The following is a 72,089-nucleotide window of genomic DNA, read 5'->3' as shown; positions in this document are numbered from 1 at the left end:
AGGTCACCTATGCTTGTTTTGTTTTAGAAAGTGAGCAGATTGTTCTTTAGTTCTGACCTCAATACAGGTAACAAAACATGCAAGTTTCTTTGCGTCATAGTATTCTCGACCACACCTTTGATGTACTTGGCGGTCAGTAACACAGCTTTCGAAGTTAGAGAGGGTGCTTTGTCGACAGTCTGCATCAATCACTACAACGCGGAGGAAGTTTTCCGGATTTGTGGAAACAAGGTTTGATAGGGGTTTTAAAATTGCTGCGGTGCTATATTAATTTAAAAGGGGTTTCGATAATACCATGCACCATATTATAAAAAATACTGTGAAAAATTTCTTTTTTGACTTTCTCTGATACCCAAATGTTACATTGCTCTTTGTCTGGTGGACAGATAGGGAGCAAATCCTTCGCAGCTTGCATGGCTCCGACCCCCACCGTTGGTGGTGTCCGCCGTCCACCTCTATACATCTGGCCACAGTTATACACAGGTTAAAGTTTCCTGGTGACGCAAACAGCGTCACCAGGAAAACTTCTTTACTCCGTGCGCGCAGCTTTGAACTAAAGGGAAGGTAAGATATTGTTAAAGGGGCACTGTAGAGGCATTTTGAAAAAATCTCGAAGATGTGTACAAGATACTACTAGCTCGCCATAGTTGTAAACAAACTTCTTTATTACCTACATACTATACAAAACAACGGGGATGGTGGCCTACACTCTTCTGGCGAAGTGTCCATAATCACGAAGTTGCCATGTTCTTCTGGCGAAGAATGCAGATACTGGCGCAATATTTTTTAGTAGATAATAAACGGGTCTCACTAAGTTTTTTTTCATATTCAGCATTCGAGTTCTGATTACGAGGCCCCGGTAGATCAGCTGGTAAATGACACTTTCTTACATGCGCCCTAGATACACCCCCTTCTCTTTTAGGCTCTTCCAGCAGGGATGACCGATCTCGCCAAAAGCAGAAGTTTATAATTACCTCGGAAAGATGGCAATTACTCACAAACACTCTACATAGCAAAACATAGGACGGAGAACTTCAATCTTAACGGGTTTGATTGATATGCAGTGCCAGTTGCATCTGTTGAGCGGGACATGGACACCAACGCATACGGCAGTGACTACTTCCCTACCTTATATAACATACATAAGCAATGGGCCTGACACTTCATCTTCCCTCAATGGGTTCAGTGAAGCAAGTGCAGTTGGAGTATATATATACAGAATATTACAAACTACACAACACTTGTATATGTCACAAACCCCGGTTGCCCGCTCCCGCAAACAATAAAAGCGCGACAACAGTTTTTTGTCTATTTGCATGGTGGTGGGCCTGTGCGTGTACCCGTGTGCCGAAGCTGCTGGAGTGAATGAGAGGGTACAGGGTGCACGAGTATGTTTTAAATATATTTTACTGCATTACAAAAGAGATGAGATGACATGGGGACAGAGTGCTTGAATAAAAAAAAAGAAAAAAAAACTTTTACGATGACATCGCTTTTTGCGCGCATGCAATGAGCTGGCAGCGCTAAGGCATTAAGGTGCTAAGCAGGCACTGTTATGTGCGCATGTGCGCGCAGGTCGGCTAAGTCATGGCGTTAACTAGACAAGTGACAACACAAAAAAAAACATTACACAATGGGGAATTACAGATACACAGAGGCGCACATCATAACACTACGCAACAACCACACCTAAAAACATAGCAAGTGTGAAAGCTCTACGCGACACAGGAAAAACCACGAGGAAACATAAGTCTTAACCCTCTAGGGTAACCGTGAGCTCAACGACGGAAAGTCAGAGCGAAGTAGAGTAGACTTCGCCGAGCAGCCACTTATGTCTTCCGGGGATCCGCGGTGCAGAGTCAGGTCGCCCTTGAAACCCAAGACGACGAGGCGAACTCGATTCCGTAGATGTGGTGCTGGTCGTTTCACCGCGGGCCTACGGCCGGATATCCGCTAAGGCCGCGTCACCCCCGGACCCTTCATAGCGTATTGCACGTTTAAAAATCTCCAGCCGACTTCCCCAAGCTACCGCTCGCCACCCCTGAAATTAACTTCGCCTGATCGCCCGACTTTCCGCACCTTTGACCCTTTCCCGCACCTTTGTTTCCCTGGCCCTCAGCCACCACGCCGCATGCTGGGCTGTTCGCGTCATTTTGATGTCGCCTTTCCGGAATCGAAGACGCGGCGCGCAAGCTGAACTTCGGCGAGCCCGCACTTGCCCCCTTCGGAGCAGCGGCTATGAAAGGCAGGAGAAAGAAAAAAAAAACGCGGGAAAAGTAGAAGGAGTTACTCAGGTGCCGAAGCACCACAAAAAACGGCCGTCTTATACTGGGGAACCCGTCATGTCGGCTGATAAATGAAAAAAATTATCTTCCTTGCCGGCTGTTTCTGACATTATACTACACCCACATGTGCAAAAATAGTTGAACTACTTCCGTCGTACATCCTCGTCGCTGCCTAAATGACCGCTCACCCCGTCTTTGTGGCTCCAGTGCCCCCTTATTGATCTGGAATAGTATACCAATGGTTCCTTCGTGCGTACACAGTTATTTGTTGTGGTGTTTTTCTGCATCGAGAAAGCAGTGCTACTGACTGATGTGCCTGGACTGACAGCCTTCTTCCTTCTTCTTGATCCATTCCTTCTGCCTTCCCCTCTCTCTTTACTTTACCCTATCACTGCCCAACTGCTTTCCTTCTGTGCACTGGGTTTTAGGCAGGAGAGATCCACGCCAAGCTCAACAATATCGGCAGTGCACAACCTTTCCCTTTCCTCTCCCGCAAACCACAACCACCACCAACCAGTGAAACCACTTGGCGTTCCAGCATCTTGAGTGACCTGGTGTCATTCAGTAATCTAGGCAACAAGCTAAAAGCCCTTGTAGCTACGTGTGGGTAAGATCTTTCCGTGTAAGAATTGTTAGGGCGCTTGCTAATTAGTGTGTTCAGGAAATAAACACGCCTCAATGGGGAATTGGAGCTGCACACTAAACATAGTTAAGATAAACTCGCTCTGGAAGTAATTGCAACCAACCATTTCCGCTCCATGTACATAGCTGACGTTGAATAGCTATCAAATTATCTCACACGCCTATCTTTGCCGTGCCATGTCAACGATTGCACATGTCAATCTTTGCACTCCACTGGAATGTCCAGCTCTGTTGAACAAACTGCGGCTGGGTGCTCACAAACGGTTTTAAACTGAACGCTGAAAATACGTCCATCGTCTTTACCCAGAGGCATGGAATCCACATGGCCAGTCACATTACTGTAAATGTCCTGTGAATCCTTGTTAAAGAGGGGCCAACGTTCTTAAACACGTGACTTAATAACATACTGATATTCATTCCACCCCTGATACAACTTGAACAAAAAGCATCAAAAGTTCTTTGTACAGATCCTACTGTGAACACTGGCAACCTCTTCTACATTTCTATAGTGCTTTGATAGGATTCAAGCGGGAATAGGGCAGATTTGTATACGGGTTGGCGAATAAAACATCCCTAAAAAAAGCAGCCAGATCGAAAGCATCTATGTAGAGTGTAACAAATAAAGCTTAGAACGTAAGCGAAACTTCATGGACCTTTTTTATGCTTTTACAAACTCATCAATGGGTAACCATTTATTCAGGTCGGTCTGTTATGACACATTCATATCCAAGTTTTTTGAACAGCCGATCCATTTCTGCTCCCTTCTTTTTCAGCTGAAGAATGGAAGTGTAAGAACAGTCATTCTACTTTTTAGATACTGTAAAAACGGTGTCAGAAATTTTATAGCCACATGGCGTTTTTTCCCTGTACCTTGTGACACATCCTTTATATGTATTGGTAAAACAGGGTCCCGGGAAGTGCAATCCTGCCACATTTTTGGTTCCTTCAGGACAAACGCAGGTATGCAAAATTTTATACATATGGCTCAAAACATGCCAGAGCTGTGTTCTGTTCTTTACATGGACCCAGCTGTAAAGTTAGTAAATGTGGTAATGTAAATACTACTGCCTTCACGGCAAAGGCTTGCAGTATTCTTACAGTAATCAGATACTTTAAACTAAAATTCAACAGTCTGTAACCTCTACAGACTCCGAAAGGGTATTGAACGCCGTTTCCCTTCCAAAAGCCTCCTCAAAACGTTGTTACCATTCTTGTTTTGAATACCATATTATGTACATGCCCAAAATATCAAACTTGTTCTGCGGTAGGCTACACGCTACGCTGGGATAGCTCGCAACGAGGTGGTGGTTGAAATGATTGCTACTGCCACAGTCAGAAACACACTAGAAATAGCAGTGCCCTACACCGACATCAAACTACAGATCAGACAACACCGTCGGAAAATTGGGTAAGCCCACGGGAGTGAACAGACAGACAGCAAACTACAAGAAAAAAACACACTTGCGACTATAAAATACTGACAAATGTCACAGACACACCGCAGTGACCTCAACCTGATGGGATATAGTGCCCGCCCATGCGACGCACTCCCACCTGCACACTGGATCTCCAAGACGACTGTGAAGCAGAGGTGTGGAAGGCCTATCAGTAGTCAAAATCTTGATTATTTGCAAGACGCTTGACACAAGACTCATACATTTTTTTTAACTTTGCCGACGATCCAATATACTGTACCTATATATCATTTTAGCCTACGGACAAGTGTTTTCTGTTAAACTTGATAAGATTTAATCGGAAGTAACGTTTTTACAGCTATGCTATTATGAATAGTCACCCGGGCGCCATACACCACCGATGTGCAAAGTGTTAAGTTTCTTTTCCGTTATACTTCTACTCAAATGTTTTAAAAGTAACAGTGACATGATTCACTAAATAACGGTTTCGTGTGCCCTATGCCCCTGGTGTCCTTGCGCCTTACACATAAACCATATCATCATCGTATTTTCCCCAGCAAATAAACGGGAGTTTTTATTGCGTAGTACTGCTGATTCTATCAAAATAAAGGCGAATGAAACTAAATCCGTCTTTTTAGTGCTAGAAAGAACTGATTTCAAATAGCCGTTGCCGTTCTGGTAGAACGGGAGATATACAGCTCGTAGCTGTTTTTAATGCCTAAGGGTACGTTTTCAGGAACATACGTCATAAAACGTTTGGCAGAATTAGTTATAACTAAGCCACAAAGAGAGAGAGAGAGAAGCAGCTTTATTGCTCCAACATGGCTTTGACGCAAAAGAGGCGGAGCCACTTTACTCCTCTCAGATGAAAACCACAAGTGGTTGGGCTCCAGAGGCATTAGTGGCCATTTGGACAACTTGAATCCTCCCGGCGGAGGATTCTTGGTGGAGGTTATGCTGCCCCAAATGTGTTGAACTTTTTTTTATACTTGTTTGTGATGATCTCAGTGTTCGTGTGTTATTAACAACGAGGCGATGCACACATGACAAGCAAATAACAAGAGGGAATACGGGTCTGGAGAGAAACTAGACACATTTTATACGTGCTCAAAAACTCAAGACGCAGTGAACGCAGCAAAGGGATTGACAATAAACACACATTCTACAAAAAGGAAAGCTTATGGAATGGTCCCGGCACTAAGAAAAATAGTTCTAGCACCCGCTAATGTCACTAATGAGACAAAAAACTAGCTCACAGTTCCTCAGGTGCGTCGTCAGGCGCATCCCTGGTAGACAAGTAGACTTAACCTACGCCTTCGCGTTCTGGGGTGCCCGTTGGAGGTAGAGTAGCGTTCCGGCCTTTGTCGCCGTTACCTCGACTGGCAGGAATTGTACATTCACCGGGGACTATGGTGTCCATAATGAGTTGGCACGAGCCAAGACTCCCGCTTTAATTGAGCCAAGGCTCCCCGGCGCAAGGCAAAGGTACCTTGATGTGTGAGAGCAGCAGGTAGCCAGCCCGACAGCGTGGCGGCCTCCGCAAGTGGGAACGGTGACCAGGCTACTCAGCGCAAAGCTTGAGTGCTTGGAGAGAGACGGGTTTCCGGCCCTACAGCGCGGGCTCCGCTGCGACGGCAGAGCTCACGACGTTTTAGTGCTGCTGCATGGGTTTGGCCATCGGGTGGATGTCGCCTTTCTTTAGGGCACCCGAACTCCAGCCGGTCTTGCGTTCCGAAATCCCACGTCTTCGCCTTTCCGCCCGCACTTCTTGTCTTAGGCGCATATTCGCGTTCGGAAATTGGTCTTGTTGCCCCCGTTTCCTTCATCTTCCACTGTTTGTGATTTAATGTTTCCTGGTATCATCACACTACCCCCGGTTTTGAAAGTTTTTGGAGTGAAGCCACACAAACTTTCGAAAAAAAATGGTACCAGGAGAGTAAGTCCTAGAACACAACAGACCGAGTTCCTCAAAGTTCCTAAAGTCTCAGTTGAGATCTGTAGTACAGTCACTAAATGTTTACAAAACCCCAGTTCGCCCACAGCTAAGCATACTTCAGTCCTTGCAACCACCAAAATAGCAAATCCACCCCAATAACTTTAAATACCATCTTTGTTGGAATAGCCAGGATTCCTCAAGTACCCAGTTGACCAACTGTGTAAACCTTTCCGCAGTCAAATTGAACGCTTCATTCCCGTATTAGTACCCCTTTTTACAGCTGGTTATTTCGCCGTCTTCTCTTTTTCCTATATTTCCAACAATGCTGCCCATGAAACTTCATGGCGTGCTGACCGCTTCGATGAGAATTTTCTGTGTGCTTGCAGGTATTTCCTGCGCGGGTAACCGGCTTCAATGAAATTTTGAGGCTAACAATTTTCACCACTTCTTTTTTGTCTGTGCTTTGTACCCCAAACCGAGAACGTCTAAATGCACGGCTCCAAAATTTCCGAGATTCAGTGGTAAAGCTTCCTTGACTTTGCATTGGCGAAGGGTATTCCTTGTAGATTTAAACTCGCGCATTGGTCTGATTTTAGATTTGCGCTTTAGAAGCTTCGGTCTTCTAAAATGCACTATAGAAAAGTCCCGGACAAGTTTTGTTCTTTTTGAAATTTTTGAAATTGAGTTCCTCTTGAGAATTTGGCGCTTCACTTTGGTTTCGACAGAAGGAAGTGTTTTCCTTTTTGAGATTTTACGCTTGCCACGTTTAACAAGAACCAGTCGAACCGAAGACCCCACTTCGCGGTCATGGGATCCAATTGGTGTTTTGACGATTGCAGGAAGAGGCAATATAACTTTGCTGGCTGCACCCTCAGCTAAAGAACTTCTCACTAACACTTCCGGTAGCAGCGAATCCTTGTTTGCTAGCGGGGTACATCGCTCACAAAAATCAGGGTGTCAAAGAGGAAAGCATTTATCTTCAAGACTCAGCTTGGGTAAAACCCTTTTAAATTCTAAGTCGAGAGAGGCAATCTCGGAGTAACTTACACCACCATTTCTTATGACTGGGAATGACTCACGAGCTTTTATCTGCCGCAGTAGTTCTTCCCGTTGAGCTTCAAGTGCATCGAGCGGCCGTTCATGCTGTGCCCTAAGTGCTGTCCTTTCAGCCTTTTTCTGGTCATCAAGCTTTGAGCGCTTGGGCTCCAACCATACACGAAGTCGAGCATTTCTCGTTCCTAGCTGTTTGCCCGCAGCGATAAGATGCTACAGCACCGTGATGCCATCCATCACCGCCGTTCTCGTGTGCTGGTCTCATTACCTGTCGAGATGTTATTGAGAGGTCCTCTCGCTGAAGCCAATTGTGATGATGTCAGTGTTCGGATGTTATGAAAAACGAGACGATGCACACGTGACAAGCAAATAATGAGAGAAAATATGGGTCACGAGAGAAACCAGAAACAATTTTAAACGTGCTCAAAAACTCAAGACGCAGAAAACGCAGCAAAGGGAGTGACAATAAACACACACTCTTCAAGAAGGAAAGCTTAATGGAATGGTCCGGGCAAAATAACAATAGTTCTGATACCAGCCCAATGTCGCTAATAAGACAAATAAATACCTCACAGTTCTTCAGGTGCGTTGCCAGGCGCATGCCTGGTAGACGAGTAGCCTTCCCCGAAGTCTTCTAGTTCTGTGGTGCCCAGTAGCCATAGAGTAGCGGTCGGGTCTTTGGGACCGCTGTCTTGACTGGCAGGAACGGTAGATTCACCATGGACTGTGGTTGGCCCGATGAATTGGCCCGAGCCAAGGCTCCCCGGCGCAAGGCACGGGTACCTCGGTATGTTGGAGCAGCAGGTGGTACGCCCGACGGCGTGGTGGCCTCCACAGAAGGAACAATGACCAGGTTACCCAGCGCGAATCTCGAGTGCCTGGAGGTCGACAGGTGTCCGGCCCTATGGCGCGGGGCCCGCTGGGCCGGCAGAGCTGGTAACGTCCAAGCACTGCTGCATGGGCGTCGCCACTGGGTGGATGTCACCTTTCTTTAGTGCACCCTAATTCCAGCTGGGCCTGAGTTCCGTCATTTCATGTATTCGTCTTCTTTCCCGCACGTCTCTGTGGCGCATATCCACGTTGGGGTATTGGCCTTGTTATCCCTGGTTACTTCATCTTCCACTTCTTTGTCCTTGGACTTTTCCTGGTATCACATTGTTACTTATATCGTACGCGAAGTATTCTCATCCGCTGTAGGGCACAACCATTAAATTCGATGTCCCTAAACTTAATGCAGTGCAAAAACAGATGCCAGAAGATTTGTAAAAGCGGCATATGATAGCCACAGTAAGTCTATTTTTCAACATATCAATTTATTGGCAATGCCTGAATATTACGGAACCACAGTGATGAAACGATATGAAAGTAACCAAAGAAAAAATCACCATTTTCTTCCTGAATAACTCCAAAGTAATATCAGCGCAACTTGCCTTATTTTAATGCTCGCAAATGCCACGGGATTGCACAGACTACGGCACAAAAATTTTGTGTTGCCTTTTTCTCTTCTATCTAAACAACCTTTCGCACGGAGTAGAGTTTGTCAAAATATCAGTGTCCACTTTTAGTACACCGCTCTATTATGGATAGCCACTTGTTGCCTAGTAATTCTTTATTGATGTTTGGTGAAGTTTTTTTTTGTTGTTTTTAAACTTTGTTGCTTTGTGCGGAGAAATCTTATTGCAATGAGATTTGTATTGCACTATAACTGTTTGGGAACCTCGTGTGTGTTTATGTTTCAACATAGTTATATTGGCGGCTATCCAGGTAGAACCGAAAGTGTGTCTCAATACCAGCCCGCCTATGGCCGCATTCAGGCATATCCAGCCAGCATCCATTGTCCGGCAGCCACTGATATTACACTTAACAGGCAAAATACAGCCACCTGCATCTCGGTGCTTCTGCGGCCCCCCTTATTCGGAAACACAACGGCAGGTAGGCGCTGAAAAATATACCGTTTCTTTCGGCGGCCGATGTTCGGAAAAAGAATGGCCGACCTACTACTTTGGGGAAGATTTTTTTTTTTCGGGAAGAGGCATTCAGCTGAAGCATGGCAAGCGACCGGGCACAGAATATTCGTATTCTTGTGGATGTTGGTGTTCGGAAGTATATCGGGTGGAGTGCCGCTGCCGAACATTCGCTCTTTCTATGCTAAATCGCGCGTCCGACAGCACGATATTGCGGCGAACAACAGCGCATTGGGTTTGTTTATATATAAGATTTTTGCTGCCCGGCTGTGTTATAGGTTCCCCAGGCGAAGCGCATGTTCCAATTATTTTATGCCCCACAGGTTATCTTATTCAGATAAGTAGAGCGTTTTGCCCTAACGTCACCAGCCTGGAATTACCTTGCTTGATTTACAATGTTGTGGATGTACATTCACGGTTCGAGAAACACTCGCGCCGAAACATAAGAGCCCGCAGAACAGACACCGCGGTATTCGATTCACCGACACTCTCCCACGCACGTCACTTTGTTGAATGCTGCATCGCCTTCCAGTGTACTCTTTGAGCTTTTAGGGTAGCACAATTTCGCTCCAACAAACCTGTTTTTCTTGAAGACAACTGTGACTTCTGTGGCTACGTGACATCGGATGAAGGTGCTTCGTACATGCACCCTAACAATGTGCAAGTCTCCAAGCAAGCCCCAATCGTATCCGCCATCGACAGCAAGGCCTCCCACCAGAACTCGGAGTGTTCCAGACGAAAGTAAAGAAGGAAGACGTCGAGACCAGCAGCATGGTCAACGAAGTCAATCCGCCCATAAGTGCGCTGCAACCTCAGGACAGCCCACCATTCGGAGGATCCCCTGGTGAAGACCCGAACGTGGGACTGGAGAAGCTGCAGCGCATTAGACTTTTTAAAACGTTGAAGACAGAGAGACCCTGATTCAAGTGTTTTTCTACCTCGAAGACGCCGCTCGAGGCTGGTTTGAAGATCACAACCCCTCGCTATCATCATGGAGCATTTTCTACATATAACTTTTGAAAACATTCAGAAGTGTCATGCATAAAGAAGGCGCTGAGGCTGCACAAGGGAATCCAGCACCCTAACGAAAGCGTGTGAGTGTTTGTTGAGGAGCTCAAAATGCTGTTCCGACAAACTGACCCCGCAATGGCAAAGGAGAAGGTGCGCTTTCTGATGCGGATTGTTTAACAAGAGCTCTTCGCTGGACTCATTCGCAAATCCAAAACAACCGTCCCTGAATTCATGACTGAGGCATCAATGATCGAGAGAACCGTGGACATGCGTTCCAGGCAGTACGATCGAGCACCCTACGTGTTTTCGGCAAACCGAGTGAACGCCCCTGGATTCATGTCGGAAGAGTTACGAGAAACCATCCGGCCGTCGTTCACGAAGAACTCAGGACCTTTTTCCCAACGACGCCACAACCCCAAGTCGCATCCCAGACCGACGTAACCCAAGAAGTCCAAAACCTACTGGGAACTTCTAATCCGTCTAAAGCATACCGCGAACCACAAGCCATGGCCTATACCACGGCTGTTTGTCGACCCAACCTTGATCCAACCTGTCGTCAAAAAGCCCCACAGTACCGTCGTCCATGGTCGCCCTCGCGACCCCCAGCCGCCCAATACCCTACGCCGAGGAAGAAATAAGTTTGGCGAACCCCCGATAATCGTCCACTAAGCTACCGCTGCTGAGAGGCCGATGATAGCAACCATCGCTACCCCTGCACCAGGCTCGGTTTGCGAGTGTTATCCGTCCACGCACCCCGCCCCCTGTCCGGCTAGCGCCAATCAGAGATCAAAGAATACTGGTCCAACACAAGCCGTGAACCAGCCCGCTTAAACTATTTGCCGGTTTCCTACCCACACGAGTCACAAAACCGCCGCAGCACTTGTGATTTCGCACGTGGAAGATCCCCCAGCCCACGCGGCGGAAACTAAACGCAGCAACGTCTGGAGGTGAAGTTGCACAACGGCGGAAAAACAAAACCCTCCCACAACGAAAGAACAAACCGAACACCGTGCTACACTATACGCCCTCAGGCAGACGAATCGATTGAGCCCTGATATCACCCCCGAACACGACGACCGCAAACAGCGCGACGCGTATTCGTCATGACCAAGGCTGTCGCTAAGAATATGACGATAACGACGACGCACAGTGCTCAATTTCCAAGACGCACAAGCCGAGATACGCCCCCCGGCAAACCCGCTACTCGAGGAAGGCGGCGTCCGACGTCCAGTTGTCCATCGACGAAGTTGATGTAGTCACCGTCATAGACACGGGAGCAGGAAACTCGGTGACGAGAGGATCATTAGCGTCTAAGCTAAAAAACGTTACGACCACATGGGATGGTCCCCACATACGCACAGCGGGAGGCCATCTCGTCACCCCAACTGGAACGTCCTCACCGCACGTCACCAGAGGCGGCACGGCGTACCCTGTTGAGTTTGTTATTTTGCCTAACTGCTCCCGTGAAGTAATTCTTGGAATGGTGTTTTTGACGGACAGGGGTGCAATATTCGTCCTGCCAACTAAGATGATAACTTTTTCCCCTGATCACTTCATGACGCCTTAAGCGAACCTCGAACAGGGTGCTGCCCTAAGGATTGCGAATTATCTTGTCACCCTGCACCCCGCGCATTCTAGATGATCACAGCCTACTGTGAAGATGCTGCTCCTTACTTCTATACTATCGTAGAGAGTGACCCAGCGTTGCTTCTTGAACGTGGCGTCAACGTCTCTAGAGTTATTTCGCGCTTGAAGCAATTGCAATCCCAAGTTTTATTCACCAATTTTACATAGGAGTACCAGCATTTAAACGAGGTACCTGCAATTGCATTCCTCAAAGAAGCACAAGAAGCAATTGACTTGATCGCTGTGGGCAGCTTTGAACGCGCACCCGAAGACACCGTCAAGCTTCCAAATCGCTTCGACGTGAACCCGGCGCTACCCCAAAAAAACCGAAAGAAATTTTTGACTTTGCGGCGTCCCTACAGTTAGTGTTTTATATAGAACTGAAAATTGTGGCACAGGGTGCTAGCAAAGCATCGAATACTAACGAGAGATGGAGCCCGACCTACCCTACAGTCACCGTAACGCGTGACTTCACTGGAACGAGAATCCTTCCGGACACAAGGGGAAGACATACTCAGTGACGACATTACAGGGCCATAGAAAAGCCCCTGGGCTAACCCGGTCGTCTGGTGAAGAAAAAAGACGGCAACCTATGATTTTGGATTGACTACCGGCGGCTGAACAAAATCACTGAAAAGTACTTGTACCCCCTGCCCCAAATCTACGACACCCTCAACCTCCTCCACCACGCGAAGCACTTCTCATCGATGGACCTGAAGACCGGCTGCTGGCACACTGAAGTGGACAGAAAGACCGAGAGAAGACGGCATTTATGGCCCCGGTCAGACAATACGAGTTCAAGGTGATGCCGTATGGACTGTATAGGGCACCAGAAACATTTCAAAGATTCATGGACACGGTGCTAGCTGGCCTGAAGTGGCGCGCCTGCCTCGCATACCTCGGCGATGTCGGGGTACTCGCCCGAAATTTCGATGAACACCTTGCAAGGTTGGATCTCTACTCGAGGCCAATCGTCTGTCTACGTTAACGCGTAAGCCTGAAAAGTACCGCTTTGCGTACGAGGAACTGAAGTTTTGGGGCCAAGTCTTCAACGCCGCGGGAATCCTCGATGACCCAGCAAGTCTTCACCAATTGCGAACTACCCATTAAGACATACAAGAAGGGCGTGCAAAGATTTCTCCGACTGTGCGCGTGATACTGAGGGTCTCCGCAAATTTCGCGTGTGTTGCAGCGCCACTAAGCCGTTTGACGAGAGATAGCACCCCTTTTAACTTGGTAAACGCCCAAGAAAAATCATTCAGCGAGCTACAACAAGGACTGCAAAACACAACCGTTCTCGCTCATTACGACGCAAACGCCAAAATGGAGATGCACACGGACGCCAGTGATGAAGGGTTGGGTGCCATCCTCGTCGAAAAGCAAAGCGTTTGCGAAAACGTAATCGCCTTTGACAGCCCTGGTCTTTTGAAAGAGGAGAAAACTACTCAACCACCAAAAAAGGGTGCCTCAGAATTATAAAGGTCATTTCAAAATTTCGCCAATCCGTGTATAATAGGCCGTTCGAGGTTGTTGCATACCACCATGCGCTGTGTTCGCTACCCAATTTGTAATTATTACCTCTGGATGACGTGGGCGGCGGAGTTGACGTTACAATCACCTCTAAATCCGACAAGAAACAATCGGTCGCCAATTGCCTGGCTGGGGACTCATCGACCAGACTCAGAAGACTCCAATGAAGACAGCCTGTTTTTTGGAGTCATGATGGAGGGCGATATAGCCGCCGAGCAGCGCGCCGACCCCGACTTGCGCGTAATGATGTAGTACCTCGTAGGACGCACCGTCTCCGTGCCTAACGTTTTCAAAAGCAACTTACCAGCATTCATCCTGAAAACCTCCGTCCTCGTAATGATGAATTTCAGCCATGGAAAGAGAACAATTTAACTTCTTCTCATCCCTACAGACCTTTGTGACGAAATTTTGGAAGCATGCCGCGTCGAACCATTTGGCGGACATCTCGGCACAGCTCGCACTATTAAAAAAATCCAGGCGAGGTGCTACTGGCCCCCCCTTACCTATGACATAACCCAATACCTTCGGAACTTCCGTGGCTGCCAGAGACGAAAAACGCCGCCGACGGAACCTGCCGTAGTTCTGCAGCCAATCACCGTCCAATAAAAGCCCTTCCAACAGATTCCAATGGATCTTTTGGGCCCATTCCGTACGTCTCGATCCGAGAACAAGTAAATTGCGTAGCGAAAGACTACATAACTTGCTAAGCAGAGACGGCCGCTCTTCCGAGGGAGACTGCACAAGAAGTGGCGAAGTTCTTCATGAAGCAAATTGTGCTGTGACATGGAGCACCTGTGGTACAAAACACGGACCGCAGAGCGGCCTTCACCGCGGGGTCTATGCAAGGAATCTTACGCTACAGCAACTTGGATCGCCAAAGAACGACGGCCCAACACACCCTTACGAACGGACTTACGGAATGTCTGAACAAGACTATCGTGGATATGCCGTATATGTACATCGACATTGTACATAACACTTGGGTCGAAGTCATCCCATATGTTACTTTTGCAACAACACAGCCACCACTGGACAAGGACCAACTGCAAGGTACAAGGTGCAAGAACCCACTGCAAGGTTCAGGGCACTACTGAACATTACCAGTTAACCTTTGAGGCCATCGTAATGCCAGTTTGTTCCGCAAGAAGTCTGTCCCACACCGACGGCTGAGCTAAGCATCGCCAGCTACAGTGCTACCCCGCATCGCCCGCCGGTCTCGTAGACGCATCACCTCGAGGCTATTCGCCCTCTCGAGACATGGAGAGCATTGGAGACATTCATAACAAACAAAAAAGGCTCTGTCACCCCTGTCAAAGTACTACGAAGTTAAAATTTGGTTAGAGGACTACTTGCTTCATTTTTATATGCTCCATTTCTATATGTACGCAGTTGTAAAATACAAACAAGCCGCAGTACTCATTCCTGGGTTTACGCGCTGCAAAGGGAGAACTTGTAGGCGGCCGAATGAACTGGTGAGGCCTAGCCCACATTTATTCACAGTTCGGAGAGCGCCTGTGGAGTGCGGCCGAGCACCGCGGAAGCCATGATGTTCTGAGGCGCGTGACTCGCCGTGTGTCGAGGCCCCGCGCTGCTCACGATGGAGGCAGCGGCCGATGATGATGATGGTGGGCGCTTGCTGTTGATGACGAAGTGGCCGATACAAACTTTTGGTGTAGTGTTGTAGAAGTGTCGCTTAGGAATTGAATCAATGTTTTTTTATGTAAAAACAATCATGGTAGCAAAAGACAGCTATCCCTTGTAGAAGAGAAACACCGATTACTCCATATTATAGCCGTAGCATGCGCGGATGACAAGAATGATATTTTTGTTTTCTGTCTGCGCTGCACGAGTATAATAGCCATCAGCAGTGGTGGTCCCGCCATTGTTTACATACTGTTACAGCATCAAATGTTAGCGTTAGGCTCGAGAACTGCCCTGGAGATTCAAAGATTCCTTCGATGAGAGAGAGCGGAATAAATGGGTGTTGCCCAAAAAAGGAATAAAGGCTCATGTTCGATGCTTTAACGTAGATCATCCAAGGTTGACGGCGTCTCTAGAACGGAATGCAATCGCGTTCAGCTGCTTCTCAGGCCCATATCACCATGCCGCGATGGTTTCCCAGCACCTCGCAGCCAAGCAGATTCTCCCACGGCTCCATTCACAGCGCCAGGGCTGCTGAGAGTTTCTTCATATCATTGCACTCCCATACCATTTGGGTGAGAGGGTTGGGCGTCGGGCAGAACTTGCAGTTTTAATTCTTGAGGCAGGGGTGAGTCTTTTCATTCGAATTTCTTAGAATTTGCTGAGTTCCGGGGGAAGAGGTGGGTGTTTTGTTCGGGGTAACATGTTGTGTTCAAAGATATCCCTGCTGCGTCGTATAATGGGTGCGAACAGCTACGATGAAGAAGCATGCTCATCTGCGATGGTGCTGAGTTTAGTAATAGTTGCCCGCTCGGAAGGGCCTTGGGCGGCGGGATCAGCCGCCACGGTACCCTCCAGAAACTCGTGCCCTTGTGTCTACACGATATAAATGTCTGCTAGATCCTCTTTTTTTTCATGATATATTTTCAGTTGTATTTTGAGCATTGCTATGAAAATATGGCCCTTGGGGTACTATCTTCAGGTCGATTGAAAGTTTGTTATTAGATGCGACGCTCAGAGCATCTCTTGTCGGCGGCCCTGTCCTTCCTGCGTGCGTCCGTTGTTGTCCATGTGCGTCCGTTGTTGTCCGCAGCCACTCTCCCACTCTCCTCTCCGATAGCGAACACTCTCTTGCGAGGCATTGGATTGGATTCGATTGGCTTGGCTTGGCTTGGCTGGGCTTGGCTTGACTTGGATTGGATTAGATTTGGATTGCATTGGAATAAAGTGGATTGTGTTGGATTGTGGTGCGTCATAGCCGTGGCAGACACATTGGCGCCGGCGCGTGTCCGTGTGAGAGCGTGTACGGCCCAGCGCGCTCTCACTCCGCCGGTGGGCGGTGCTGCGCGCGGTGCCGCGCTTGTGCAGCACTCTCTCTCTCTCCGCGGTCTCCTCTCCTTCGGGCGCGCTGCGCATGTAACCGGTGTGCCACTCTCCGGCAGCCTTTCGGTCGATGGTTGCTCTCCGCTTGCGCTTGAACCCCCCTCAGCATCGCATCACACGAGGGTTCCCGCGAGGGGAGGTGGGCGTAATTGTTCTAATAATTCGATTTTCAGTTTTTTGCAATTGGTCGAAGTGGCAGGGCATTCACTGCCTATTCTACTGTGTTTTGAGTCAGCTGTGTCAGTTGTGTAATAAGTAGAGACCTGAATAAATGCTTCAATGTTTCTCGGAATGAAAACGTATAAAATGGTTAAAAGCTTCTGCTTCGCGTTGTCGACGTACGGCGTTAATACCTTGTGGGAAGAGCCCCAGTAGGCGTACAGGTTCACATTGGTTTTGGTTTATAGTCTACGTATGACGCGTTAAATGGCCGTATTTATTAAAGGGGTCACGCACTTCAAGAGCAGCATATAGTAGCGTAGTGCTCTAGAATGGCCGTTTCCACACTGAAAGAAGTTTGTTTGAAAACATACACGGCAGGCAAAGTGCTCCGCTGCGGCTTGCAGATGAAGGGTTAGTCAGTTCACTCTATGTGGCTTAGGAGGCATGGATGTCCGAAGTGCGATCTAACATTTTTCTGTGCAATGCAGTTAAAACAAAAATAGGCGGCCGTACTCATTCCAGTGTTTCGACACTCTAAGAACATAAAATGTCTCCGCAATGCTCAAGTAGTCTCGATTCCAAACGGAAGCAGTGCTTGCTTGCATGAAACATTTTTGACGCTCTGAAGCCTCTGCTGCACCTCTGAAGTAAACAATATCGTAATTTTCAAAGAGAAGCACATTACCGTGGCATGTCAGAATTGCTCTTTTTTGTCTGCTTTTTAAGAGTAAAATATCAAAAAGCGGCGGTACGCTTTCAGAGGTTTCGACAGTGCATGTGCAGTAAATATCAACATAATGTTTAAGAAGTGCCGTTTTCCAATTGGCTGAATGCTTCCCTTACATAAAACATTTATAACAGAAAATGGGCTTCACTGTGCATTGCGAACGAGCGACGATTGGACTTGCAAAAGGGGTGTAGGAAGAATTCAAATCCCAATCACTCTTGGTTCTTGTATGTGATGTGCGTGTAATTGAACATTAGGCCGCGAAACTAAATTAATTGTGTGCGCGAAACAAGAGCAAAAGCTTTAGCGTAGTACGTGAGCGCGGCCTCGTAGAAACAAAAAAAAAACAGTTCCTTGAATGAAAACAGCACCAACTGGGAAACGGATCTGCTGCCACTTGTCGAAGAACAACGCAGTTACCTGAGATAAGAGTTTCGGTGAGCGTCGATGTACGATGTTCTATCTGTTTTTCGTGGGTACACTGATAGCGATGCTGCATTAGGCGGCGCTGCTGATTCAATGTTTGCACACTACATGAATCGAAAATTTCACCATAGATATCAAGAAGGGTTGCTTTTAGATTCAAAAAGTGCTTCTTTGAATGAAAAAATATAAGCAAAAATGCGTTTTTGCGTCTGCTTGAGGAAAACACCATTACGCCCGACAGAGGAAAATGGCAATAATGTTTTGCGCAGTTGTGCAGCAATAGCAGCGCTACTCGTTTGAGGATTTTCAACTGCAACTTCAGAATGTTTATGTAATGTTCGAGAAGTTACACTTCCTAACTGATTCAATGTTTGTTTCAATGAGAGCAAGCAAGAAAGCTTAAAAAGAAAGAATAATCCTTCTGGGTAATCAACAATACAGCTAACTCACAATATGAGTAGTAGTATGCATGGGTGTCCAAAGTGCTTTGTTTTTCCTGTCCACACTGTCAGCAAGCTAGAAATTGGAAGCGATACTGACTTCTGGGATTCACCACCTTAAGTGCATAAAATATAAACGTAGTGGTCATGGCGTTTGCATTTAAAAAAGAATGTTTGCTTGAATGATAGCGTTTATAGCAGGCGAAAGCTCTGAATTGCTCCTCTATGAACAGGTAAGCAATCAATTATAGGCATACTATGTGTTATCCGAAGTGCTCTTAGTTTTCTATCGTGATATTGTAGGATAGCAATGAGAAGTAGATCACATTCTTTCATGAAGCTCTACACCACTATTTGCTGCCTGCACCTTGAGTTTGCTTCTCTTCATAGGAAGAGCACGTGTAATCCAAATTGTATGCTTATTCACGGCGTTAAAAAAATTATATCTGCGAAAAGAAGTTTGAAATCCACCTCAATGCAGCCACATGGATGGAGTGGGGTATATGTTAAACTTTCCTTCGTAGAAACTTACTCCACCTTGGGGATTTCCCCTAAATCTGGTTCATACAGTTTATATCTACCTTTAGCCACTGCTTCGTCGGTGACAACTTCTCTGAATCATCTGAAATAATGCTACGATGAAGTAGCCAGGAGGAATTAGGCGGATCTCTTTTATCTATGTAAACTTATTTACGGCGCAGTGTCTTGTGTAATAGTGCTACTGCATGTTCCACTCTATGTGCAACAGAAATTGACCAGAAAGCACGTGTTTTTTTATGTTCCGAAATGCCTGCGTGGCTTGTGACCTCTCTTCCGAATTCAGTGTTTGTACAAACGGTTCTCTGAACACTCAAATATATTTAATAATTTCCCAACTCCCTTTCGCATGCATGTTCGTGAGCTTGTCATGTGATAATTTGATCTTTTTATACTTGTCCTCATGATGTACGACTAACTTTTGTGTTGTTATTTCGGCGAGAAGCAATAGCAACAAAAACCTTTGTCCTTCGTTCTTATTGCGTTTTTACTCTCATATCTTTCATTGCATATATTCCCTGTACGCTGTTCATCTTAAGGGGAAGCCATCTTAAATAACTCCGTTTTTGTTTGGCTTCCATGGTCCATCCGGATATGTCTTTTTGCCAATATGTGTGCATGCGCCACCACCGTTCGCATGCATTGCCCTATTTCTCAGGCGGTACAGTTTCTGCATATATATATATATATATATATATATATATATATATATATATATATATATATATATATATATATATATATATATATATATATATATATATATATATATATATATATATATATATATATATATATAAATATATATATATATATATATATATATACATATATATATATATATTTATATATATATATATATATATATATATATATATATATATATATATATATATATATATACCCTTCACCCCCATTAGTCCGAATGGCGCTGGCTACCACCCCCAAGCACAGGAAACAAACATACCTAACATAAATACCCCAGAAAGTGAATGGGAAAATCGCCCCGCCGGTAGCGTAGTGGTTATCGCACCAGACCGGTATTCTGGAGGTCGTGGGTTCGGATCCCACCTGGCGGGCATTTTTTCTTCACTTTCTTTCTTTCTTTCCAAATTCTTAATCTGTTTCAATGATCTACCACATCCTCCCCTTTGCTTTCCGAGGTTTTCTCGACTGCCAACCCTTATTTATATATATATATATATATATATATGTATATATATATATATATATAGAGAGATATATATATATATATATATATATATATATAGATAGATAGATAGATAGATATCCGTCATGCTTGATTATTTTTATCACAAAATTGCGCCTTACTGCTCTCCACCTTTGTCTTCTAGTCCTTCGAGTAGATCTTTTTCTGCATAAGTTAGGCGATATGGCGGTTATATCCCTTGCTGGGAGCTGTCGAGGCTGCGATAAAGTGTCACTGATATACCCATCTGCCATGCGGGTATTGCGAAGCACAGTTTTGGCTTTCGGCAACGTGATGACCTCAACTAGGACTTCACCAGTACTACGATTTTGGCGACAGAAGTCCTGTCAAGTGTGCCTTCGATAAATGTGGAAACTACAAATACGGATTTGGCAGAAGAAGGCTTAAATTGGTTTAAAGACTCAACTATCAAACAGCGGGGTAAGATGTCAGGTTTTGTGAGGGCGATTGGTGGAAGTGGTGGAAAAACTACTTCGGTGCGGACCCCTTTCAAAGTCCACTCAGGGTTAGGGGAAGTTAATTTACCATATGGACTCGAAAACAAAATAGGGGGGCCTATGTTCTTTCTGCGCTCAGTTTACCCAGATGGCGAGAGAGGTCCCAGACCAGGACGAGTGCTCAACAAAGAGGGAGCCCATCGGCCAGAGCTTGACCAAGGCTCCTACTGCCTCTGCTTTTGGTTCCTTACTCACCACTTATAAAGAGATCACCATGGTTGGTTGCAGCTTATGCTTGGGACCTCGTTCCACAGTGTCGTCAATACAATCGCCTTGAATACTCAGGGTGCCCCGTGTGGGTTGTAAGTCATAGAATGCGTGGTGTTCGAGCGATCTATTTTTTGGCGTCCGCAAAGCTGAAAAGAGCAGTAGGCCACAGAACTTATTCCAGGATGCGCAACCAAGAGCAGAAAGGTTGGCGTAATGCTTGAGAAATGGACCTTCATAACATCAGAACTAAATCAAGGCTTTTTTCCAAGGAGCTATTTAAAACAAGCAAAAGGCACAGTCACACCTAATTGAAGAACAACAACGATTACTCGCAATAAGAGGTTCTGTGTGCATAGAATGTCAATTGTGCCTTTAAGTCTACCTGCGCATTGCGAGAAAAATATAAATAAGAAGTAGTGCTAATTCCATCATTTACACTCTGAAAGAGCAAAAAGTATTAGCGTAGCACTTGCAAAGTGCACCTTGCAAACTTGATAAAGCTTTTAATGTAAACATTCATAATTGCCAAACGCTGGGGGCACCTTGTTGAAGTTGAGCTCAGCCCTTTCGTATTTGGAGTCGTGGTAAACGTGCGTGTCCGAAATGCTCGATTTGCCTTCATAGCACGAGTAAAATACAAATGAGCCGCAGTAATCAATCCATTGTTTTCGCACTGCAACAGGAGGCTTTTGTACTGTAGTGAGAAAGAATCGCCTCTTCCAAAGTGAATCAATGCTTCGTGTTTGAAAACATGTGTAGCAGGTAGCAATATCTGCTGCGCCTTGCCAATGAACTGTCCTAAGTTCTCGGTTTTTAAGTCTGCAGTTGCAAAATACAAAATTCTACTGTACTCAATTGCAAATACAAACACTGCAACAGCAGGAAAGGTCTGTGTAGCACTCGAGAAGTGGTGGTTTAATATTGAATCTAAAATTTTTAAATAACATTCATAACAGGAAAATGGTTCTGCTGCAGCTTGTCGAAGAATGATGCCGTAATGAGGGATGAGAAGGGTAGCGTACTAAAATCTCGTTCTCTATGTTTTCCTTATCTGCCGTGGGAGTAAACTTGGACTAAGCAGTGCTATGTATTCTAGATTTCACATCCTTCAAAAGCACAAACCATTTGCTACGTGAATGAGAAGTGCTGCTTTCGTTTCGATTGTATGCTTCCTTCAATAAAATATTTATAGCGTGCCAAAGGCTCTGCCGTTCCCTGCAAGATTAGCAGTCCACTTGCAATAAGAAGCACAATCACGGGGCATTTCCGACTTCTCTCTCCTGTTGGTCTGCAAGGTGCTAGTAAAATTTCAATAAGCTTGGCGCTCATTTCAAAGTTTAGGCACTGGGAAATTGGTAAACGTTAAGATGGTGGTCGGGAACTCCCGGTTCAAAATGGAATAAATGCTTCCTTGGATTGTAACGTGGCCGCAGCAAAGACGACGCGAACCATAGCGAAGAATGATGAACCATTTATTAGAGGCTTAGCTTCTCATGTTCGCGGCTTGAACGTCCGTGTCGTTCTCGTTGTTGCGCCGTCCCCACCTCCACTGCACATGCCCGGCTTGCTGAACGCCAGTTTGTTTCTTACCCTTCAATGGCTCCTGGAGAGACAGCATTGAAATGTCTTCCTGGGCCCGCACCAGACGACCACGCTTCCCCTTTAAATGCTCCTGGAGCGACAGCGTTGTCGGTGTCTTCCTGGGCCGGCAGAAGGGGAGCACGCTTCACGCGCCTTTGACGTTTTACCGTCGTCGGCAGCGGCATGCGTCGGCGAGTCCCGGCAGGCCTTGATTACAAGGGGCCACAACCATCCGGGGAACGTGTATCGACCTCATCTTCAGCAACTTTAGGGATCATTCATTACAACAGCTCTTGACTTTATATTTCACAGACTATAGGACGGTCATATTCAAAGCGGAAAGCCAACCACACCTCGACGTCAGCTACATTGAACGTGATGAAGATAATGACTAAATAAAAAAAAATTCATACCACACACAACGTCTCTCTATCTCTCCCTTTATTGCCTCTTCACTGTCACACCCCCCTCGAATAAAATTATACCATCTTTCCATAGGGTAACTCGGAGTAGTACGTGAAACAGCCAAGGGATCAAAGCAATATTCCATTTCGTAGTTCCGGTAAGAGAAAAGTGTGGTAGTTATCATGCATACACATCGGTAAATATAACGGTAACTACGTAGCTCAACCTCAAGGAAGCGATGAACTAAAAACTAATGGGCACTTCAATCGAGCCCATAGCTGCTTCGCATACCGCTCGGGGTTCCCCTAGGGGAAGATGGTGTGTTTTTACAGCTTATTTACATTGGGGCCAAGCCAGAGCCCGTGCCAGCAGCGCGCAGACAGATCGTCGTGGTAGGCTGAGATGACGGAGCCGCGCTGCCTTGTCCTCTTCATCGTCTTCTCATTGAATGACACCGCGCTTGAAAGCGACCGTCCCGGTCGATGCCGCCGTGTTAGGCGATGTGGTGAGGAATAAAGTTGAGATGGAAATCCACAATGAATCCCTTGCCCCCACATAGAAGGATGATGGTTTGGACGATTCCTGGTCCTGCGACACAACCTGCTCAAGGCAGTGACGGCACGTTCGAGGCAATCGGACCTACGTTGAACTACTGGCCTGGGGACACGTCGTTGTCATCTGTCGACGTCATTGGGTCATTGCGGTTCTGGATCGGCTCGGGACGGGCTTGGGATACCGGGCGGGTCACGACATAGTCGAGTGCTGGTAGCAGTGGGGCTCGATGACGGTGACGAGACCGATGAGGTGCGAAGCTGGGGCCAGGCCGGGAATGAACTGCACACACCCCCAAATTGTAACGTGGTGGCAGCCCACATGGCACGAACTAGGGCGAAAAATAATAAACGAACTTTTTACAGTTTACCTAAATGGCGGCCAAAATAGAGCCGGCGAAGCTATCGCGCACCCACAAATATTCTTTCTAGTCCCAAGCTGGGATGACACAGCCACGCTGCCTTGTCCTCTTAATCGTCTTCATGTGACAATATAGACATCCATCGTTGGCAAAGGCTGAGCAGGGCTTTGGTGAAGCACAACGCCCCTCACTATGAAAACAGGCTTTATGATGGCGAATATCTCAAGTGTTCTCCGTTTGTCATTTACCTGGGCGAGTAGGCCAGCAGTACTCAAACAACATTCAAGCAATCTGTAAAAAACCAGTGTTCAAGAAAGTTGCAATAAAATAGCAATTTGTACTCATTCCACAGCTTATAAAATGCAAGAGCACATTATGTCCGTGCAATGCTCCAGAAGTGTGACTTTTAACCTGAATAAATGGTTGTGGAAACAACACGTTCTCATCATGATATACGATGTATTCCAACCTTATGAAAAACAACTCAGTTAGGATTTGATAAAAGGCGTGTGTGTGAATATCCGATTTTCGCTGTTTTTCTTCCGCACAGTGCCAGCGAAGTAGAAATAAGTTATGGTAATATTTCCTTGGTTCACCCAGTCCTCCAGCAAGAACAATTAAAAGAGGCGGTTTTAAATTAAACCAAAGATTTCTTCAAAAGAAAGATTTACTACAGGCAAAGTATTTGCTGCAGCGCCGTCGCATCTTCCTATGTTCATTTGAATATTGCGCTGTTTATTTATTATGAATCATAACCACCACGCCCCTATATTGTCAAAAGAGTCATGGTAAACGGTCATGTTTTCCGCAAGTGAAGTGAGTGAAATAGCAACAGGAAGCGATAGTCTTTTTTGGCTTTAAACTTAAAAGCCGAAAATGTTAGCGTACGGGTCCAGAAGTTCCCTTTCAAACTGAATCAATGCTTCTCCTAATGAAAAAAATAACGAAGATATAAAACCTTAGCTGGCTCCCGTGGACGAAACCCCTTCTGCTATAAGACGTATTTGGCGTATGTGTCCAAAGTGCTCAGTTTTTGTGCCTGTATAGTGCGAAGAAACCCACAATACGCGGAGGCACTCCTTCAATTGTTTACACTCTGCAAGATCACAACATCTTACCGATGTCCTTGACCAGGCCCATCTGGGAAAAAAAATGTTCTCTAAATGAAAAAAAAATCCTTCCAGCAAAAGGCTCTGGTTCACTTGTCAACGAACATCAGCGTAACTCGCGCACAGATGCGTAATATGCGTGGACGAACGAAGCATTTTCTTTCGGCATCTACGAAGTTGTAATATCGAGAATAACCTAGGTAACCCATTTAGCGGTTTACAAACTGTAAATGCAGAACTATGTCACTGTAGTGCTCGAGAAGAGTACCTTAAAAACTGAAATATTGCTTCTTTGCGTGAAACATTGAAAACTGGCGAAAGTCTCCGGTGCACCTTCTTGAAGAACAACGCCAACATATTGCGATGGGCGGCGAAGAAAGTTTGTGTGTCTTCTGCAGACCACCAGAAATAGAGAATTAGCCAATGGTGCCTATTCTAAGGTGTACACAGAGTAAGGGCACTTTATGATCGTGTAGGCCTCGAGAAGTGCTGCGTCGAGCCGGAAGCCAGGTTTGTTGCATTGAAATATTTATAGCTGCCTAAAGGCTCTTCTACCCCTTGTCAATGAACGAGTGAAGTTCTCTTTGGAGCAATTGTGGGCGTGATTGTCCTAAGTGCTCTCTGTTCTCCGTCTGCACAGCTCGACTGATAACCATCATGATAATGATGGTTTGTGTTTAGCGGCGGAAGGCCAAGAAGGAAGATTCAAAGAATTAGTTAGAGATGCAATGGTAAATAATAAACAGCGAGTAAAAATGGCACAAATAAAAATATTCTTTGAAATGGCTGGTGTATAGGGCCAGGAATATTATACGCGTAAAACAAGGGCTGTAAATATTTTATCTCTGCTAAGAAACAAAAACACGTTGGAGAGAAAACAATGGTTCGCTGGTTAAAAAGGGAGATGGGTGCAGTAGATAATATCGTCTTTAGTGTTCAGGGAAATGTTTGTTTTGTGACCCATCAAGTGCCTTCCACGTGATTAGGATATGAACAATGCATAGCACTCCCGACACCTACTGAACACTTGTCTCGAAGATCTAGTCAGCAGGTGGGCGTACGTTACATGTGCGTGGCCTATCCGTAGCCTATCCACGGCGAATTTAGAGTGTCAGTTCTGTGAGTCAATTGTGTAGCGTCCGAATTGTAGTTTTATTATGTGAACTTTGTTGTATGTTTTTTGACTTCAGTCTGATTGCCATCAATTACGAAGCTGTTTTTTATGTGTGTGTTGTGGTCAGTGTAAGGTGCTGTTCTTATGTCGACTGTATTCTTGAGGCAGTGGCACCAGCCATTAGATTGGCAGCCTCACTGGCAGCAATTCCACAATGCCGTAAAACCCAGCATACAGTTATTTCAAGATTTGATGCCTACGTAGTCAGTATAACCTTCTAAAGGAGATTTACAAATAGTTTAGAGGAGGCTTTCTTGTTGACAGTGCCTGTACATTGCTCAGAGAATCGGTGCGCAAGACGGACTTGTAAATTTTATTTTGCATGATGTGATTTGAAACCAGTAACATGCCGTATGCCTCTGCTTTGTAAATACTGTTACGAACATTCACTGTTTTAATCACACCAAAGTGTGGTGTGAGCGCCACACAGGAGACACTGGTGCATCGCTATCGAGTTCCGTGTACTAGTTTCTGTCCTGCAGAAACAGGAAATGCTGCATATTCACCCTCCCGGGTACACTATTCATTGTACTTGTGTGAAGGCCAGGTCGCAATATATAGGATGTAGATGCCATGGTGGAATGAAATTATGGCTTGTTGTCTTGTGCGTGTCTGAAAGGCTGACCTGGAATCCCAAAGCTTCCTCCGCCACATAAGAGAGAAAGAAAAGAGAATAGACGACTTGTTTAAAATAGTTGTAAGTTTGATATGTCGTTAATGATTGGATTACAATGATGGTTGGTGAGAGACACGCTCTTAGATGCCTAGAGCAAGTCCACATTGTCCCTTTGATGGCATGGGCATCACTTGTCAGACTATACGTAGAGACTCTCAAGAGGGCTAGAGCGGAAAGCGCCTCATGAAAGGCGAAGGCTAAGATGCAGCACTGGGTTGAGCATTTTTATTGCTGTTTTTTTTCACTGACCCATACAAAACAATACCGTAGTCAAGCCGAGATGCTACAAAGGCAGCCTACACGCGCAGCAGGAGTTGTTTGTCAGCCTCTTAGGACTCTTGTGAGAGGACCTTCAAAATATTCACTGTTAGGGCTGTTTAATATGCGGAATGAATATCAACTTTTGCCGAATAAAATACCTAAAAACGGCTGTTGCTTGTTCCCAAAATTGTAAACGCCATTAAAAGTGATCTATTGGTCTGGGTGAAGTTTACCCTTCGTGGAGAACACAAAACAAGAGCTATTTCTAGGATTAAGTTTAAAACCATTCTTGTCTGCCTAGCCGGCAAGTTTTTTGGCACCAAGCTGGACTTGACGTTCACAGATTCACATATCACAAATTTGAAGGGTATCTGGACGTCGTCTACATACAATGGATATGAGATTGAAGGTGGCAATCCCTTTCCAGGAGAGCTCATCTTAACTATTAAGAGAGTGCTGGTCAGCACTTAACCTTGTCGCACACTTATCTCTAACCAGTAACTAGCAAGAATATTTATTTATTACCCGAAACACCGAATGACTGGAGGTCGCTTAGGATCCCGTAATGTTAAAAGCTGTCATAATTATTTTGGAGGTCGAAAAGCCATTTACACAAAACTTTGTGAATGAAGGCATCCTTGATGTAGAAGTCTAGTGCCACAAGTTGATCGTTTGTGCATCTCCCTGCTCTGAAGCCTGCCTGGCAATTTTTGGAGAAGACTGTTGCACACCAAAAAGTGCAGAAGTCTCCTGTTAATCTTCTCCTCGAGAAGCTTGCACCGGCAGCTGGTCAGGACAATGGGTCGATAGCTAGCGTAAGACAAAGGGTCGTTCCTGTCTTTTAGGAAAGCTACAAGAATAGCCTCCCTCGAAGACTTTGGAATGTGCTCCAAAAGCCTTATGGGTCATCCTATGGCAAACGTCCAAGCCGTAATATCGACCATCCCGGATTTGTTCAATAACAATTGTGTGACCTTTTCGCATGGCCTAAAATGCACAATGAAACTGTTTTTTTTCTTAAAAAATTCTACTTTTTTAGCGGCCCTTACACCTCCACGGTTTAAAGCGAACTTACTTCTGTGGAAAAATTTATAAAAACTAACTACTCTTACAATGGCCACCATTTTTGTTAACATCATGTTGAGGCCATGCGCTGCTCTGTGAAGAATTTTTGAAATATTTTGCTTTTCTTTGCTGCGATTATCCTTTAAGAAAATACACGATGACGAGCACTTTCAAACATTTTTAGCAAATATGTGCACATTCTTTCAGCCGACGAAGCGCTCGTACCTTTGTCTCAGCATTGTGGAAAATTACAAAAAACCATATTCACACTGAAAAAAAGGTGAATTGGGCGATAAAACGTTTGTCGAACTTGGAAAAATATTCTTTCGGCCCATATTCATCTAGAATGGGGCGTTGTTGTGTTCGTAGTAAAAATATCAAATACAACCCATTCACTAGTACAAATGATCGCAGTTTGTTTACGAAAGCCTAATCAGAACAATTTTTGTTTTAGCATAAAAAAATTTTTCAATTCGTGTAGCCACACTACTTCATCCCGTTGTTACAAAGAGCATCTTGTCGTCACGGCAAGTGCCTGCCTGCATGAAAGAGGCCCGAGCCAGTGGGTTCGCGCTACAATTATACCTTTCCCGCAATGCTCTTTCGTAACGTCAGTGCTGGAAAAGGTATAATGCGCGTATTGGTGGGAAAAGTACAATAAGAAGCTAGCGGTGCTGCGCCCATCCCATGGGTACGAGTAACTCAAATTTTGGCTGGATATGGAAGTGCATTTAAATAAGCAGGGTATGTTTTACGTGGAATCTTTTAGGTATGCCGAAAATTACGAAATAAACAACGGTGGAGTCATCGAGTTAAACGACCTTATTGGCATCCGTTAGCGGGAATTGCATAACCCTATGCGTTAAATGCACATCTGATTTCCAGCCGTTGGGTTACATGTACTCATACAATGGACGCACCCCCGATATCTCCATGTTGTACTTTTGTCACCAACACGCGTATTATAGCTTTTCCTGTACTGACGCTATGCAATACCATTGTGGGAAAGGTGTGGTTGAAGCGCGAACCGGCTGGCCTGCGCCTCCATGCAGGCAGGCACCTACCGCGCAGAAAAGACGCTCTGTGGAACAACGGGGTTAAGTAGCGTCGCTGCAAAAATTGAAAAAAAAAAACATTTTCTCTTCTAGAACAGAAACAGTTCTCATTAAAGTGTCAGACATAAACTGCCATCATTTGTACAAGTAAATGTCTTGTACTTCATATATTTACTACGAGCACAATGCGCAATTTCAAGGTGAATATGGGACAGTAAAAATAGTTTTCCAAGTTTGACAAACGTTTACTCGCATATTTCACCTTTTTTCATTGTAAATGTGGTTTTTAGCAATTTTTCACATTGCTGAGATCCAGGTACGAGCACTTCATTCACGGAGATAGTGTGCTGGTATGTGCTAGAAAATGTTTGAAAATGCTCGACATCGTGTGATGGTCGATTTTGCGGCTTGGACGTTTGGCATGGAATGACCAATATCTTGTTTTGTAGGTGGAGAAGTGTTTGAAGAGTCTCTGCATGTATTTGCTGTATCATTGCTTAAGTGATGCTGCCTGGGTCTGGAGCTGAAGGAGTAGCCTTGCTAAGAGGAGCCCTAGCTCATAAAGGAAGAACTCGGTGCTATAGGAAGTGGTTGATTGGTCATTGTAATGTAAAGGCTACTTTTCAGCCGATAGTTTGTCTCACGAAAGTGTTTGGGGAGTGTGCTGAACCTCACACGTGTTGGAAATGTTATACAAGTGTCAGCCAAGTCTTTGAGTGCATCCCTCTCCTGCTAACCAGAGGGAGGCTGTGTGTTTGTTGTCCTTTTTTAAATGCGGAACATTTCTTACGCTCGCCTTGTCCTGCGTCGTTGATGGCGGTGAAGTCCACACGCTCACCGCGCATGCGCAACTCTCCTCCTTGCACCCACAGCTCCGCGATACTACACTATAAAAAAAAGAAATAGTTACGGCGCCCGGTTTCGACCCCACGACTCTCTGGCCGCAACGGGAGGTACGCGGTGCTCTTCCCACAAATCCGCTATAGGAGCAAGTGCTACGAACGCACCTTATGTCCTCGACTCATTCAAACTACGTCAAGAAGCTACTGATACAACGAAGGCAAGTGAAGCTGAACGTCAACGGAAACGACGAACTGAAAGAGGGGGATGCTGAATTTCCCTTGGAAAAGCGTGGCGGGAAGCTCAACGCGCCTTGCAGCTCAACCAACCCTGTCCGCAGCGCCTCTGATGCTGATTGTGGCAGGATGCCCCTAGAGATTGGCCAACCAAAGAACCCATCACGAGATAGGTTTGCGTTCAACCACGGTCGTCATCTTCCCGTAGGGGAACCGCAGAAGAAGAACGAGAAGACAAAGCTGCGAAGAGGAGGGCGTGTACATTGCTCTCAGCCAGTGCACCAATGTCAACAACCTTTACCTCACCAAAGCTGACGGAGACTACGGATTCTACCACAGAGGCAACATCGACAAGAACATGATGGAAAAGTTTCGACACCAAGAGAACCACCACCTACTCACCGTAACACAACAGCACTTGCGTGCCTTTGCCACCGCTGTGGACCCGGACGCGGAATTCCCTCTGGCGCTAGTAAAAACCACATCACTCAATATAACCACAACACAATAGAACCACACGGAACCGCCACAATGCTTCGCATCCTCATTAGCGTTCCCCACGGGAAGATGGTGTAATTTTTTTGTTTGTGTATTCGTGTCGATACGTTTAGTGTGTCTGTGTGGTGTTACGAATGATGTTATGAATGAGCGCAAAGTATCTCGTTTTCCTCACGGCGCGCACGTTTTCCTAAAGCTTTTCCACTTTTAACGAAAGTAGGTTACCCGATGTGGGGTATCTACGAACAATACTACGTGTCTTGTTCTGGACTTCTCGGGACAACCTACATTCCTCATTCCACGACGGCCCTGGGTGGCGGCACAGAGCACCAGAGGCGTAAGGAGATGTCTGTTCGCTAGCGTTTAGGGTGTGTGCCGTGAGGAGTTGAGTTGCCTGTTACAAGTGTAGGTTGACATGCATGGGTAGTGTAGTATAGATGCCTCTGTAAAAGTTATTCCAGTTTGCTTTTTGTACATTGAAGCTAATCAGGAAAGATGCACTGCTTGACTGTTTACCTATATATGTTAGATGGAGGAGTGGTCAATACCACACCGCCATGGGAACCCTGAGTATCGGTTATAGTATTGCCGACACCGCCAACCCTGATCCCCCGTAGTTACGCTGTTAATCTACCGCGGCTAGGAGTTGTAAGGTAAAGGGCCGAACCGACAAACCATGGAATTCGGAGCGCATGTCCAGCTCTGGTGGGTGGCCTCCCTCTCTGTTTACCAGGCAGGAAGTTCCGGGATTTTTCTCACTGTCAGGGTAACCACAATGAAGAGCGTACCGCCATCCCCTCCTTTTATACGTGCTGTAGGTTTTATTTTCAATTCCTCAAACCAAATGATCGGCCCCCTAAAAGTGGCCGCACTGGAGTGTAGTTTCCACCCGTTCCGACAATGACAGTCCACAAAACTGTTAACTACCCCCTTTTCTTGGTAATCGAATCTCTTTACCAAGCCAGGCCTATTGCTTCACAGCTCATGTTCTTGATTTCAAAGTTTTTAGAAAGAATTGTAGGGGAATCCTCTAAGGAGCAAAGAACGGGCGAGTCCTTGGTCGAGGTAGACAGTGAATTGCAAGCCAGATAAAATTCCTGAAGCAGACCCGAATTGCCGATTTTGGCATAAAAGTCACGCCCCACAACGTGACAGCCCTCAGGGCGTGCTCTCGGAGCCAGATTTAGCAAACGAGACAGAGGCCGATCTTCATGATGCCTGAAAAGTGAAGGAAGAGCGCCTGTCAGGCGCAAAACTATATCAGAGATAAGCTAGGACCTACACAATATGTTATCATTCCACTTGACCATTCCGTCCTTCCAGACCTTATCTATGCTGGCTTTACCTGGTGCTCTGTCCAAGCACACATCCCGAACCTGTATTGGTGTGTCAAGGGCCAGCAGTTTGGCCATGATACCAAGTTGCGCCGGCAAATAACGTGTGCCAGTTGCGCCCAACACGACCATACCGCAAATGAGTCTAGCTCCCAAAAACTCCTCTGCAATAACTGTCAGGGCCCATTCTCAGCCAACTCCAAAAAATGTGAAAAATTCCAGCTTGAAAAGAAAATATTAAACATCCGGGTCACAGAATACACCACCTTCACGGAGGCCGAAAGAGGTTCGCCGTTTTCCCAAAGTGGAGGACGCTGATGCGGACGCTGGGTGGCGGGCCGGCGTCTCGTTTTGGCGGGACCCAGTACCGCGAGTAGGACTTGGTTGCGCTATGCTATTTTCGAGGGTTGCCTCAGGCAGCCCAACCCGCCTCTACACCGCTCTCTGAGCCAGCAGCGACTGTGGTGGCACCCATGTCGGTTAGGGATGCCACTGCATCCATGGTTTCTTCTGCACCGGCCCCAAGTACACGCCAGAACACGGAGGAGATGGAGTCGGAGGCAGCTGCAGCGACCCCTTCGCTCACCTCACCGTATGTGACATCTGTGGTGCTCCCTGCACCCTCGCCACTTGCAGCTCAATCAAAGAACAACCCGAAATGGTATCAAGTCTAGGGGGACCGGTCCGCTTGACACCCTCTTGCCTTTAGATGACGACATGGACATGACATCGAGCTGTTCCGGCATGCATCACAGCGAAAAGAACGGGCTTCGGCATCCAGGTAGGCAGAGAAGGTCAAAACACCCCTTCAAAAAGTTGAAGCTCCGAACGTCGACACATAAACATGCACATATTTCTGTGACTCTCAATTTAATAATCGGAAGAGGAAACACTGTCCAGTAAAACGGGAGAGGCCTCATGAAAAATCTTGATGATGTCTGTAAAATATTGCATTCCAAACAGCCAAGTGGGATGTGCTTCAAGAAACGCATATAAACTCCAAACACACAAAAATTTCTTAATTGCACGATATACAGGAAGGACGAAGATGGCCATGGTACATCATTAGGTTGTGGGCAGCATTGCCCGAAAATTGTTGCCAAGCCACACTGTACAACAACCGACCATTCTCGAGTCTGTTGCCATCCGAACAATAATTTTCAATGGGCTTATAACACTATGTTCTCAGTACGTGCCTCCTGACTTCGAGCTCACAAGCTAAAATTTCGAGGGCCTGGTAGATCAGCTACCCGAACCATACATCCTCGCGGGCGACCTCAATGCACCTTTTTGGGGTTCTGCTCTCACGGAAGACAAAGGTCGCCCCATTGGAAAATTCTAAAGGTCGTCTATAGCATGTCTTTTCAACCTGGAACATCCGACATGCTATAATATAGGACACAACACGTATTCCCGCCTTGACTTGGCAATTGGTTCTGCAGTTCTCTTTTCTTGATTTAATGGGGTGTGGCACGGCCCCACGGGTAGTGAAAACTTCCCTACTTCACTACAATATATATACGTAAGGGGCAAAGCAGGCCATCTTCACAGAAAAGGTTTATTGTATCAAGAGCAAACTAAAGTAAATTAGCAGAAATATCCAACCTACAGTAAACATCCACAATGCACCTACACAGTGATGGAGCCGCCAAACTCCTCGTTGCGCACATCCTCGACACCGCCAAAAAGTCGTTTACCTACCTCTGGTGACCCACGCAACCAGAGGAAGCCGTGGTGGAATAAGGACTGAGGCGAGCGCGAGAGGTCCAGAACAAGACGTAGGTATCCTCCGTCAGTGCTTCATGTCGGGAAACATTTTCGTGTTCTAAAGAGCGAAGGCGATGGAGAAACGGGGGCGCCGTGAGGCAAAACGCGAGAGTTGGCACTGATTCATAACATCCATAAACTCAAACACCGTCACTCACAAAGTTTGGTCATGAATACGCAAACTAAAATTACGATAGAGAGCCTGCCCCTGGTTAGTTGAACAGGGGACAAACTGGAAGACCAGGCTGACACACTCGCACCACACTTCCAACACGTGTTCAGTTCAGCACACTACACTAAATCTATCATGAAACGTATTGGTGACACCGCGGACCCCGAGCCCCGAACGTAAGCTGTAACCCACCGTGGGGATGAGTTTTGATATGAATCGTAGAAACCTGAACCTGTTGTCGTTGGAGCCCAGGTCAAGCTCCGGCGGATGGGATCTCTGTCTGTTTACCAGGCAGGGAACTCTAGGACCACTTTCGGTATAAGGTAATCCGAGCGAAGAAAGTACCCTCGTACCCTGATGTTATACGAAAGCATAGGCTATTTTCTAAACCCCACCTACAAATGTTTTCGGCCACTGGAAAGGGGCCGTAGCGAAGTTTTGTTTTCTTTGCAATAGATCTCGCTCCCAATGCCCGAGAATTTCTCGCACTTTTGAAAAATGGAATCTCTTGATATGGCAAACCAATCAGATCTCACTCTATGTGTTCAATCTCCAAGTATCTTGAAAGCCTTGTCAGCAAGTCGTACAAGCCTAAGAAACTGAAAATGGGAAGAGTCTTCATTGAGGTAGACAAGAAACAGCAGCCCACTAACCTCCTCCAACAAGGGCGCATTGTCGATATCAACTTGAAGATTATGCCTCATTGCAGCTTTATTAGCTAACAAGGCGTGATCTCTGAGCGGGAGCTCATAAGTGAAACCGAAGGAGACCTGCTCGATGCCCTTCGTGATCAGGGCGTGGCGTCAGTGAGGCGAATAACCATTAGGAGAAACGACCAAGTAATACTAACCAAACAAATAGCTTTGAAAGTAAACGAGAACTTCACCTTCCCAGAGGTGCGGGAGACGTTTGTCTCATCCCCCTGGGAGGCAAGACGACACAGCTCACTGGGGGCCGTTGTGACGTCTGGTTTCTAGAGGGACCCTGTACAGCGAGTCTGACCTGGTCCCGGCCCAGCACCCTGCTGGGTTACCCCAGGCAGCCCCACCAGTCACCAAAGGGGTTGGTGAGCCACGAGCGGCTGTGGTGGCCACACTCACCATAGGGACCGATGCCCCTCCGGCGCCTGCTTCCTCACACTCCCTGCTTTCACTGGAGGCTGCGGAGGCAATGGACACTGGTAAATCCCGCATCGGCTCCCACCCTTGCCACAGCGCCATTGTACTTTTCACAGGTGTCAGTAATTGCAGTCTCATCAACGAATCACTTCTTCTCTGGCACTATTTGCCCGTGTTGGCCTTGAACAAACAAACACCAACCATTATAATCACCTGTGGTCACTACCATATTGGTCCACGGCCCCACCCCACTGATGACGTATAAAGACAAGTGCGGACAAATAGCCAAGTCAAGGTGTGAATTAGTGAGGTGTCCTCTATTAAAGTATGTAGATGCTTTCATATTGAAAACTCAAGCTCCTGAAGATATGCGAAATTTTTCAATAAGGCTATCTCGGGCATCTCTGCCATGGGGACGCTATAGTACATTACGTGCGCTGATGTCGTCTAACAGAAAGAAAGCTTCGGGAAGCTGATTTGCCATACCCTCGAAGTTTGAGCTTCAGAGCTGGAAGTATTCAGGAGTGGAGGTAGAGCATATTGTTATAAAACTATTATTGATTATAGTTTGAATGACAACTGCCTCAAGGATGGTCTGGAGTTGGGCTGTGTGGTTCCTAAAGGATTTTTCGGCAAGGATGGCCACACGGTCTGAGGATGTATCCCCAGTGCCCCTGTTTCTCTTAGGTATCATGTACTTATTGTCAGCATCTGTATGAACATTTATTTTTGTAACATACCAGCCAAGGCGACGACAACGAGGAGCGAGTGCTACTCGGAACCCATTATCATCAGTGGTTTGCTCTGGCAGCGCGAGTGCTTCGCGGTCAAGAGCGTTCTTTTCCGCTGCTTCTTCTATTAGCGTTTTAGTAAAGCTCACCAACACCCCCAACGCGCATTTTCTGTATGCGACACTGGTGGAGGTTGCTGGGTCGACAACCCCATGCGAAGGACCCCTTGGGCCAGCCTGGAACGGCCTCGCCCTGTCCTCACACCTGTCCATCGGGCTAGTCATCGCCAACGCAGAATGTCTCCAGAGTGCGGTTACCTTGACTTCACTGACCTATACGTCACGCCCCAGCACCCCAAGTAATAGCGCAACAACTTAACTCCCAGGTAACTCTCCAACAGCCACGTACGCAGGTCATTTTTTACGGAGAAGTGTTTGAGGACGTCGAGGACTGGCTGGAGCATATTGAGCGGGTCGCATCGTTCAAGCAGCGGAACGCTCGTCAAAAGCTGCGTGAGGTCTATTACTCGCTAGAACATGGTGCAAGGACGTGGTTTGACTCGGCGAAGCGAGGTTATCTACTTGGGAGGAATTTCGCCAGGAGCTGCTGGGGTCATTCGCCAGCACCGACCGCCGTGACCACGCTCAGGGCCTTTTGGAGTCTCGCATCCAAAAACCGAACGAAACGGTGCGATGTTGGCAGAGAACATGGCACCCCTCTTCCGTAAAGCCGACCCTGAACTGATGATGATGATGATGGTTGGAGTTTTTTGGCGCAAGGCCACCTGGGGCAAAGAGCGCTAAACAAAAGTATGTAAACGAAAATAGTGGCTACTAAGCCAAAATAACAGCAGTAAAATCAATCAACGGCAATGGTGAAGGCTGGTGTATAGGGCCAGTTTTGATTACGCATGATAGGAAGTGAGGTTTAAAAACTTAACGTCTGACAAATATTTAAAAACGCGTTGCACAGAGACCATGGCATTGTCACCCAAAAACAAGGAATGCTGTAGCGGAAAGTGTTGTCTGTATAGTTCCTTGAAGTGTCTGTGTCTTGTTGTGTCGAGTGTCGAGCAACTGTTCGCTGGCTTCGTACGAAATCCACCCCGCACACTGAAGGAATTCATTAGGAAGGCCACAGCCATCGAGCATGCCCTGCGGGACAGATGCCGGCAGTGTGACCGCGTTACCAGCGGTTCTTCAAGCGCTACTGCTGCAGCGACTGCATCCAGTGACAGGTCACTGCGTGAGCTCGTGAGATCGATAGTTAGGAGGAACTACAGCTGCATGGTATAGGCTCTTCGCAGCCTTCGCATGCTGCTGTCGCCGACATCATGCATCAGGAGATCCGGGAAGCCTTGGCTATTCCGGAGAGCCAGCCGCAGCAGTTCCAACCAAGCTATGTGTCAGTTGTCCGTCGTCACCCACCGGTACCGACTATTCCAGCGCCTCAACGGGCTCCCCAGACCATTGTCTGGCATCAGAGAGTGCACACCAGCCCGCATCCTCGGCCTCAGCTGACCGACAGGCACGGAAGTCCGACGTCTGGCGAACAAATGACAACCGACCGCTGTGTTTTCACTGAGGCAAAGCAGGCCACATCCAGCGCCGCTGTCCGTACCACAAAATCGGGCTTTCCTTATTCGCTCCCACGGCTCCACGGGCATGCTTTGGGCAAAGACCCCCGGCTACCAAGAATACCTTGCTGCGAGACTAGACCTTTCGCCGAACCGTCGACCGCGTTCACCATCCGCAGCGAACGACGTCTCCCCTATCCGTCGGAACTCCGGCGGGATACAGCGAGGCAGATCCCAAAGCCGTAGGCGGAAAAACTAAAAGCAGCAAGATTTTCGGGCAGGGTTGCTCGTAGCCTACCTACGCAAGACCTTGCAAACCCCTCGACGTCTCCGATGGAAACGGATACCGCAAGAATGTCTTTCGCCGAAGCTGTAAACGCCGACCTCGCAATTTGTATAGATGGACGTAAAGTGGTTTCTCTTATTGACACCTGTGCAGACTACTCTAAAATTAGTCACACCCTCGCCGATCGGTTAAAAAAAGTGAAGATGCCGCGTTCTGGACTTCAGATTTGATCTTCGGCTAGAGGCCATTTAACGACTCCAGTAGGGAAGTGCCCCGCCAGAATCACCAATGGCGACGTTGACTTTTTCGGCAGTTTCGTAGTCCTCGCGGAGTGCTGCAAGGATCTTATTTTAGGAATGGACGATTTAAGAGAATACAACGCTGTGATCGAAATTGGTAAATGCCTAATTGCATTCTCGTCGAGCCACCGCCTACCAGGACTCGCAGCATGCCGAGCGCCGTGATGGGTTATGGACGAGGATGTCAGCATACCACCGTGGTCCTGAATGGTAGTTTCGGTTCACTGCGACATGTTTAGCACTTTTGACGGCATAGCAGAGCGAATGGATGAACTTTTGTTCCGTCTTAGCATCGCAGTTGCTCGAGGCGGGTTGGCTTTAACGGATGGCCGTGCAGCATTGCTACTTACTAACTTAAGCAATGAACGCCAACATGTAGCCAATTTCGCGACAGTTGCCTATATTTAAGACATAGCTGATGGCGAAGGCTGCTTTGCGTTTGAAGGCGCCGAACCTGGTGAAACCAGCTCCGATGCCATCATCGATGTCAACTCCGGCTTGCCTCTAAGTTAACAACAAGCACTCCTTGCGCTACTGACGACCATTTAAGGACAGTTTTTGTTCGACATCTGGTATGCATCAAACTCCGCTTACAAAACATCGCATCATTATTGATGATGACGTGAGGCCACTTCGTCAAAACCCCTATCGTGTCTCTGCGAAAAAACCAGAAGGAACTCGCAGCCAAGTGGAGCAGATGTTGCGCGATTATGTCATCCAGCCTGCTCGAAGAACGTGGGCATCACACGTTATTCTGGTCAAAAAGAAGGATGGCACATTGCGATTTTGCGTTGATTACAGAAAGTTCAATCAAGTGACGAAGAAGGACGTGTACCCGTTCCGCGGTTCGATGACTCCCTCTACAGGCTTCGTCATGCCCGTTACTTTTCGTCGATGGATCTCAAGAGCGGGTACTGGCAGATCGAGGTGGACATGCGCGATCGCGAGAAAGCAGCTTTAATAACGCCCTACAGAATTTATGAATTTAAAATGCTCCCTTTCGGCTTGTGTTCGGCACCGGCAACATTTCAACGAATAATGGACACAGTTCTTTCGAATCTCAAGTGGCAGACGTATCTAGTATACCTTGCGTCCTTATCGTGTTCTCGTCAACCTTTACAGGACACTTTAAAAGGCTATCCTGTGAGCTTCGAGTGGTGAGAGCAGCTAGTGTAATACTTAAAGCTGAAAAGTGTCATTTTGGGTACCAAGAACTACGCTTCCCGACGCCTGCCGACAAAAAGGCCGTACGGCGATTTTTAGGCCTATGCTCCTATTACCGGCGCTTCATCCCAAACTTTTCCCATATGGCGTCTCCGCTAACAAGCCTCACCCGCAATGACGCCACCTTCGTTCGGACTACTGAGCAGCAGGCTGCTTTCTTGAACATGCAGAGTCCCTTACAAGTGCCTCCTGTGCTCACACATTTCGATAAGATGCGGCCACCACAATCCATACAGATGCCAGCAACGTTAACCTTCGGGCTCTGCTGATTGAGTGGCAAGACGGCGCGAAGAGCGTTGTCGCTTACGCAAGCCGAACACTGTCCCCTGCGGAGTCTAACTTTTCAGCTACAGAGGAAGAATGCCTGGCTGTTGTGTGGGCGGTCTTGAAATTCCGGCCGTATCTCCACGGTCTCCCATTTTGAGTTCTTAACAACCACCACTCCTTTGTTGGTTGCCCAGTTTGAAAAACCCCACTGCTCGCCTCGCCCGCTGGAGCCTTCGGATTGAGGAATTTGATATGACCGTTGTCTTTAGGTCAGGGAAACAACATTCGGACGGGACTTGGTGCCATCGACGCCACAACTTTTTCCGATCAGCAAAGGGAAGACGTTGAGTTGCAGCCACTTTTAGATTTTCTGGAAGGGCGAACTACCGAGAAGCCAAAGCTGTTCATACGTGAACTGCAGTCTTTTTCTTTCCGAAACAACATCCTCTACAAGCGAAACTTCGCCCGAATGGAAGAGACTTTCTCCTAGTTATACCCGCGAGCCTTAGACAAGCAATACTACAGGCCAGCCACGACTACCCAACCGTTGGTCACTTAGGTTATGCACGTACGATGTCCTGAAATAAACAGAGCTACTACTGGCCCAAGCTTCCTTTGACCGTGAAGCAATACATCCGTAGCTGCCGTGACTGTCAGCGACGTGAAACACCGCCGGGACGCCCAGTCTGTTTACTTCAACCTGTCCAAATACCGGAAACACCGCTTCAACAAATCGGCATGGACTTCTTGGGCACCTTTCCTACGTCACATGCCGGCAACAAGTGGATACTTGTGGCCATCGACTATCTTACACGATAAGCCGAAACGAAAGCCCTCCAGCGTTGCACAGCTCTCGACGTGGCCCACTTTTTCATCGAAAACATTGTTTTGCGCCATGGAGCTAAGGCAATTGTGATTGCAGACACGGATACCGCATTGAACTCAGATTTGGTGCGCGCCGTCATGTATCTCACAGGTACTTCCCACCGAAAATCGACAGCTTACCATCCGCATACAAGCAGACTGACAGAAAGGTTAAACAAAACACTTGCATTCATGCTGAGCACGTACGTCGACGAGCAACACAAGAGTTTGGACCAAGTTCTATCATACGTGACTTTTGCCTACAATACCGCCAGGCAAGAAACCACGCGCATGACGCCATTCGTTCCTGTGTACGGTCCGGAAGCAACCAAATGTAAGATGACATGCTCCCTCACGACTGGGCGTGTGACGACACGACTGCACGGGAGTTCGCCCAGCGCGCGGAAAAGGCACGTCCGCTCGCAAAATATCAAATCAGGCAACAACAGCTGCATGATGCTACTACTTACAGTTCCAGCCTCATGACAACGTATGTGTAAGGAGCCCTATCAGAGGAAGAGGGCTATGCGAGAAGCTCATGAGGCGCTAGTTCGGGCACTACAGAGTACTACTGACACTTAGCGACGTCACGTATGCAGTTACTCCGGTGGACGGTGTTTACACAATGCGCCGTCGTCGTCGGCCCGAGGTCGTCCACATAGTCTTCATGAAACCATTCTTCGCGAGGACGTGACGGGTCGCAAATGAAGTTCCGCTCCTTTCCGCCTTAGCATCGGCACGATGCTTCCTTTGGAAGGGAGGTAAAATGTCACGTACCCATAAGCATCTGAAGAAACCTTTAATTTGTGACATGCCACTCAAGGCGACGACGACGATGAACGAGTGCTACCCGGATCCTATCATCATCGGTGTTTTGCTCTGGCAGGTCGAGTGCTTCACGGTCAGGAGCGTTCTTCTCCGCTTCATCTTCTATTAGCGTTTTAGTAAAGCTCACCAACACCCCGAATGCACATTTTCTGCATGCGACAATATGAAGAATGTGGGGCGCTTGAAGTTTAAATGTGTTTTTTGGACTTCGGTAATTGGCATGCCATAACTCACACATATCATCAAAATTTGTAAAGAGGCCTGTGAAGTTCCCCTGGATAATATTTTCTTCTCTCATTATAGATATTTAAAAAATCTTGGAATGTGGGTGCGTATTGATGTTTTGTGTTTTGGGTCGTGTGCTCTTGGAGACGGCTCTTTGGGCATTTTTGTTGGCTTGGATGTAAGAGGCCGTTCCTTGCGATGCGTTGCAGTCAGGAACAGCCCGGCTTCCATCTCGTCGTTAGATCATCTTAGGGTGGCCGAAAGACCGTGCCCCCTGGACTTGGCACCCGCTCGGGTGCCTTTTGCTTGAGCAGCTATCGCCGCCGGCGTCAGGAGCGCCACTGGTGGCAGGGGCGGTGCGGCGTAGGTGGGAGCCGCAGCGTGTCCCTCCACGTCCACTTCCTCGCCACCATAAGTTGCATGATGGATCGGGAAAGGAGACACTCAGAGAGCAGCATCGCTCCTGAGAGTGTCCCTGGTCATTGCAACCACAGAAGCCTGGCCTTATGTCGTGGTGGTGGGTAGGGCTGCCTCAGGCAACCCAGAGGGCAGAAGGCGGGACCATGTCCGAATTGCAGTACTCAGTATCTTCCGAAACCACGCACCTCTCCGCGCCCCCAGTGACCTACGTCGGCGTACCTCCCAATGGGGATAAAGGCAATCCTTTTCCGCACCTCTGGAAAGGTGATGTTTTCCGGTACCTTGAAGTTGATGATTTTTTCTCAAGGTTCAACCTCTCACCAAATGGTCAATATGCAGGTTCTTGTCCGTGGCAGTTTCCACAACTGAATTTGATTGAAGTACATTCGTCAGTGAGATGGTGCTGGTGCAATTGGCGGAGGCTTCCTTGCCCCCACACAAGTTAGTACCATGCCCAAAACTCTGGAACTGTTTAACAGCGATGCGGATTCGGGATGTATGTTCGCAAGGAGAACCGGGGGAAACCTACTTTACTGAATTCTGGGAGTGTGGAGCGGTTCAACGCCAAATTTATAGGCTTTGTGGGGATTGCCTGATTATCCCACTTTACGGTGATATGCCTCATTTCTGTCACGCCGACATCTTTCAGGCCGTCCAGCAGGTTGGCTTTTGTATAGTTCATTAAATCTGCCTCAGAAATCACACCTTGAGTGCTGTTGAGATTATGCTAGAGTGTGACAGTGATTTCCATATCTGCTATACGGGTTTGGTTCAGGAGGTTAGTGGCTAGTTGCTGAGTGGTGACATTGACTAGTACTTCATGGATCGGAGCTTTTTTGAATCGAACGATTTTCACTGGATGCCTTCAAGGAATTTAGTGATCAGGAATACGGACTTAGATTTTGTTTAGTCAGCTGCCACTATAACCAAGAATTTAGGGTAGTTGTCAATATTCGGAACGGTGGTGGTTGAACGGCATAGGAATAAAACTTCGGCGCGACCCCATTCCTGGACTGATCACGTGATGGAAGGGGATTTGAGTTATTCATACGGCATAACAAAAAGCGGGGGACGGGTACTTTTTTCTGCAGCCTCAAATTTATATCTGAGGAGGTCCCGGAGCGTCTGCCTGGCAAACACATCGGGAGCCAACCGGCCAGAACTTGACCACTACTCCGACTGCCACTGTTTGTGGTTTCTGACACTCTACTTATACACACATGGTCACGGGCGCTTACAACCTATTTTAGGGAACGGAAAACGCGGTGTCGGCGATACCACAACCAAGATTACTCAAGATGATCCGAGCGTACACAGTCCGATTGAAATATCAATGAGCAGCCGTACTCAATGGAATCTTTAGACAATGCTAGGGAGGAAATGTTAGTCTAGTGTGTGTGTTTAACACCTTTGCATTAGAAAATAGACGTCTTTCTATAATAACATTCATTAGGCGAAGTGCTCTGCTGCGCTGTGTCAGTTAAGAAATCAAGTCGCGAGAAAGACACATGGCACAAGTCGATTTCTCGGTGGTCTCCTTTTCTTTCTCGGTGGAGAGAGAAAACCTGCAAGAAGTGGTACCCATCCCAGGTTTACCACATTGCAAGTGCAGTAACAGGGTGTTCGAAAACTGCCGCTACCAAAACGACTAATTGCTACCACCAACAAAAACAATATTAACAAGCTAAAGGCTCTGCTGCACTTTGTTATCGAACAGCGAGTCAGCTCCATTAAGAAGCAGAGTAGGCCTGTGTGTCCGCGGTGCCTTCTGTCTACTGTCTGTGCAGTACGAGTACAATGGCGATAAGGAGCTGTGGTGGATCAATTCTTGATAAACTGCAACAGCCGAAAGTAGAAGCTGAGTGCTTGGCAACTGCCAGTTTTACGAATGAAGGCTTCTTTGAAAATATTTAACACAGTAAATGCTTCCCTATACCTTGTCGACGAACAAATCCTCTTACTTTCGTTAAAAGGTTTGGTAATATTGGATGTTATGAGAGGTCTGATTTCCGGATGCAGAGGCCGAGCAAAAATAGAAATAAGTAGCCGTACTAATTTTGGAATTTACACACTACAAGAGTTAAACAATTAGCCTACTGCTCGATAAGTCAAACTGCCAAATTGAAGCAATGCTTCTTAATATAAACCTTAGTAAGAAGCAAAGTGTTATGCTGCCCCTTGTCGATGAATATTCATCGACAAAGGGGATAAGAGGAATAATATTCAATGATGCCTAATATGTTCAGTGTGATGTCCCCACCTCTGTGAAATAGCGATGATCCCGCTGCCCATTATAAGATTTACACCCTGCAAAGGCAAATAATCATAGTTTACTGCGTCAGAATTGTCGTTTCTAACCTAAATAAATGCATCTTTAAATAAAATGTTCATAACAACCATAAGACTTCTGTGCACCTTCTTATGGTAGAATAATCTTAACCCGCCTGAACATGCTGGGGAAGCTTGGATGTTCCACGTGCGCTCTTGTTTTTGTCCGCTCAGTGCGAGTAATATAGCAAAAAATGTACGGCATCTTGCGTAGCAAGGTTTTAGGCGAAACACCTTGACTAGTTTGGCCCGCATGCGTCATAGTGATGTACGTCGTCGTGACTTCGCCAAAAGGCTTCTTTTCCTGGTTGATGTACCAACACAACAAATCTGCGATTGTCTTGTTCAGACGTCGTTCCTTCGTTTAGGTGTGGACCGCCATCATTCTATGGCGATCCGCGTTGCCATAGAAGCTCCTGGGTAAAGGACTTTCCCCGGTCTGTGATTTGGACTAAGGGGCTTCATGGCGGAGCACAACTTCTTTCATTCATATTTTGGCGATGTCATTTGAGGTCCCTTTCAAACGAAGAGCGGTCTCTGCGTACCGAATCATTTAGCTATTGCTACCACAATCTACCTGTTATCGGAACGGAACCGGGGCAGAAAATCTATCAGAATCTGTTCGAAGGGCTTCGATGGGACGGTGATCATCGCAGAATTCTGGCTGGTCTTGTCGGCGGCGTTTTGCATCCCTGGCTGTCACAGCAGCTGCGGACGTAGTGCGACACATGGGTTATAGGTCGCGGCCAGTAGTTTTTCGCCTTGATTTCTCTAACAATGTGAGCTGTGCCCAGCATGAGGATTATCGCTGCACGCCTCCTAAATTTCGCAACGATCTGCGGGGATGACAACAAGATCATTCTCTCTTGTTCTAGGGTTCAAATGTTTTCACGAGGACAGAGTTTTGAGCCAAATGCTGACACGGTGCATATGAATGCCATACGCAACAGACGTTGCGTCCTTCACGGTAATGATCCTGGCGCGTAAGTCCGGGGTGGCACATTGCTCTGGTGGTAAGTCGCTCTCCATCAGGACTCCATACAGTATGCTGGCGTCATCGGGTTCTTGAGGTGGTCAGTCGACGAGGTCGCGAGGCAGGCAGTAGACGCCGGAGTATTTTCTGCTGAATTTATAGGCGGTTGCTAAGCGGAATTTTGTAACGCCACCAAGGTAATAGGCCGGAAGGGTCGTTCAAACTGGCCAGCCAACACGGTGCATGGTAGTCAGTCACAATGGTCAATGGTCTACCTTATATATAGAGCTTAAATTTTGAAATGACGCATATATCAGCAAAACTGTCTGTCTAGGGTGCTGAGAAGATTTTATGTTCCTTCGACAGAACACGACTGGCATTGGAAATTGTTTTTCAAGGGCTTTGCTTTTGGGCGAGGATGGCAACCAAGCCTATATAACTGGCATTCTTGTGCATTCTGTTTAGGCGTTTTCGTCAATAGGAGCGAGCACGGGCGAGCTTTGCAAGTGCTGTGGCAGCTGGCGCTAAGCCTCCATTTGGGCATTTTTCAAGCAGAAAGTGCTATCTTTCCTCAAGCACGTGAGTGACCGAGCAAAGCGTATGAAGTTTAGGACAAATCGTCGAGAGTACGCGCCTGTACAACAAATCATACAACGCCCTTCTGGTCTCCTATTGTTAGAAAGTTTGCTATTTCTGAAGTGTTCTGTCGGTAAGGCAGTACTCACAAACGTGGCGCAAAAACTTGAGTTTTTCTCCCGCGAAGCAGTACTTTTTATGCCCAGCGTCGACACCGAAGCACGAATGGCCTCAAGCAGAGACTGCAACCTTGACACGCGCTCGTCGAAAGTCGGGGCGAATACCACAACATCGACATGGTATACCAGGCCGGTGGACAATTTCAGGCCAGCTATCACAATGCCCATGACTGTTTGGAACGGTGATGGCACCGTGGAAAGCGTACACTCCACTACGTTGAACTCGTATAGGTTCTGGGTTAATATTGCATTCTTCTCTCTGTACCTCTTTTCCTATATTGATTTGCCAGTAGCTGGTCTTCAGATCCATCGATAAGAGTATATCGTGTGGCAGAGCTGGTCGAGTGCATCGACAACACGCCCTTTTATCAATTTTGTTCTGTCCCGGGCAGTCAACTCGGAAACTTTTCCATGCCATGTTTTTTCTTCACAAGCACGACCGGAGCTGCCTATAGGCTGTTGAATGCTTGTATAATGTCTCCCCTGAGCATTTTTTCGACTTGCGTCTGGATGGTGTCCAGGCCTTGAGAAGAGACGCTGTATGGTCACTGTCGGGTAGGTCGGGCTGCATCTTCGGGTATTCTTTGAAGTTTCTCTAGAGGTGACTGACGTGAATTTGGGTCCCACGAAAGACAGTTGCTGAAGCTACGCAGCAAAGTAACTGATTTGTTATGTTTGTCTACCGTTAGCACCGTGTTTATGTAAAAGGGATGCAGAAGTTTGAAGGCATCTTGGCCAATGCTTTAAAAGTTGGCTACAGCGATCTTGTCACTTATTTCTTGTAATTCTTAGAAGAACGCAACTGCAGCGCCCTTGTTTAAATGCTAAATGGTCAAGAAACAAACGGTTAACTCTCTACGATAGCGTAAAAAACAGGCAGCACCTTCAACGTTACTGGTGATTATCAAGCTTGCGCGGTGTGGCAGGGTGAAATAAATGTTGGTGGTCCTTACTGCAGCAGATTAGTCGGGGTTGGGTTCGGCGTCATAGACTGATCGAAAGAATAAGTTATCGACTTGGTCTGAAACCAATTATGGCGCCATTTTCAATTAAAAAGTCCATTCTGAGAATTAGGTGCCAGGAGCAGTTACGCAAAATTACGAACACGGCTGGGTACTTGGTGCAGACTAGTGTGACCCGCGATGTGCAAGTCCACTTGGCGTTACAAGATGGCCTCTCGCTCTGTGTGTATCTGCGACGGTTCCATCTGGTGACAACATTCCTCAGGTTGGACTCGAATGAGCCCCTCAGCACATAGAAGTCGGCAAGGTTTGGCAGTGGGCTAGTTTTTGTTTTAACATCTTGAAGTGCCGAGGTGCGCTGACTTACATGAAAACGTAAGACGAACCGGGGGAATCGCACAGGAACCGACGATGTGAGGCTGAAACTATGAACTGGTTATTTCAGGCAGAGCATCTCATGCTCGGCGCTGTGTTCCTGCCTCCCTCGTCCGCCGTCCGCGATCTACTGCGCATGCGCGTCTCTTCAGCCCCGTCAGCGTTTGGGCTGATGTCAGCGCAGTCCAGTATAAAAAGACATAGGCGGCACCTGGTTTCGATCCCACGACTCTCTTGCCACAACGGGGGATACATGGCGCTTTTACCACTGCGCTACAAACCGAGACAGGAGCATGTGCTGCGAACGTGCCTCATGTCCTTCACTCATTCAAACTACGTCAAGACGCAACTGATACAACGAAGGCACGCGAAGTTGAACGTCAACGGAAACGACGAATTTTAAACTTATGGGAACTTCAGCCGACCCCATGTCTGCTTCGCATACTACTCAGGATTCCCCTACGGGAAGAAGGTGTAATTGTTTATAATAAGAAGGGAGCGGGTATATATAAAGCACATAATTACACACAATCAAAAAAAATAATAAAATGCAATACATGACATCAATACCAAGCCGCAATGATAAAACCTAAATGCCCAGTCGAAAACTGTAGTGAAGAGGCGCTGATACAACTTCCTTCCACGACTGGCAGTATTGGAAATGCTTCGAAGATTTCGCGGGTAATGTTGTGTTTGGAGCGGAACAAGATCGTTGTTGCATAAAAATCTGGCGACCAACTCTTATCGCAACTCTTAACATGTGCGATAAAATGAACCCTCGTTTTTCGGTTCCCTTGTCTACGATGAAGACTACATCAAATACGTAGGTGGATAACTTGACTTCCCACGCCGCCTTCTTCATGTTCCAGGTGCATCGGGGGATCGTATCTCGGCTTGCACGTGTTGAAGATCGGGAAATATTCGTTCTCATAGTCGTTGCCTTTTTGCCAGTTGTCTCAATCACATCGGGGCCGCGTCACCCATGTGGCGGTGGTCGTGTTCGCTACTCATAAAAAGGTTATATCGGATCGTCCGACTGAGGATATGTCGTCAATCACGGTGTTCGGTGCGCCCTTGCGTCGTTTTGGGCTTTTCGTGTCACCGCTGTATGCACATACCTCCCCCCACAAACCCCAAGATGTTGCTGCTTTCATTTCACCTGCGTGGCTGGGAGACCTTCCACGTGCGAATTCAGCCTTACTATGGCGGCTCAGCGATTTGAAAGGTAAAAACGGGCTGGGCCATGGCTGGTTTGAGATAGATACTCACCAATCTCACGCGGCTTTTGGACAGGGAGAGGGCGAGATGCGTCCATAAAGAAACGATGAAGTCCAGGTTTTTTGCATGGGCAGCGGCAGTACACGCGTTCTTCGGCTCCGCAGTGGTAACACAGCAGTCGATCATCGGTGTTTCGCCATATGTCCGTCTTGCTCGGCGTCTGGTTTTGGTCTGCAAGGAGTTGGGTGGGCGACTATTGATGGCGGAATGTAGGTGCTTCTTGAAAACGGATTTGAACTTGGTTGGCTCGAAGAACAGCCGTGGAGTAAGTTATATTTCTCTTACCGCGGGGTGTTTCCGACTGCAGAGAAGTTCCCAAGGCGTGTTGAATTTCTTTCCGAATCACTTCGCTCATGGAGGCGTCTAGGTGTAGCCACTTGGTTAGGAAGAGTTTCCGGAAATCTCACCATGCCTGAATTGTTGTCTCATGCACGTTATCAGAGCTAATTGCCCAGGCACCGATCGTCTTCGTAACCAGCGCATGGATCGGGCGGTCATACTGCTTTGTACAAATTTCAATCGTCTTCTCCATTGCGGCCGCCTCAGACGCCAACTTGGCCACCGTTTTACGGGGTTTGCGGACCGGGCAAGAACAATTTTTTTGCTTTGGTCTTCGCCTGATAACCTTCAGTTTCTTTTCTTCCGCCATATCTGGTTCCAAAAGAGCTTTTTTTGTCAAAGAGCTATCGTGGTTCTCTAACCAAGTTCGAGCTGCATCTTCTGCAAAAGCAGCATGCCCGAACGTTTTTGATGATCCCACCTCTTGAACATCCAGACCCGCACCAGCTTCTCCAACTATTCTTCTGGGGCTTCAGTGGCACTTCCCGGAACGTTGGTGGTTCTCGGTGCTTCTGTAGAACAATTGGCGACGTTGCTTTTTGTCCCGTAGTGGGGGTTATAGCCGTGGTTCTCTTGGGTCTTCTGGGAGGAGAACTCGAGCGGTAAACATTGCATTCGGCGGATGCCCCTATTTGCACTGGCTTGGCGGCCTCCAGAGTCCCTAGAGAGCATAAATTGTGCGTAACCCGGGCCTTTACCAGATGTGATGAAGCAAAAGACAATACAGCTCTTTTGAAGGAAAAGAAAATTGATTAGAGCGAACATGTAATTCCCTCGCAACTCAAAGTATACACAGCCTGTGAAACCGCAGTCAACAAAGTGACTCGTGTCGGTAAATCAAAAAACTCCCACCTCACCTCGCGGGGACCCCTGTGTAGATGCGACGCATAGGCGGAGCGGCGAAGGGACCGCGTTTTATAGCGCGCATAACGTTGAGGGGACTGCGTGAGCTGGTCCCAGTCGATGACGATGTTGGCGTACTTGTAAAGCGGCGTGGACTCTAGGTGTTTGAGCCAAGCGTGGATGTTGCTTCGCCGGAGAACGGCACACCGGTTATATGCACAGCGCGCCCGAAGGAGAGGAAACCACGGAAGAGGGTACTGCACATGCGCCGACCCCACCGCGTCTGCCGCGGATATGACGCAACGTGCCGCGGCTATGACGCAACACAATCCAACACAATCCACTTTATTCATATCCAATCCAAATCGAATCCAATCCAAATCCAATCCAAGCCAAACCAATTCAATTCAATTCAATCCAAGCCAATCTAATCGAATCCAATCCAATGCCCCTCGCGATAGTGTTCGCTATCGGAGAGGAGAGGGGGTGAGCGGCGAAGAGCGCGTCTGGCGAGGCGAGAAGAAAGGGGGAGGGACGGACAACGCCGCCGACGACGACGACGACGACGACGCCGGAGGGACAAGGCGAGTGAATCAGATGCTTGGCATCTAATAAAGCGGCATATGCTCAGTGGACATTTATCTCGCGGCGCGAGTGTTTCTCGAACCGTCGAGTATTACAACACTGTAGGCAGGTTACGTTACTCTCCCTATCAAACGGGTCCACACGTGCGGCATAAAAAATAAAGAAGTGAACACGAACTTAACCTTGCAGACAGATAACAGAGCCCAGTCCATGCCAGCGCTAATTAAAAAACAAAAATATGGAAGCCCAAGCCTGGTTCGCATCAATATCAATAACAAAGTTTACTCAATGCATTTGTTTACGCAGTTCAAGAACCGAAACTATAAACGTGCAGCTCGAGAAGTACCACTTCCAAGCTAAATGAATGCTTCTTCAAATATAGTGTTCCTAACAGGCGAAAGGCTTTGCTGCGCATTTTCAAAGAATGACGTCATCTCGCGTTAAGTGGGGGGTAAAGCCTAGATGTCCGAAGCGCTTTCTGTTTTCCGCCTGCGAATGGCGTTAAAAACAGAAATGGGCAGCGTTCATTGCAGCGGCCAATAGTCATTGCAGGGTTTAATAACAGGAAGATTAGAAATGTTCGCGTGTGGTCCAAGAGCGGAGCTTCCAAAATGACTGATTCATTGTATTGTTTACGCACCAACTGAACGCAGGGAATGAGGCGCTCCGTAGTTAAGAGCTTCGGGTTAATTTTGATAACCTTGGGATCTTTAACGTGCGCCAAAATCTTGTACACACGGACGTTTTTTACCTTTCCCCGCCATAAGACAAGCGGCCGCCGCGGCCACGAATCGAATCGGCACCCTCGTGCCTGGCATAACCGCGCCTTAGTTTACTGAGCCACCGCGGTGGGCCCTACCAGACAGACCCAATTATATTTGAATTGAATGCTTCAAAACAACCCGCTGCAGTTGCGTTCTTAATTTCTTGTAAATCAGAGGAAAGATCAGACGAAACAAGAAACAATTATATTGCGCTCCTCGGTGCCCGTGTGATATTTTCTCCCATGTGAGGGGCAATTTCAATTTGCTAGTTTACAGAGGATTTTCTGTTTGGAATTTATTTGAGAGACCCATTGAACCACAGGTTATTTTAAGCTTTGGTGACACTTACCATTGGTAAACATTTGCTGCCTAAATGAAGAAGCATGAAGGTATAAAAATGCAGAGGTGACCGAGGACTGTTGGGCTAAATTTGCGAGATTTATGAGTTTTTTATTCGGAACCTGGTTGAATCTCGTTTTCTATCATATTGTCCGCAAGTCAGTCAGATTTTGTGAAGAATACAGAAGTTGTATTTAAAAGGAGCACATTTTGCCGTCATTAAGCCTTTCAACACCAAGTTTATTTGCTCTTTGCGCACGCAACAAGAATGAAAAAACTTTGGGTGAGATGGGTAGCAGAATCAAAATATTTTATTATAGAAAATCTAGTGTGATTCAGTTTATTGCTGCAGACAGTATTTCATCTTCAGTCATATAGTTTATGAATTAAACCATTAATACCTCTTTTTGATGGAAAGTGGTTCCCATGCGATGCACCCAGTTAATACAGTTCCGAAGATTTTAAAATATCGAATTATTTTTCAGAACGACAAAACCTTGTCTTCCCAGTCCTTCAAATTTTCTTCGCAAATATCCCTAATTTAAAAAAAAACACTTCTGTCATCGCATAAGGTTCCTCATGACAGCAATTACAGCCTTGAGATCTTCATTGTCATGATTATCTGCCTGTTGATTCGAAAGCTATGTAATTACGTTTTTATGGCTATGATCTCCAAAAGCAGGCCTTGGTTAAGCATGACCTATAGAGTGGAAGTTATTTATAGAGTGAAGCGATTGTGCACTACAGCGCCATAACACTACAGAAATATTCTGCAGTACAGCTAAGGTGGGGACCTGTAAAAGTAGAAAGGTAGTCATGGTATGACTTATCTTCTCGTGCTTCGAAGCATTGGCAGTACCGCAGAGATTTTACTTGCCGCGTTTTCGTTCCACGACTTGTGAGGTTATTGATGATGTTCTTGACGTAAAAAAGTACAGTGCGAGGTATTATTATCATTTCAAACATCTCCACTATGCTGATACCAGGGCCTTCAATGTTGTATGGTTCTGTCAGCAGCTGTATATCCAAATGCGCGCTAGTTATAACGAAAAGTCAACATACCAGCACGTGGGACAATAACAGTTGTAAGCATTGAGCGACGAATGATGTCTTTTCCCCAGCGGTAGCAGATTCTGCACAGATATACGTAGCAATTGCTGTTTGATGTCGCGTGATACAGTCAGCAGGATGGAGATGTCGGGGAAGGCTAAAACTGACGGGAGCCTGTTTACCAGCACCCAGAACGTTGGAAGGGTAAACATTATGTGTCTTCTGAGGTGGGGCCGAGCAGAAACAAGCACCATTTCTTCTCGGCCCGAAACCATGAAGGGTATAATGTATATTGATAGTTTTTATCCATAACTACTAAACTCTCTTCAAAGCATTTCTGTTGATCTGTAGATTTCGGTTTGCCTTTCTTCCAGAGAAACTATGACAGCATATTAGAGTTATATTCCCTCCATCTTAAACACTTCACATGCCGTGGCTGCTATGGGTTTACAGTCTGTTTTCTGTCTTTTATACTTAGGTATTTCGGATGTCTTACATTTCAAAAAATTTTATTTCCATACTCAACATCATGCCCCGTAGCTGTTTCCACACCTCGCAATTTTCATAGGCTGAATTTCATATTACCTTTTACCTTTTCAGGGTCTGTCATGCCTCATTTTTATGTAATATTAGTTACCAAATTCGAAGCACCCCATTTTTTCACGATCGTGATTTCCAAATTGAGGGGGTGCTTAGATACGTAGTACTGAAATTACCCACCACCAACGGCTTTTTTTGGATTCCTTATTTCAACAAGACGGGTGCAGAGAATGTTTCATTTCGCAGACACGCAAAACAAAAAACGTAGATATAGTAAACCCGCTGCATACGTCTTATATAACTTCACCTTCTCTATCATTGAATTATGTTGTGTCGTTTGGCCCGCCTCTGTCAGTACACCTCAGCAGTTCGTTTTATGGTGTGCCAAAGTGTTTTTTTATTGAAAACTTCATAAATAACTTTACCACACCCTCGACTTGGGCATCCTCCTTCCTTCTGTAATCCACCTTGGGATAGTTGCCTAGAAAACAGGGTGGTTAGAATCGCATGAATACATTGTTTTTAAGTTTCTTCTATCGAAAGAACATGGGGTGCCTAAAATAGTGGTTTTGTGAATCAGAAAAATCATGTATTGTCTTCTCTTTGGTTTCTAAAGCCACATTCTTGGCTTTGATGTAGTAGAAATATGCCGAGGATAAATAAGCAAAGCAAATAAACCTCTCAGCACCTGTTTTTATATGAGTAATTCACACTACCTTGGTATTTTATGTTCACTGAAATATTTATTACAAAGGTACATATATACGCAGTCTTCAATATATATTACAATTGCTTTTTTTCACAAAACTTCAAAGAAACCCTACTAGCGGTATTCATTAAAACAAATGTACACAAGCTTTACTACTGTACTTGTAACAATGACCATTTGCTTGAAATTTTGATAACCTAATGCGTTGTAAGATATTTATTATTTGTGTTATTTTCTCATTCCTCCAAAAGAATGGTTATGTAAGTATAAATCATATTTAGCCGGTCGTTGTGCTTTCTGTATTTTTTACACTTTCGGTTTCACTGTTTGATAGAAATGTACGAATATCGCGTGTGCGAAAAGGCGTCACGTGCTCTCAAAAATCAACAGCCTGTGCAAAGCGACTGTATGAAACGCACTTCTTCCGGCTTGCGCTCTGAGTAACAATAAATCATTATAATAATTATAGAGTTAGTTTGGTGAGGAACAACGCACATCTTCGATAAATACTACATTTGACTGGCGACAACAATGCCTGTGTAGTAGGCTCAATAATAAAGAGCCACTAAGGTAAACCATGACGTAATTATAAGGCATGTCCAGGACCAGCATTCCGACTAGGGCAACATTAAAATAACTACATTAAAACTGGGTCAGTGCATTCCCGTTGTTGAACAAAATATATTCAGTCCACAAGTTTCATTCATGACTTTGGGAAAACATCGCGGCCAAAACAAGAAAAAATATGTGGTCGTAACCGACTTTTATGCAATAGTAATTGTTATAAATTGTACATGTGCCCAAAAATAAAATGAAATACTAGATTAGTTTTGACACTAATAAACATTGGTATCACGAGGAAAACCAAGGCATGCCCGTGCTCTTTCGTGAAAGTTTGTCTTTGTTTAGGATCTCATAGTGTGGGTGTTTTTTTTTCAACTAATAAATGATTGGTTCAGCATTTTGGTTCCTGTGTTACGCCAGTGACAACGAACCGCGGCTGTGGTCACCTTTGGCGAGGTTCACATACAAAGCCCTGGCGAAGCAGCCGCAATTTGTATGCCTGCTCATGCGAATAGCTCATGCTGAAGCGAACGTGCTGACCGTACTTAGTGCAGAGCCATCACGCGCAGGAGACGCAGCGGTTTCACCCTGGCCTAGTCGCGGCATTTAGGTTTTTTGTCACGCCTTGTAAAAGTCACCTATGTTATCCCAAAAGAAGGGTCAATATAACAAGTATAAATCTCGGTTCTCGTCTCTACCAGCTCGTCCGCATTTGTTGCCACGGAACTCACCAATGCTTCTATTTACGAACATTCTCAAATTCACCGAAGCAGTATCTAGTGCCCTGTATAATAAGAAGACTGCAGTTCGTGCAAAATAACTACCTGCATTTAGGTGGTACCAGGCCACTTTCGGTACTTCGTCTGTAATCGTTGGAAACCCAAAGAAAGGACAGTAAAGCCTCAAGAGAAAAACGGCACTTAGCTCCTCAGGGGTACGGACCCCCAGAAAAACATTGCATAACGGCGCTGTCACGGAGAAGTGCTCTTACATTCGTGGGTGGATGTTGATTGCTTTTGTCTTCTTACAATATGTTGAGCTGCAAGATAAAATTAGGGTCAAAAGTGTATTGAAGAATCAGTAGAAAAAGCATAGCTTTTTATATACGGTCTTATAATTGTTAGTTTAAACATGGTTAGTTATCAATATATTTTGTTGTAAGTCTCATATAACCAACGGCAAAAGCGATCTACATGCCCTGCGGAACGTTCTCTTTTTCAGAACTGAAGGTGGATGGTGATGGGTACTACTGTCAACTTCCCGTTCCTCTCGTTTTTCGAATTACGAAACGAGTTCCAGTTTTACCTGTGGTTCTTGGTTTCGATTACGGCCGCCATTAGTTTTTTTTTTTAAATTCTGTCTCGCACACGACGGGGTGCAAGAGACTTTTCACGTTTATTTGTAGTAAATTATCCCGTTTTTTCAACCAAGGTATTTGTTGTGGCCACTGCTTGTCCTTTTGAAGAAATGCCTTTCAAAGCGAGTCGAGTGCATCTTCTTTTGCTGTACTTGACATGAATATTGCAGCGTGTCTCCTAAACATTACTTAAATGGCTTTTATATCTCTCGCCCTGGGAAGTACTCGCCCAGCAAACTACTGTGTGCTCTAGAATGCTGTCTGCCTTTCTTACGTTGGATATCTCCTTAATTGTTTGTTTCAAAGAAAACATTGAAACCAATCCGACGTACTTCAACATTACTGTTTCTCATTCAACAAACTTTTAATGCTGTCATCGACCGATTTGTGGGGCCACCTTTTTTCCGGGACTGCTTGAATATATTGGCTTTGTAATTGCATCTTCATAAGCAAATGTATAATATCGACCAAAACATTGGACGTTTTAAACAGTTCTGTTTCCTTTTTTGATTTTTGTTACTTTGGATAGAAAGCAAGGAAAAGCGAAACTGATATCGCTGCAAATTTGTTCTTTCGCTTCTAACACCAAATTACTTGCAAGTCACCGGCTGTTCTCGCAAACATGCTTGATGGCCGGCAACGCTTCCTGCACTGTCTGCTGGCGAGCAAAATGAAAGTGAGTCATCATCACCACGATGGTTATTTATTCGCACATAAATGGTAAGCTTGCACCTACGCGGGTGCAAACTTACCATAGGTACCGGGACCTAGCACTCCACAGAGACAGACTGAATGAGCTTCTTTATCCACTCAATAAATAAAGTGACTTTTTGGTAAATGTAACGATGGAATCTTTTTCTGTAATTCTCTGATAATTACCAGCTTTCTGAATTATATGCGTCTTTCAAAAGGAACGCTTACTCGTACGGGTACTGTTGTTTTAAGCATATCATTACAGTCTCTGTTACTTTCTTGTGCTAAATGCAGCTGTGGACGTTCTCTGGTCACCGGAAACTTTGACTGCCCCGTGCAGCAACAGCACGCCATCCTCGTTGAGAGGAACACATTATCTGCTTCAAGTGTACAAAACCTGTGACACCGCTACATGTTCACCCAGGCGAGGTTGTCCATTTCTTTTCGCTTGAAATCTCCCATATTCGTCACAATCCTCTTCTGCCCTTAAGGAACTAGGCGTTACAATTGTGAAGAGGAATGGCTGGCTTGAATTTCCTTGACGCCAAAGTTTCTTGCGTATTTGTGGGCTGGACGACAAGTCAATAAAAATTGATTTATTTATTTTAGGGTTCAAGGTACCGTCACTACACAGGCGGTCAGGCTCTCTGAAGAGGGTGACTCGGGAGGAATTTTAACAACCTGGTGATATTTATTAAATGCCAAATATCAAACATACAGAAGTTTTCGTTTTCCGCTCAATCACAAAATTGGTAACCACGACCGGGAATTGAAGCCGCGTCCTTGTTCTCAACAACACAGAGTCAATAGGAAGTGACATCCCGTCGAGTGCTTGTATGCAGCGAGAGAATAAAATTGGGCCTATATTTTCATTGCTATATTTCCGAGATTGAAGAATGAGTTCTTGCTTCTGAGCTTTCATCCCAGACAAACGTTTCTGGTAGCGCTCAACACTAGCAGCAATGCCGTAGAAAATTTGTAGCGTGGCATTAAGTGTGAATGTTCATGACGCAGTACATTTCTGTGGAGCGGGGCCTGTAAAATGTGGTATTAAACGATGGGAATTATTTCTTTGTTTTAGTGCTGGTGGAGTGAAGAGAGTAGAACGCGGCGTGTTCCTCCACACCACGACCACCCCCTTTTGTCTCGACCTCCACTCACTTGGAGATGGCATCCCCCAGAACCAGGAAATAGTGGTGCTTAACAGTTTCCCAAACATCCACGTGCAGGCGGGACCACGGTCTGTCCGGGAACGGCCAGGGGTCATCTCCACATGAAGCGACGCTCGCTGGTTCTCCTGGCACAATTGGCAAATCTGTACCATGCGAGCAATGTCCTGGTCTATGTCAGGCCAGCAAACGTGGGACTGGGCCACTATCTCGGCCTTCTCCACGCCTGGATGACCTGCGGGCAGAAGCTGAAGGACCCTGGACCGCAGGCTTTGTGGAATAATCAGCATGGAACCCAACAGCATGCAGCCTTGCGGCAGGCTCAGCTCAGCAGCCTTGTGGCTGAACGTCCACTCTACTAACTTCTGCCCTCTGGCCACCGGGTTGACCACCTGTGACAGGATTTGGATCCCGCTCGCCGCCTGCGATACCGCCAATGTGGACAGCTCCTCCGAATAAGCGTGCTCCAGCATGAACACTTCGGCAGGTTCAGGAACAGCGGCAGGCACATGTGGCAGGGGCATTCGGCTCAGGGCATCTGCAGATGTCAGGTCCTTTCCCAGACGGTAGACCAGCCAGTAGCTGCAGGCTTCGAGCATCAAGGACCAAAGCACCACTTGAGGTGACGCCGGCACTGGATCCGCTTTTTCAGGCCCCAGCAGTCCCACTATGAACTAGTGGTCTATGACCGCCTCGAACGTTCAGCCCCACCAGTACTGGTGGAAGTGCTCGTCCCCGAACATGACGGTCAGGCCTTCCTTGTCCAGCTGGCTGTACCGCTGCTCTACCGCATGACGCCGACGGGACGTAAACGATGCAGGGTGTTCCTGGCCATTCTTCTCCCGGTGGGCCAGGACAGCTCCGACGCCGTACGGCGACGCATCTACAGTCAGAACGACAGGCTTGGCCGGATTGAAGTGCACCAGCACCGGAGAATCGATCAGCTCCTTGCCGCACTTGAACGCCAAGTCCTGCCCCTTCTTGCAAGCCCACTGCTTTCCATCTCAAAGCAGAAGATAGAGCGGCTGCAGATGCTACGACAGTTTCGGCAGAAAGCTCCTGTAGAAGTTTACGAGGCCCAGGTGGCTCTCCAGCTTTTTCTTGTTCTGGGGCTGGGGCGCTTTGAGCACAGCCTCAACCTTGCGGGGGGACAGGCCTAGGACTGCCTGGGAAAGGACGTGGCCTAGGTACTCAACCCTGGGGGCAAAGAAAACGCATTTTTCTGGCTTGAGCTTCAGCCGAGCATCCTGAAATAGTGCGAGGACATTGTGCAAGTTCGGCAGGTTGTACGTATCCTCTGTACCAGTCAGCAGGATGTTGTCCAAGCACAGATCCACGTGCCTCCCGCCCCTGAACAGGTTTTCCGTCTCCCATTGAAAACTGGCAGATGCTGAGGCTTTGCCAAATGGTAAGCGCTTGTTCTGGAAGCGCCCCAGCGCTGTCGATACTGTGAAGTACTTCCGATACGACTCCTGGAGCACCAGCTGCTGGTTAGCATATTTGATGTCCAGGTTGAGAACTTCGGTGCCCCGGACAAAGCTGACCAGAGATCTTCAATTCGGGGCAGTGGGTACTTTTCCAGGGTAGCGAACGGGTTCACGGTGGCCTTAAAGTCCCCGAAGATCCTAACTATGTCATCTTGCTTCAGGGCTGGCACGATGGGAGCGGCCCACTCCGATGACTTGATGGCCACCATCATGTCCTCTCGCTGCAAATGTTGCAACTTCTGGGTGACCCCATACTTTAAAGCAAACAGCAGCGGGCGTGGCTTAAAAAACAGGGGAGGGGTGCCTCTAGGACTGGAAAGCTCGCCGCCGTGCCGGTAAACAGACACTCGCGATGAGGGAAGAAGCACGCGGAGCGACCGAAGCCACCGAGAGCGGCGAGATACCACCTCTCTCACCCCACCGGTCGTCATTACATCATGCCGCTGTACGGGAGGCTCGAGTCATTAAATGGTGAAGGGTCCACCTGGCCTGTCTATGAGGAACCATTCGGCGTGTTTTTCTGTGCGAACGACACAACGGAGGTATGAAACCCCGACATTATCCTGGCCAGCTGTGGAACCTGCATCTTCGCTCTCCTGCTCAACCGCAAGCCGGCCACGTCACATGACAAGTCACTGGGTGAACTGCTCGTGACGCTACCCTCGCACTTGAGCCCGGAACCGTGTACGTTAACGGAGCGCTTCCGCTTTAAAACCCGGATCCGCCGAGAAGAAGACTATCGGGCGGTTTATGGCAGAGCGGCTTCAACGACCCCGCCATGCTGATGCGACTCTTGCAGCTTCCCGATGCCTCGTTGGACCACGATGTGAAGGCAACGCTGGTGATGATTGCTGCGGCCAAGGAAGCTGGCGAGATAGCACGTGCGGCCGGCTTACCTTCGACGGAAGCGTCGGTGAATGAGATGGTGACACGGGATGGGAGGTGCACTCATTGCGGGGGTGACCACCCCACTTACAGTGCCAGTTCGCGGAAGCGGAGTGCTAAACGTATGGTAGAACTTTGCAGATTTCTCGGGCGAGGCCGAGGGGGGACAGCGAACGGGCTTAATAAGCAGCCGTGGTCAAACAAGTGTTCCACGCAATCCCACGGCCAAGGAAGCCGGCGCAAGGGTAGGCGGTGGGGACGCACATCAGCAGCTTTGGGAGCAACGGCTAGGCTTCACATCATTGCCGAAGACTCGCACATTTTCGACATGTGGTTTACATACATACCTATGACGTCTGTGCCACCGCAAATACTCAGCGTCGAAATTTGCGGGCAACCCATTTCCATAGATCTGGACAGACTGGCCAGCGTGTAGGTCAAGGCAGGGAAAGTCTTCGAACGCACCTTCCCTGATGTATCTCTCGAAGCTTCGGGCGTCCGGCTGCGTATCTAATCTGGACAGCTGGCCCAGGCTGAGGGTCAAGCCCAGGTAAGCGTTCACCTTGGCGACACGGACGCAACCCTGCCCCTAAACCTGACCAACGGGTCAGTCACCGTCACCACCAGCATCATGCGGGGCGTAACCCGATTGGAAGGTACCCCGGCCCTCCCACGTTCACGTATGTGGGGCAAATCGTGACAAATATTACCTGCAAAATCATTCACTGCACAGTTGTTGCAGAGGAACTGCCGGATTCTAGAAGAATGGGGCGTACCTACTTTATCTCGCCAGATGCCTGGATTTGTTGCTCCTGCAATAGATAGGTCCCTTGTCAATGAGCAGCTGCATGCATACAAAGTTAACATGTACTGAGTGCCATCGGGTTACCATAGAGGCCGATGGATTTCTCTGCCAATCTTTAAACATTATGCATGGCTTGAAACCTTCCAGAGCGTGAAAATGCCTTTAGTGCTATCTCGCAGCAACACCAACGCCCGTATCATTGCAATCGTGGGAAACCTAGCCTAACTTTCGGACACACCCACTTTTTCTGCGTAAATAAACAGACACTAGTTTAAGAAATAATTGTTTCGATAGCGGAAATATTAACATAAATTCCCGTATGCTCTCATTCTGATCTCAACCCACGCGTCCTTGCTTGCAAGCTGTCCTAGTCTGCAAAAGCACGAACTGTAGGAACATGAGCACCATTACACTTGGATTTGTGGCGTAGCAGGCTTCGATGTCCGTCACGCCCGCCTATCAAGCGTCTATGCACGTTTGATGAAGAATAAATGGCGAACTTCCTTCATTATGCTGTTTCTCACTGGCGGTTTTTCTTTGTATTCATTTGCACGACGTTCACATTCTAAATAAGGTATTTAGTTCTGGTATAAAACGCATGAAGCATTATAGTGGCTTTAAATTTTTACCTCAATAGGAAGAAGCCGACTAGGTAAAACAAAGATAATTTCCCTATGCCGTTTTGGGAACAGCCATGGCTCGATCAGGGAACTCCGAAGCCAGCCTTAAACACATTCCTGTTTCGCTTGCTCGAACCATTACGGCAGTAGCTGCTGTAAAATTGATATATATATATATATGTATATATATATATATATATATATATATATATATATATATATATATACATATTCGGGTGGACCTGGCACGGTTGCAAACAGGGGTTACCAATGTGCCCTAAGAAACATTGTTGCGAATAATGACGAATCACAATAGGCGCAATACCATCATCATTATCGTCATCGTCGTCATCCTAATTATCAGTCTACCCACAAACACTGCAGGACGGAAATACCTTCCATTTTCCTCTAACCGCTCCCGTTCTGCACTGATAGAGTCCCAGTTTAACCCCGATGATCCTTATTTCATCCCTCCATTAAATAATAGCCATCCTCTTCTTTTGGATGCCTGTCTTGGTGTCCACTCCATTACCCGAAGTGTCCAATGGCTGTCCCTTCGTCTCACTACGGGATCAACCAAAGACCATTCTTTTGTTTCTTTGAACGATGACATTGTGAAGGGTGCTGTAACATGAACGTACCGTCACTCGGCCGGAAGGAGAGAACATGTTGGGAAAAGACGTAATTGAGCCATCCTCTAGTCCGTGGGAGACGCCAGTTCTGCTCGTGCAAAAGAAGCACGGCTCATGGCGATTCTGTGTCGACTAGAGACATTTAAACAAAATAACCAAAAAGGACGTCTATCCACTTCCTCGAATTGACAAAGCCCTCGACTACTTTCATGGCACGCCGTATTTCTTGTTCATTGACCTGATATCAGGGTACTGGCAAATTTCCGTCGACGCCATGGACAGCGAAAAGACCTCTTTTTAACACCAGACGGACGGTACAAAGTTAAGGTCTTGCCATTTGGTCTCTGCAATGTGCCAACCACATTCGCAAGGACGAGGGACTCTCTTCTTCAGAGATTTAAATAAACGACATGCCTATGTTATCTGGAGGACGTTATCTTCTTCTCCCACAAGTTTGAGACACTTGCATCGCCTATCCGACACCCTGGCAGTTTATCGCAAAGCTGGACTTCGGCTAAATTCGTCAAAGTGCCACTTCGGTTGCCGTAAAAAATTTCCGTGGGCACCTCGTCGACTCTACCAGATTCCAACGTGATCGAGAAGAAATACAAGCCGTAAAGGACTTACCTGTTCCTAGATTGGTGAAAGGAGTTTGAAGCTTTGTGGGGCGGTGGTCCTACTTTCGGTGCTTCGTTAAAAACTTCGTTGAATTTGCCAGGCCCATCACGGATATGCTTAGGCAGGATAACCCGTTTTCGCGGGGCCCTGATCAGGTTTACGCTTTTTGAACTCTCGTCAATTATCCCACTAATACACCAAGTCTGGTGCGCTTTGATACTTCCGCTACGACCGAAGTTCACATAGACGCGAGTGGCCGTGGCGTAGGGGCTGTAGTGGTTCAGAAACGCGCCGGTCTCAAACGAGTGATGACGTATGCCTGTCGCCTTTTTCACCTTCGGAGAGGAACCATTCGATCACCGAGCGCGAATGGCTAGCTCTTGTATGGGCCGTGAACAAATTCCCCCAATATTTATATCGATGGCCTTTTTCTGCGGTAACTGACCACCATGACCTATGCTTGCTGGCTTGCTTCTTTGAAAGATCCCACATGTCGTCTTAGTTCCAGGCTTTACGCCTTCAGGAATTTGACTACTCGGTGGCCTACATGTCTTGCAGGCTCCACAGCGACACCGACTGCTGGTCGCGTGAACCTGTCAACCCACCTGAGACAGCTGACAACGACCTTGATTATTGCGTCCTTGCAATAACTGACTTTCTCAACATAACCGACCACCAGCACCGCGACCAATCATTGCCGTCGATCATTGCGCGGCTCACCCTCATGCCGTCAGACCGTGCATTGAACGCGTTTTCGCCACGCGATGGCGTGCTGTTCCACCGGAAGTTTCGCGTAGATGGCCCTGACGAGCTCATCGTTGTTCCTAAACACTTCCGATCTGACATTTTCAATCAGCCCATGGCGAGCCAACGGCTGACTACCTTGGCATCGCACGAACTTACGACCGTGTACCTAAACAATTTTATTGCTACGGACTTCACCCATCAGTCCGCCGCTACGTAATGGCTTGTGACCTGTGCAGTGCGAGAAAACCCCTTCCTTGTGCCCAACCGGACTCCTCCAACCGATAGGGATTCCTTCCTAACCTTTCTGTCATGTTGGTTTGGCCCGCTCGTCCCTTTTCCTATCTCTTGTTAGGAAAATCGCTGGATTGCTGTTGCAACCGATCATGCGTCCCGCTCTGCTATTACGCATGAACTGCCCACCAGTTCTGCCACGGGAGTTGCTGATTTCTTGCTTCACACCGTTGTTCTACAACACGATACTCCCCGTCAACTCCTTACCGACCATGACCGGACCTCCTGTCTAGGGTTGTTGAAGACCTGATCTGTTCGTGCGAGACGAAGCACAAGCTCACCACTGCTTACCATCATCAGCCCAATCGCTTGACAGAAAGGCTTGACAAGTCCTTCACCGACATGATCGCAGTGTACGTTTTTGCGGACCATCTCGATTGGGACGTCACTTTGCTGTACGTTGCATTCGCATAAACCTCATCACGCCATGACACCTTGCGGTTATTCACCGTTCTTTCTCTTCTACCGCCATGAACCCACTCTTTCCTTACATACCCTACTTCCTGATGCGACACCTGTGCCTATTGAATACGCTGGCGATGCTGTCGCTCACGCTGATGTGGCCCGACCAGTTACCCGTGCCAAGCTCTCCGCGTCGCAGTCCACTCAGAAACACCGCTATAAGGAGCAACACCGCACCACCCAATTTACGCCCGGCTCATTGGTTCTTTCAGCACCCATTGCTGACGCATTGGGCTCTCTGAGAAACCGCTGCATCCTTTCAAAGAACCCTATCCGATTAAGCGTATGGTCACAACCGTGACGTACGAAATTGTTTCCATCACTTCCTCCTCACCGTCACTGGACCCAGCAACTCAACTCGTGCCCGTCGGCCGCCTCAAGCCGTATTACAAAACGGCCCCATCTGTTCTCTGAGCCTCAATTTTAATAACCTCCTAGACGATGCGTCTCCGACGGGGGGGGGTCATGTCGCGGCACTCAACATTTCACAATGCAATGCACTGTATCACGTGTTAGTGAATCCATCGTACACTTCATATATAGTACCTGCCACATCAGTGGGTCACGCAAGGCAACCCTAAGCGAAAACGAAGAGATCACCTACAGATAGCACAGATCCCTACATCCGCAAAGCACTATGGTACAGAGCTTCCTGCTTCCTTTCTCTATTGGGTGTAGCAATACCTCAGGTTATTTCATATATTGACAGACTTCTCCCGTTTCTCTCTTTTTCCGTAACATGTTTCTCTAAAATGATAACCTTTTACCAGCCCGACTGCTCAATCGGCTTTTTAAAGAATATTTGGCCTCCACGCAGCCAGGTGCTAAAATATATATAGATTTCTCTCAGCGAGAAGAAAAATGCAATAAAGGTATATTTTCCCTTCACTTAACTGGTCCTTTTCTGTTCGTCTGGTTGCTTTTATCCCCAAATTCTTTGCGGAATATATGGCACCTGTGCTGGGAGTACGAAAGCTTGATGTATCAATTACATCTCCAAGCATAATTTCATATACTTTTTCTGTATGCCTAGCCCTTTCTTCTCGTAAACACACTCCGCTTCTGCGGATGTTTCTGACACTCCTGCAACCTCGCTTCACTGAAACTAACCTTCTTTGGGTTCGTGGTCATGCCTAGATCAAATTCAACGAGTCTGCCGAATTTCAAGCAAACATTGCACTTTCTGGTCCGGTAGTAGAATTCGTAGAGCCGACACCTTTAATAACCACTGCTAGGTGCCGTAGGATGCTGAAACTCTAAGAACAGCAAGAATCGGTTGTATTGTCATTTAAATTATCTTAAATTCCCATGAAAACCGGAATGGTGCCCTTCACGCAACTTAGACGTGAATATTACAGCTCTACGTTGTCGAGTGCAACGGTAAATACACACACACAGGCCTCGTCTGGTGCCAACAGCACTGTGCAGCTATTGCACCTATGAAGAATGTTTGATAGGTGCAATAATTCCTATTGTATATTTGACGCGAATTGACCTTCGCTGCAGGATGCGACCGGTGCGCGATCAGTTTGGAACTCTCCACGTTCTGGGGAACGGCTTTCTCACTGTCTTAGCTCCTTCACCAGCGCCGATGAAAGCATATAAATTTGCCGGTGAGCTTACAATCTCGGAAAGTTGCATTTGTCATATCGTTTCTCCAATGGCTTCGAACAGTTGAAAATTTTGCTCACAAAGTATAAAATTCTTAAAAAAGCACGTCCTTTATCAAGTCTTGCTTAAGTTGGGCAGCCAGGGTAGCCAGAAAAATCAAAGCTGCATGGCTACCTAGTTGCGTAGTTGCAGGAACGCGCACGAACTGGTTAATGCTATGGCATGGTGCTAGAGGAGAGCGCATTATTTTACCTCAGTTCCAAAGAAAATAAAATGTTAAACCCGCCTGATTGGCATCGAGGCATTTCAAGGGCTACAGCTCTGGCAAATATTAGCTCTCAACCATCTATTTGCTATGCCTCCGCAACATCGTGTGTGGCAAGTTAAAGATTGCGTTCCTTGTGCACTATTCATTGCCCAGAAATCAGACCCGTTTATTCCAAACACAACGCCAGCGTTCGCGTAGCAACTAGCTATGATCCACGTGTGTTTTATTAAAAACTGTCATTATCTTGTCGTAATTTAATTAATAGCCGTATTTGAACGTAGATCCCATTCCCTCAACGGAAAGTCGTGCAGTGATTGAACTGTGAAAAACTTTTTTAAACATACTAAAACTCCGCAGACCACTTTTAGATATACTGAATCATTGTTTACTTGTACAGATCTTGAAAATTTTACAGATAAATATTGCTTTGGTTGCGTCTCTCCTACCCCTAGGCATGCTCGAGCTAATAAGAAACAAAAAGATAGGATGAAAACGATTAAACCGTTGGCACTTAAATACAAATATTGTGCTTGGCTCAGCTTTCCTACATGGCGAACCCAGGCTTTCTCAGCTCTATACTGACCTAAACCCTGATGGGCCAGAATCGTGTGAAAGGAGTTCCAATGGCACCGCAGCTGCGTTCTCCAGTGCAGCCACCGCTGCCTCATCTTGCAGACATGCAGGTCAACAGGAAGTTCAAGTCACGCTGCTACAACAAGCGATACAGAGCCAGAGAATTGGACAAACTATCAATAGGTGATTCTATTTCGCTGGTGGAAGTGAAAACCACAGCAACTCTGCTAGCAAGAAGGGGTCCAACCGGAACAGTGCGCAAGCCGAAAATTGAAACCGAACGTGAATTTTTTTCCGGAAGCGATACCGAACCGAACCCTTAAATTTTCCGCCATTTTGGAACTTATACTGAATACGCTTCTATCGAAGAAACCATTCCGAACCGGTTATTTGGAGTCAAACCTGCATTTTCTGTGTTTAAACTTTGGTACTCTAGCTTGCGCCTGAAGCCATCGTACATGTTGCATATTACTTTGCATTACACAGCCCTTAAGGTGCTATCTTATATATTACCCTCACATAAACTTTTGTTGCTATATATACTCTCAGTTTTCTTTAGGTGGGACTCATCTCCCCCAGTTTTCTTCTGCATTCGGAGTGAGTTGCGTTAGCGATATAATTTGAGGCAAGATGGTTTCATGTAATGGTAGCATGCAATGTTTTCAAAGTAATGGTGGTTTATATTGTAAAACATTTGCAATGTCTTCTTCGTTCAGCACATGCTACTAACCTACTAAGGACCTTGGTAACCTCGGGTATAACCGTGTATGCAGGAGAACTCCGAATATATGATTGTCTTGTGGCCCCGAAAAAGCATAGTGTAATTACGGCCGTCTTAAAATTGGCACACACCGCTACGACTAAAACTACCGTTTCCCAAAACATATTTCTTCATTGCGATTTACAAAGACCTGCTCGTACACTCTGAAACCAAAACAACTATATATGTAAATGCGAACAAAATATAGCAGTGGATGTGCCATTCGCGCAGTAATAAAGTACAGCTTGCACCAGAGACCACTGCGGCGAATCCCACCAGCTAGTGCGAATCATGGCACATATTATCACGACAAAAAAATGTGAAACCTAAGGCAGAAAACATATGGCTCTCCGAGAAATCCGGTTTCCCAATTTGCGGGGCCAAATATATAGCAGGTTCGGTACGCGCGGGAGCGGCCGATGTGGCGGGCCAACTGGCGCCAAATCGTTTCTCGGGGCGGGTACATGTGTGCGGACGTGTGTTTTTCTCTGATATGTTCGGCTGATTATGCCTGTCAGCGTACCTGGTCAGGAGGATTGTACGAGAGGAGCTGTAGAGAATGCTTTATGGCCAGGGGCACTTTCTACTGTCTGTGTTCCTGTTTTCGTTGGGAACAAAATAAGACTCGCTGCGAGGGTTCCCGAGCTAGCTGATGAGTGTGCACGCCCACAGCTACCAAGATCTTTTTATGCAGAGATCCTGCGACACTCCCGCTACTGTCCTCCGCCTACTGTCGCCACTGCTGAACCGCAACTGACCGCCGTAAAGTTAATGCCGCGTGTGTCGTGCCTACTCAGAGGACAGAAACCCCCGTATTGTGATCTCTGCCAAACCCTGACCGCACACCCCTTTGTTAACATTGTGGGGAAGCCGGGTCATGCGTATCGCAAGTACCCATACCGCAAGACCGTTTTGCGTTGATTTCTACCCAATGCCCCATACCGCGCGGAAAGTAACGACATGCTCCAGCACTGACGCTCTCAGTCCCGTTCGCCATCTCCAAACCGACACCGCTCCTTCAGCCCTCGTACGAGACCAACTTCACCAACATTATCAGCAGCCCTGAAAACTGGAAACACTAAATTCAGCGACCCATACACGCGAGGAAGCTGATGATGCCGAATCAGTCTGAGATCCTCTATTATCATGTCGATGACAGGAACGAATGGATGCCAACGCCGAGGCGAACAGGTACAAAAAGAGGATGCCCCACCCAACCGGCTCCCTGCTACCGACTTGTACGAATCGACGACAGCACTGTGATTGCATTGGCCAACACGGGTGGAGATTATTCTGTTATCAGGATGGCTCCAGCGACTTCACTTCACAAAGCTATCAACCCTGGACCGCCCTACCAATTCGCACTGCTCGTGGTCATTCGATTACGACTGGTGGCAGGTGCACTGCGGGGGTCGAGATCCGCGCCTTCACATACAGCGGGCCCTTCGTAGTACTTCCCTAGCGTTCGAGGGCTTAAATACGTGGCATGAACATCCTTAACTCAGATGGCGTATTTATTGCATTACAAAAGTCCACAATCACCTTCTCCACAAATAAAGCTGTAGCAGGAGCATGACCGACCGACATGACACCGCTCTTTCTTTCTCGACGACAACGGAAAGCTACCCGCCCGCACAAGCGTAATGGGCCACATGAAGAGTGACGCAATCTTTGGACTACGATAGTATACCTGAAGGAAATATCCGGTTGCTACTGGACAACTGTATCTTCATATCAAAAGCGTTTGTGCAACTGCAGAATGGGAGCACAACCATCTTGCTTTCCAATTTTACCAATGAGCATTATCATCTTGCGAAAGGTACCAACGTCACATTCATCGAGGAAATCGCCGAAGGGACGCATTTAACCACATCGGGGAGAAATTCGGCCGAGTGTAAATCGACCAGAAGCTATCAGCCGCTGAGAAGTATGCTTTAATACACCTTGTGCGCTAATGGATGATTGCTTTGCCACGACATATAAAGTGTGCGATATGCCGGTCGCAAATCACAGAAATATTACGGGTGAGTACACAGGCCTGTAGGGCAGCACCCGTAGAGGGTGTCCCCAAAGGAGGGGAGGCAAATAAGAAGCAAGTGAAAGAGATGCTGGAAGAAGTCTACCAACCATTGAGAATTTCGTGGGTCTCACCCGTCGCGTAGTAAAGTGAAAAGACACCCTTCGTTTCTGCATTGCTTTATTTTGATAGACGAATGTTTCAAACCAATACATCCATCCGCCTTCAAGATTTCATTACACAGTAGACCGCCTGCGCGATGCTAAATGTTTCTTCGTTGGACCTGAAATCTTGCTATTGCCAGACAAAAGTTGACGGCCGAGGTCGCGACCAGACGGCATTCCTCACACCCAACAGCCGGTAAGTGTTCAAGGTCCTTCCGATCGGCCTATACTCTGTGCCGGCTACGTCCCAACGCAATAGAGGCACTGTACTTGCTGAACCTAAATGACAAACGTGTCTGGTGTATTGACATGGCGGGGTTGTGTTTTGTATTCTCCAGTTTGTGCGCAGAACATTTGTCCCCTCCGAGAAGCGTCCTCGAAGCCACTCGTGCAGCAAATTTGACAATCAAAGCAAAGAATTGTCACGTGATTTTCCAAGAACTGAAATATATGAATACTGTAGGGAGTAGTAACGGCATCTGGCCAGACACTGAAGAAACAAGTGCTGTAGCCTAGTTTAGGGTTGTAAGACGCAAAGTCCCAAGAAGGTTGCAATACGCTTCTAGGGACTATGCACATACTACAGAAGCTTTGTGGGAGGCTGTTATAATATATCAAAACTACTTTTGCGACGTATGAAAGATCACGTAGCAGTTGAGTGGAATTACGAACAGCAAAAGGCGTTTAACGACATCTGTGAGCATTTGCAAACTGCGCCACTATTGGCCCACTTCGACGACGCTTTTGCCGCCGAAAGCCGTACTGACGCCAGCAACGTTTTTGTTGGTACCATCTTGGTACAGCGACAGAGGAGTGTAGAGTAAGTAATTGCATACGCTAACCGCACTATTTTTAACAATCACGCGGGCTCTAACGAATGTTGTTAGCGAACACCATTCCTCTGCTTGATCGCAAACCTCAAGGACCCTTCCGGATGCCTTGCTCTATCGAGCTTACGGCTGCAAAAGTACAAAATCACGGTCTTCTACAAATTGTGTAGAAATCTTCTAGACTGACTGCTTTTCGAGAACACCGGTTGCAGTCCTTTTGTCTGACGTCGACGAGGCCTACTCTTTCATCGGTGTAATTAACACTGCAGATGAGGTTGCACATCAACTGCCTGAGGAGAAACAGCGACTAATCTTGAATACTTTAGCAAAAACGCTCCCACGGCTCCACGCAAGTTTCTTCGGGGACTGAATTTGTACTGCCTACTGGACGACATCCTGTACAAAAGAAGCCACGAACCCACCCAGAAGAAGTTTCTCCTCGTTATTCCGTCAGCATTACGGGCTCAAATTTTACAGGCCACCCATGATAATTCAACCGCTTAGGAATCGGTCGCGCATTAACTAGACTCCATCAGAAATACTTCTGGCCAATAGTACTAACATCTGTGCAGTACGTGAGGACCTGCGGTGACTCCCACCGACGCAAGACACCTTTGCAGCAAACTCTACTGCTTACCATCCTCAAACAAACGGCATGACAGAACGCATTATTGAAACACTGGCATATATGCTGCCTCTACATCTACCTTAACCACAAGAACCGGGACGAAATTCTTCCCTACGACTCCTCCCTTACAATGCGGTTGGGTAGTAAACTACCGGCTTTACTGCATTTTAATTTGTGTACGGTTGCAGGGGCACTGCAATGCTAGATGCAATGCTGCCTGTTACTAACGATGTCATAACGGAAGAAAATATTAAAATTCTGACGCAGAGAGCTGAAGAGGCTCGCCAGCTGGCACGCTTTAAAGTCCGCACGCATCACGAAGGCAAAAACCTACGGTATTATATCGTTAGACGCGATGTGGATTACCGACGTGGCGATCTCGTTTGTGTATGGACACCTGCTCTCCGTCGCGGACTTTTCCAGAAGTTAATACACGGCCTCCGCGATCGGCTGCTGGCGGCGCGCCGTTGCTCCGGCCGTCCCAATCGCCCGGAGAGAGCGTAATTCCGAAGAGGCCGTTTCGCCGTTTTCCGCCGCACCGCGGAGTGCGCGCAGCCGATGGTTGAAACGAAAGCCGGGTATGCTGCAACGCTTCTCGAAACGGCGTTTCGTCAACTTTCGCGCTTCGTATCGCAATAAAAAAATCATAGCTGATGTTATGGATGCAAAGCGACTCATAGAACTTCATAATAATGAATTTATTTTACCTACGATTGGCGCAATGCGACTTCTTTAACATGTGCCGCATGACGCCTTCGACACACGGACAATATTCCCTACTACCAATGGAAAATTTCTGGTGCTTAAATAACGTTCGGTTAGCTCAAAGGTGATTATTTTTCAGGTATTTCTTATCCAAGCTTATGTACTTTCTATAATCTGCATGGTCAAGGCAGTTTAGTAGAGCGCGGGGCGCGATCGCGTCATACGCACGACGGATGGCTGTGCTCTTATCTGGCCTTCAAAATAATAATGCCTGTTGGATCGAAGCACCCGTCATATTTTTAGGATTAACACTTTTAAAGAGTAGTATGTTTACCAATAGCCTCAAAGATATGGCAATCTGTTCTACACATGTGCGTTAAGCAAGTTACAGTTCCAATTTCAGTCGCAACAAATAAAACAACTTGAAGTCAGATGCACCCCGATTTCATTGTATTCTTAAACGTATTTCGGTGACCACTGGCAAGCCCAATTTTCCCGTTTTTGGACCCAAGACTAAAGACATTTAAATGTTTAATTACTGATATCGAAGCCCATTCATGTGTAAAGCAACGATGACAGGTTTCATGTTTGCTTTGGTCATGTACACACTGCAGCTGTTTTCAAGGGCCCGTTCTTCCATACGAAAATATGCGATACTTGTCCGTATGAAAAAAAAAGGTGGCGACAAAAGTGTTTGTTAAATCATTTTAGTGTGACAGCGCA

The 72,089-nt window shown here is 46.9% G+C and overlaps 1 protein-coding gene across 1 annotated transcript; it reads right to left on the bottom strand.

Moving 5' to 3' along the window:
• Positions 1–23,446: 23,446 nt before the first annotated feature.
• Positions 23,447–57,862, bottom strand: LOC144160626 (uncharacterized). The gene is made up of 2 exons (XM_077691859.1): positions 57,256–57,862; positions 23,447–23,514 (listed from the first exon to the last, which is right to left on the bottom strand). Exons 1-2 carry the CDS (start codon positions 57,860–57,862, stop codon positions 23,447–23,449), a joined length of 675 nt encoding a protein of 224 aa, XP_077547985.1.
• Between the last annotated feature and the right edge of the window lie 14,227 nt (positions 57,863–72,089).

Source organism: Haemaphysalis longicornis, unplaced genomic scaffold (genome assembly GCF_048455015.1).
Source record: "Haemaphysalis longicornis isolate Haplotype H1 unplaced genomic scaffold, Haemaphysalis longicornis Haplotype H1 scaffold_11, whole genome shotgun sequence".
NCBI classification, from domain to species: Eukaryota; Metazoa; Arthropoda; class Arachnida; order Ixodida; family Ixodidae; genus Haemaphysalis; species Haemaphysalis longicornis.
The sequence above is the reverse complement of the archived record's forward strand: the minus strand, read 5'-3'. Positions and strand labels throughout refer to the sequence as shown.

Excerpts from the sequence above, each read along its gene's own strand:
- LOC144160626 (XM_077691859.1), bottom strand. The coding sequence starts at position 57,862 with ATGCTCGAAGCCTGCAGCTACTGGCTGGTCTACCGTCTGGGAAAGGAC. Across the intron at positions 23,515-57,255 it reads CTGGGGGATGCCATCTCCAA|CTTCGCACCTCATCGGTCTC; the intron begins GTGAGTGGAGGT and ends GCCTGGCCCCAG.